Genomic DNA, 72,089 nt, shown 5'->3' on the forward strand with positions numbered 1-72,089 from the left:
CATTGGACCACATTATGTTACAATGTGCATTGGAAAGGCCAATTTTTAGGAGGTTGTCTAAGGCCACAACACATTGAAAAGAGAGACTTTTCAATGAACATTGCAAATGTGGCCCCATGGTAACCAAAATTTGCGAGAGTGTATATCTAGACCCCACCCTTAGTCTTGAAAAGTTTGGTTTACCATTGGACCGTTGTAATGTGCATTGGAAAGGCCCAATTTTCAGAGAGCTCTCTAAGACCATAGCAAATTACCATTGGTGGACCGTTGTATTGTGCATTGGAAAGGCCCAATTTTCAGAGAGCTCTCTAAGACCATAGCAAATTACCATTGGACCGTTGTATTGTGCATTGGAAAGGCCCAATTTTCAGAGATCTCTCTAAGACCACAACAAATTAAAAATTGGGCCTTTCCAATGCACATTGCAACTAAATGCGGTCCTATGAGACCCTCGCCCCCTCCGCGATGCCCCCTCCGAGGGTGATAGTGGCGAAAGCAGCGTCAGCCTCTCGCACGGGGCAGGGATCCACACTTAGGGCCTCGCCCCACGGATATCCGAACAAGAGACTAGCCTGATAGTTCCTCCGAAACCGAGCCCAGAAAAACTTCTCTTGCCCGAAAGGCACGACGATTCCACCAAAAGGAAATCATCTAACGAGAGATATGATCTAACGAGTCAAAGTCTTAACTATCCAAACTGATCCGACCAAACTCGAAAGTCACATGTTCAGATCAAAGAAGAGCCTTGCACTTGGTCCATAGAATCAGCGCCTTTTTCCTCTTTTAGCGAGGCACAACCGTTAATTCCCTCCCATAGAACAACGGTCTTCTAGGACTTAATCTAACTAACGTAACTTAATCGTAACTATTTGTATTGCAGGAATCCCCTTATCCAACCGCCAACCGCCCAACCACTGTATTGGTGGGATTCCTTTATAAAAATTTGGTTCTGTTTTGCCCGGCCTATCGAGGAAAAGAGTTCCCAGGCCCCCTAGTCAGCGTTTCAAGGTAGTCATGCCACTTACACACCCAATATAAAATTGCTATTTTAACAGATTCGACTGTCTTTAAAACAATCTTTCAATGAAATCATAGTATTACTGATCATAATCCTCCAAAATATTGAGTCCATTGTTTTACAAAATATATCATCCGGACTCTCCGTTGTGAAGACCAGCTCGTCATCCAACGAGATCCAATATCAAAATTCCATTCACAAAAGTCATTCTTTCGGTTCATCCGTATCTTCCTCGACATACGCATGGGTGTCCTAGCCCATGCATCACCTGGTCAAAACCCTCTAGGATCCTACTTAGGTGTCCTAGCACTTCACTCAGGGACGGCTTCGTCGGTCCTTGCTGCCCATCGTACCAGAAGCGCACCATTTTAACCATACCGAGGCTGGTCAAGACCTTAGCAGGTTTTGCCGCGAGCTATGTCCCTCGACGACTCCCCGCCGCCAGCAGTTGGCAACGAGTCTCTCCTTAGTTAAACACAAACCAAATGCTTCCTCCAGCATTTTGGCATAAAACAGTCCTTTAAAAGAAAACACAGGTTCTATGCAAGTAGAATTCCCGGTTCGAGATTGGTTCCACAAAATCCTTTTCCCTTAATCTAGATTTTCTTTATGAGAATCATTGATCTCTCATGAGAGTAATCTACTCATCATTTGACTCAATTTCCAACTAGATTCTTGGTGATTTCGGTTAAGGAAAAACTATGCTTATTCAACAGTAGTCTATTCTTTATGTCAAGAATTGGAATTGGTCACAAGGTTTTTGCTTGATTTTTAGATTCGAGAGATGGGCAAGTAGTTTACTAGCCGCCCCTCTCACAGTCGTGGTTTAACCAAAATTATTCGGTTTACTTCTAACTTTGATTCCTAAGGATTTTCTTCAAATAAAAATCTACTGAACTTCTAACCGTAAGGAAAATTCCAACTTTATGAATTTCATTCCTTCCTAACCATAATAGATTAAGAAATGGTTCTATATGAGAATATTAGATTTTTATAAAAATACTCTTCTTCCATTAATCTAATTTTGGTTAAATATCAATTTGGTGATTTATCCACATAAAATATCTAAGAATATTCTTTCTACCAATTTAATTATCAACCCTAATTTTCTAGGTGAAATTATGGTGAAAATTCATCTTTTGTCACCAAAATTTAATTTAAACCTTTCTCTACTTAAATTACCATAAAAAATCTTCTTTTAATTAAATACAATTATCCATTTTTTTAAATATGCTTAAAATTCCTATTTTTTCATTAAAATGATTGAATTTTAAATTTCATGGGAATTGCTCTTTTATCATAAAATAAATTTATCTAAAATTTCTCTTTTTTAAATTAAATAAAAATATCCATTATTTCAAATATGCCAAAAATTTCTCTTGGTATTTAAATGATTGAATTCCAAATGTCATAGGAATTCCTCTTATATCATTTAAAAATTTCTTATGCATAAAATAAATTTATCTAAAATTTCGCTTTTCTTTAATTAAATATTTATGCATAAATACTAAAAATTTATTTCACATAAATATGATAAAAATCATTCTTTTTGCATAGGATGTCCAATCCTAGAATATGGTAGGAAGTCCTCTTTTAGCATTATGCATTAAAAAAAAGATATGTATTATTTTCTGAAAATTTTACCATAGCTTCGCTACTATCACTGATAATTTTTAATTTTTTTCTTAAAAAAACATTGTAATACAAATATGATAGAAGATCTATTCTTAAACTTAAATCTAAACTATGAATTTAAATCGTAACTTAAACCAGTCATAAACTTAATTATGATTATTCTACTAGATTAAGCTATTTCCATTATTCCTCTTTTCCCAAATTGATAGGATTATCTCTTTCCCATTTAGAATCAATTAAAGTAGTTTTTAACTACTTATAAATATTCTAAAATAATTTACCATTATTTTGTTAGCATAAAAGCATAAAAATATCATTTTCTTATTTTCTAGCTTAACAAGCTTAGAGTTTGGTTTTGAAATAAGAATTTATCAATGAGAAGCATTCTTTTGCTAAAGAATTAGCCACAAGAATGACTATTCTTTTTGAGAGAGAGATATACATAACAAAGCATTATAATTAAGCATAAAGATTAACTTTTTCTTGATTTAATATTAAAATTCTTAGGAAAAGCTTGATTTGAAATTAAAGCAACCAATTAGAAAACTTCTCAAGCTTGAGAGGGGTTGAGAAGACAATTCATTTGAGAAAATTTAACAAAAAACCATAAAATTCATTCTTACCTCAAGGATTAGCTTCCTTCTTTTCTAAAAGTGAAGCCCCCAACCAATCAATTGGTTTAACAAGTGGAGAAGAGAGCTCCACTTGCTAGAAGTGAAGCCCCCAACCAATCAATTGGTTTAGCAAGTGGAGAAGAGAGCTCCAAGCAATCAATTGGTTTAGCAAGTGGAGAAGAGAGCTCCAAGCTCCCCAAAAGTAGAGGATTTTTAAGGGATAATAGAAAATATGATTATTTAATGTAATACTGGCATGGTATAGCTCATAGATGAGAATACAAAAGAATGATGGTCTATTTATAGGTGAGGGAGGCCACTAACTGAGTCCAATTGGGTTCTAGAGTTTTCCAGCTTCAGTTTGACTAAATTTGGACAAGATTTGGACCAGTTTGGCTCCCCTTTTGATCCAATTTGATCCAAGAGAGAGGAGAGGTAAAATTATCACAATGTTTTTGAATTAAAAAACCCTCCCACACATGTGAAGGAGGCGCCTACCTCAAAGGTCTCCCTGTCCTTACCAAGGTGTCAAAAATTCATCATTTCTCTAAAATATCTCATTTTTTTAGTAATATCTCTTAATTTTTAACTAATAAACCTTGTACTCAGTCAACTCTTCATCTTATGTGAGCATTTACTCATTTTTGGGTATTTTCTTTTATTGATTGGATTTATCTCATCCGAACACTTGGATTAACCCTACTGGCCCATATAGGAACCTTAATTGGACCATAAACCAAAATTTTTTGAAAATCTAGACCCTTAGGCTAAGGTCCCTTATATTATTAATTGATTCCTAATGCACATTGGAGAATTTATTTTAAACTTCTGTTTCAGGGAAATATATTTTAGACATTAGGAGAATTTTTATATCTAAAAATATCTCAATATTGAATTACCTCTCTCTAGAATTTTTTTTCTCTAGGCAAAAACACGAAAAAACAATATTTTCTTGCATTCAAAAATAGGGAATGATTACAAGGGATTTCAGGCTGAGGAGGAACCTTACAAGTCCGATGGTGACCAAACTTTGCAAGAACATATATGTGGATCCCACCCTTGCGATGTGCATTGGAAAGGCCCAATTTTCAAGAGGCTCTCTAAGACAAGGCCGCTTTCCACTAAACATTGCAACCAAATGTGGTCCAATGGTGACTAAGTTTTTTTAGAGTGTATATATGGACCCCTCTCTCACTCTTACAAAGTTTGGTCACCATCCGAACTTATTTAGTTCGGATGTGTGTTAGAAAGGCCCAATTTTGGAGGGGGCTCTCTAGCTAAGGCCGCAACACATTGAAAATTGGGCCCTTCCAATGTACATTGTAACCAAATGTAGTCCAATGGTGACCAAAATTTGTAAGAGTGTATTTGTGGACCCCACCATTGGTCTTGTAAAGTTTGGTCACCATCAGATCTTATTTTGTTGCAATGTGCATTGGAAAGGTTCAATTTTCAAGGGGCTCTCTAAGGCCACAACACATTGAAAATTCATCCTTTCCAATACACATTGTAACCAAATGTAGTCCAATGGTGACCAAACATTGCAAGAGTGTATATGTGGATCCCACCCTCACTCTTGGTAAATTTTGGTAATAATAATTCTAAAAAATAAATAAATCTTTTTTAGGAAGAAGACACCAAATATTTTTTTTAACTATAAAATAATATTTTTTAATTTATTTATGTTATTAAATTTTTAAAAATAAAAATAATTATTTAAAATTTTAAAAAACATTTTAAAAACATACCTTAAAATTATATATATATTTAATAAATTAATAAATTTCTAATTTATAAAAACTCATATAGGTGTAATAATATATTTTCTAATTGATCTATATATGTATTTTAAAATAATAACTATCATAAGAGTATTTTACATACATATGCATGGATTATATATAAATTGAATATATATATATATATATATATATATATATATATATATATATATATTACATGTATGTGAAACTATGAATAGATTCACCCATGCATGGGAGGTGATGATGACATGGAAACATGAGTTGATGACATAGCATAGCAAAATGTTGACCTCGTATACACATTTGTGACAAGTGGCACCAACTCAAGATGATGTGATATATCCATGGTGGATGTTTGAATGACATAGACTAATGATGTGGTAATTTGAGTGAGGTGGCAACTCTCCCTCCTTGATGATGTGTTAATGCATGTGACATAGCATCTAATCAGGTGGCATGCCATGTCATTAATAATGAGGTGTCATAGTGAGGTGGCATAGTGGGGGGATATGCCATGTCATCAATGATAAGGTGGCATAGTGAGGTGTGGTGGCACATTGAGATGGCACGTTGAGGTGGAATGCATGCCATGTGTACATGACATGTCAGACACGTGGCCACATGCATGGCCACCTAAGGGGTCTCCACCTTAGTTTGGTATACTACCTAACCTACTTTACCAAGCCTAGTTAGACTGGGGTTTAGGCTTGGAAGGAAAGAAACTACTCAAGTAGAGCTATTTTCACATAAAATGGATGAAAATATACCTTTTCTTACTCAAATTAAACCAATTTGTTTTCTAAAGATTCACCATGATTTAGCACTACTTGATCATAGAAATTTATTGCATAACCACATAAAAATGAATTTCTATAATTAATTTACTAATTATGTTTAGCTGCTCTAAGACTTTGAAGTAAATTTCCAATGGAGATCTCGAAAAATCTAGCCGCCTGGTTAAGAATGAAATTTGATCATATGGTCACATTTTTCTCATAATTGTCTATCCTTGGATTATTCCATCAAGTAAAAATACATAATTATTTATATAAAGATGTGCTATACAAAAAAAAACTACTCTTTTTGTATACTTTCAAAAAATATAATAATTCATTTAAAATAGAAATTACATGTAAAAATTACTCAATAAATCAAGTTAAGATCTATATTACACATGCCTTCTTTGTGTGCAAAGTGGGGATGGAATTGGAGTTAAAATAAGGAAGTTATTAATATTTTGTGATCGTATTATCTACCTGTCTAAGTTTGGGACATGCCATATGTACTATATTTGTGACGTGGGAAATTTGGTGTTTTAAATTTTTGATTTTCAATCGGATCATATGTTTAAGTGCATGACTAACATTGTGATGTTTCATTAGAAGAGCTCAATGTCAAATTCCTTTACCAAGTGGGTGAGATTAGCCGATTTTAGTGAAAAGATGACTGTTTTTTGCTACAAAAAAACTTGGAAGGTGATCCAAAGTGAGGGCCCTTATTGTACAACCACCCACATAATGATAACACACTTAAACCTATTATCATATTTGAGACTAGGTTTGTGCTCTTGTGGTAAAGATTGCTCGGTTGTTTGATTTCTCTTACTTGCTTTCTTGTGGTTTGAGTGTATTGAGTAAAGATAAAGGTGAGGTTTACGTATCTCTTAAGATGTGATTTGATGAGCTTTGTGGTTCAGATCTTCTTTAATACTTCAGCTTTTGTATATTGAATATGGCATCACATTCTTGGGATGTTTTTTCACTTCTATCCTTTTTTTAATTTTGAAATTTTGGATAAGATATGATTTGAGGCTTCATTGAATTTGGATCATTTTGAATTCTTTTTTTTGTTAAATTCGACAATTTTATTTCATTCATTTGTGTAATCTACAATATCTAAGACTTAGTGTGTCAAAGCTTCTCTCTCTCTCTCTCTCTCTCTCTCTCTCTCTCTCTCTCTCTCTCTCTCTCTCTCTCTCTCTCTCTCTCTCTCTCTCATTCATTTGCTTGTGCTTGTGCTTGTCTTAAACAATGGCTTTTGCATGTTGACTTTGTTATGTTTTTGCTATTGTAGTCTTATCGTGGTGCTAGTTTTGCACAAAAGGTTGAGAGTTGTGGAAATGGAGGGTTTTAACATGTAATATTTTAGTCAAAACATGTGCTTGATTATAAAAAATAGTATGCACATTTTGTAAAATGGATATTGTACCTTTTGCTAGGTGTACATTTTTTGCACATTTTCAAAGGGATCTTTACCAACCTTGGAGATTTTCAAAAGGATCTTTACCAACCTTGTGTTTTTGAGTGGTAGGTTGAACAGGTTAGGGAACATTAGAGAATACTTTGGTGAAGAAAGCTCGACAACTTTAGGGAGACATAAGAGAATACTTTGGTGAAGAAAGCTTTACAACTGTAGGGATATATTTTGAAGATTGTAGTGTAAAGGTAGGATTTGTGATTTAAGGGTTTGAAGTATCTAGCAACTACAATGGTTTGAAGAGGGGAGAGAGAGGGTTTGAAGTATCATGGTTGGAAGAGGAGAGAGAGAGAGAGAGAGAGAGAGAGAGAGAGAGGAGGTCAACATAATTTGGCAAAATGAATGAGATTTTATGAGTAGACAAGTAAATGGAGGGGTGGAGCATCAAAGTTAGGTTAGGGACTTTTAGAAGTGTGGTTGTTTTTTTTAGTTTTAACTTTACATTTTATGCAGGTTGGTAGCTTCTTGCTTTTCCCATTAAAACCCCTCCCTTGAGAGCTCTAAGGCACCTTACTCCTTCAAGTCTAAAAAGAGTCCTACACCTAGCTACATCTCGCGCACAGATTACTTTTGAGCTGCCAACCATGGCTTTTTTCATCCGTCGACTCCTTGTTGCTCCTCTCCTCTTGATTAACTTTGTTCTCTACATTGCTGTTGCCGCCATAGCTGGTTGGGCTCTCAACCTAGCGATCGATGAGGGTTGGGAAGGTAAAATCGGTCACCATAATTATGATCTTAATTACAATTTGTTTCCATCAATCAACTTTACCTTGTACATTCCTGTTGTGACCTAGCAATCGATCAGGCTTGGAAAGGTAAATTACATTACCATAGTTATGATCTTAATCACCATTCATTTAGATTAATCAGCTTTGCCTTGTACGTTGCTGTTATGGCCATAGCTGGTTGGGCACCCAACCTAGCAATCGATGATGGTTGGGAAGGTGAATATTTGTCATCATAATTATGGTCTTAATCACAATTTGTTTAGCTTAATCAAGCTTTGGCTTGCACATTGGTGTTGTGACCATTATAGTCTTGTATTGGCGTAAAGCAACATTTTATCCAAGTATTAATCATATTTTAGTTAGGTTAGTTATGTACTAATTAAGCAGCGTTATAATGACTGTCCATCAGTTCATAGATGAAATTGGAGGCTTGAACTCGCTGTAAGTCAGCAAGTTAGTAGGTGATTATGCTCTTATTACGCAAAGTTAAGCGATCATGATCATCGATTCAACAGCCCGATCGACACTGCAAGTACATCACATGGACTGATGTGCTGATAAGCTTGATTTTTCTCGAATTAGTGCTAAGCAGCTAGATGATGTTTTAATTGAACATAGTTAGGGCGGTGGTAAGGTGATTAACGATCAAGGTAGAGGATAAATTGAAATGATCTAATATGAGGACGATTAGCTGATACAGCTTATGATGGCGGTAGGGTGATTAGTTGAAATCTAATACTGATTTAATTTGGTTTGGGCAGCTGTGTCGTATAATTCCGCAACGTTCTACGTTGTGATGTTTGCTTTGGTGGCTGGGGTGGTGGGCATTGCGTCCACGCTGAGCGGCGCCCACCACCTCAAAACGTGGCAAACCTACAGCTTAGCCGGCAGCACGGCTGCAGCCTTCATTGCATGGCTCCTCACGCTCCTAGCTCTGGGGTACACCATTAAGCTCTGAATTTAATTATCCTTATTAATCTGTGATTTGGGACTTGCGCTCTCATTAATCCAACCTCCATTCATCATCATCAATGCAGAACAAACAATTATCAGCCTCGTTTATCTTCCTAACCTTCATCTTGCATGTATACAGATTAGCTTCAAAAGAAATCAGCCTCGGTGGCGAAATGTATTTGCAAATGGTGCGTAAATTTCCCCACTTTAATTAGTTGATTGCAATGATAATCGCATGATTAAGAGACAATGGATGATTTAAAACACACCTAAAACTTAGAAGGGTCCTAAGTAGTGGTGTGTGTATGCATGTATATGTGTGTGTAAGTTTGTGTAAGTCTAACTTAGATGGGTATGCATGTACATGTGTCTCTGTCTATTGTAAGTATGACTTAGATGGGTTTGCATGTATATGTGTGTAAGTCTAAGTTTGCATGTTCAAGTGGTGAAGGTGTTTGCTCATGACCAAGAGGTCTTGGGTTCAAAACCTTCCTTGGTGTTTTCTCGACACTATCATCTATGGAAAGATAATTAAATATTTACGGGAAGTAAAAAATCGATTTCCCGTAAATAATCGATAAGAAGATTTTAGGCCAAGGCCAGTCGAAAAAGTCTAAGTTTGCATGTATATATATGGATGTATAAGTTTGCATGCACATATATATGGATGTATAAGTTTGCATGCACATATATATATGTCCAATAGATCATAGCATATGGTTTGTGGTGTGTGTGTGTGTGTACATGACATTGTGTGTGTAAGTCTAATTACTTAGATGGGTTTGATCTCATTGAAGAAGTTTCACTCTCTTTTTTTCCATTTTTAAAAATAATCTTGACCACACTAAAAAGGACCTACAATAATTAGACACCTACAAGTGAATGTAAAATCTCTCTCTCTCTATATATATATACCAAAAGACCTTACCTAGGAAGTTTTATATAGACCTCCCCATGGAAAGCTTATAAAATAATGGCTATTTAAATAGTATCACTAATTTCTTGAGCTTTTTTTCCCTTTTTTTTCTTGGCAAATAATTTCTGCAAGTAATTCCTAGTGGAGTTGCAATCAATTTCTCTCAACTCTAAAGGATTGAAGAGCTTTAAATGAAATCTAACCCTTCTGAGTAAACAAATTGTTGGAGAGGAAAGGCCCTTTTTTCTTTTTATGTTTTAGACTAATCAAAGCTACTCCGAAAAGTATAGAAAGGACTAAGCCTGGTGATTAGTAAGTATTAAAAGGACTAATCACAGCTACTCTGAAAAGTATAGAAAGGAATAAACCTTGTGATTAGTAAGTATTAAAAGGACTAAACCTGGGGATTAACAGAAGAGTGGAACACCAATCAGAACTTTAATGTCTAGAAAAGCCAAAGCTGAGTTTTACTAATCACAAGTGTTTGATCTCCTGATTTGCAGAAAGTTTTGGAGGCATTGATTATAATTGTGGCAGCAACCCAACTACTCTATTTGCTTGCAGTTGGGGCTGGTGCATTTCGAGGAGAGTATATTGTGAGGACTCGTGATGCCTTCGAGACTACTGCCCCACCTGCAGTTGCCTTAAAGGAGTAGGTGGCCATGATTTGATTAATCACCATAATTACATCTAATCTTGTCCATCTAATCATGCTCCAAATCTTCTCATAGGAGCAGATTAACGCTTTTGGTTTGAGAAACCTTCACTATGGTCAGTAGTTTTTCTGTGTTTGGGATCCCTGGTTGGAAATGCTGTGTAACCTCTAATTGCTTGCTTTGTGAATAAAAAAATCTGTGCTTTTCTTCTCCATAGCTCATCTCATTAATTGTTGGCACAAGAAAAAACTGAACAATCCACCAATTTGATTTGTGAGAACCCTTTTTTTCCCCCCCCCCAAATTACGAGTACTAGGAATCATCTAGTTGCAACACATTAATCGTGTTTATATATGTGCATCTAACAATTAATTCTCCATGAGACTGACTGCACAACCTTGATGATTGAAGGCGCGTGTCTATACTCAAGGTATCCGAAGTTTAATAAGACAAGTAATTACAGATGCAAGGTCCGCCCGTTCTGCACTTCCAAGCAACAGACAGCTACCAATAGTCACAGGATGATTGTCTAAGAGCTTACAATTAATAGCTTAGGACTAAAACCTTATAAATAGAAAACAAGAAAGCTTATAAATAAAGCAAAAAAAGATTTATAAATAAATAGTAAGAGCCAATAAGAGAGAGGTTATTGGAGGGTAAGTGACCTTGGGGCACTTATGAGCTATTGACGCATCCACTCGGTAGATAGAATGGCTACCAAGAGTGTGCAAGACCTCATGGCCATGGAGCGACAAGGTGGGTGGTTTGGCCTAGTGGTATGGAGCACCAGGTTGGGGCCATTGGTAACAAGCAACCTCCTAAGACCTCGTGCTCGGGGGAAGTTCGAGGAACTAAACCTACAGTTGGGTGGTGGGTCACCATCTATCATGGTCATGCAATATGTACAACCTCAGGTCTATGAGACCTCATTAGGGTTTCGGTTTTAGGTCAGATATAATCATTGGGCGTGGTCTATAAAGACCTTACATTGGTATAAGAGCGTGGATATAACAATACAAGGGATAAGGGCTATGGTTGTAAGCACAGTCGCACCCATTACAAAGAAAAAGGGAAATAAAAACTTTGCTATGCATGACCAGTAATGCGGCCAAATACGCAGACTAGGGCGGTTGGCCACCATGAGTGTGGCCATACACAAGGCCAATTGGTCGTGCAAATGGTGGTGTATTGCCACATGCATAGTAACAACTGGGGCCAAATGTTTAGTTGCGTGTATAGTCACGATTGTGGGCATATGCTTGCTCGCGTCGTGTATAGCTTCGAAAATGGTCATGCTTTTGGCCATGTGTATAGCTAAAAAAACAATAAGATCTCCTTGAGGGTACACCATGTAGCCTACAAGGAGAAATCTCTAGTTTTTTATTTGTGCATGTCTTGGGTGCATGTCTTGGCACAAAATTGCCATGATGAAGTGCCCAACACTATCATATCCGTCTTAGCAGTCTTCATCATTCAACACTTGGATCTTCGCCTTCAGCGCATGGCTTTTGGTAGCACTTCGCTCTACGCATTCAGCTTTTGGCTCTCTACCTTCAAAAGTCCATTTTCTATCTTCAGCTTCCTACTTTCAACAATCAGTGCTTTGCTTTCCAGATTTAGTAGTTGGCAGGATTTCATTAGGAACTCAATGGAGTCTTCTTGGGCCCTTTTATTTGGCAGTTTAAGGGAGTCAAACCTTTTCTCTTAAGAAGAAACGTTTTCTAATTTGAAGCCTCAAAACGGCTACTTTATTCGAATTTGAATTTTGGGGGGAAAATGGAATTTAAAATCTAGCGGATAAAACCATATCATGTAACATATCTATGGAAAGCTCTTGATGCGTAGATCACGGATCTGTAATCTCCGCTCAAATCGGAGCTTGTATGTAGAAGTTATGGAGGTCCGAAAATTGTAAAATTGCCCCCTCCCCTTTTTGGGGGAAAAAGTGCACCCTTTGACCACTCTTACACCTCTCTTACAAACCATTGGTTTTTGCTTACATGGCGGGCTCCTATTTGTCAAAAAGTTAAACGTTTCCATAACCTCATGGCAAATTAAAGGGCCCAAAAAGACTCCATTGAGTTCCTAATGTACTTCCTTCCTTGGTTGAGATTACTTTCTTGGCTAGGTTTACTTTCACTGGGAGTCGGCATTCAGCGCTTGGCTTTCTGCTTTCAGTAGAGTCAGCATTTAGTGCTCCGCTTTTTGCTTTCAACATTCAACTCCACATTCAACATTCTGCCTATGGCCTTCAGGGCGATTTGGCATTTGATTACAGATTCCACATCAGCTGATTCTGCTTTACAGATTTTGATTTGCAGATTGTGCATTAGCTACTTCTATAGATTCTAATCTACAGAATCTGCATCAGTTTCTTTCACTTGCCGTCTCTTTGACATACCGACTCCAGCTTGCATATTTTGCCTTACAGATACTGTGTCAGCCCCCTCAGCCCTCTGACTTGCTGGATCAGCTTCCGTTTCGTTGATTCCAGATCAACTTTCAACTTGCTGATTCCACGTCAGCTTCCGATTTGCTGATTCCACGTCAGCTTCCGACCAACTAATTCTCTTCCTCGTCAGCAAATTCTGCCAACCTATAGATTGGTGATCTAGTAAGTTTGCACAACCCTCTTCATATATTTCAAGTACTTTGATTCCCTTGCAATTACTCCCTGTATTAGATATACTTCAGTTTGTATATTCCTTTGCTATGCAAAATGTCCTGAAACACCAATGAGTTGTTTGGCATGTTGTCTAGTTGAGGACAAGTTAGATTGAACCAACTATCCCATGTGATGCGGCATGTTCTGGTGGCAAAGAACCTGTGGGTATAGATATCTGGTGCTGGTGACCTCCGGTTTGCTGAGCCCACATCTGCTGTCAACGCATCTAGTGGATCCGTTGTTGGAACCAATGATTCTAGTTCTAGTGGCATTGTACAAGCTACACCTATTTCTCCTACACCATAACAACTCAAATGGGATGCCAAAGATGGAGAGGTGAATACACTTATTGCTTTTTCCTACAAACGGTAATTTATTCCTCACATCCATTCATGTACATCCGCTATATAAGATTCCTCCTCAGCCCCTAAAAGATGTATAAGTTCTCCTCTCAATCCCCTGTAATCATCCCCTATTTCAGAATGCAAGAAAACATTGTTTTCCTTTGTTTTTGGTCTAGAGAGAGAATATAGTTTTGAGATATTTTTGGATATAAAGTTATCCATTTTATTTAAGATGAATTTCCCTGAAAAAGAAGTTCAAAAAGAGTTTTCTAATATGCATTAGAAATTAAATGAATGTGTGCATTAGACACCTTAGCCTAAGGGTCCACATTTTCATAAAATTATGGATTAAGGTCCAAAGAGTGTTCTAAAGAGCCAATGCGGTTAATCCAAGTGTTGGAATGAGAAAAATATAAGAATAAAAGAAAAAAATCCAAAAAGGAGTAAATTCTCACATAAGATGAAGAGTTGACTAGTACAAGTACTTAATAGTTAAAAAATGAGGGTTTATTAGTAAAAAAATTAAACTTTTGACACCTCGGGAGCCCATGAAAGAGGCTCCTAGAATCTCATCATTGCTCCAATTTTTAATTCAAAAAAATGAGATATTTTATCTCTCCTCTCTCCTCTTTCAAACTAGATCAAAAAAGTGAGCCAAATTGGTCCAAAACTTGTCCAAAATAAATCAAACTGAAGCTAGAAGCCTCTAGATCCCAGTTGGACTTGGTTGGTGGCCTTCCTCTCCTATAAATAGAACCCCATTCCTTTGTATTTTCATCTTAGTAAATTTACATGCCAGTATAATCTTCAATTTAGTGTAATTTTATCATCCCTCTACTTGCCTCTCCATTGTGAAGCTTTGGAGCTTCACTAATCCTCTTCCTCTCTTAGAGATTACCCTCTTCTTCTTGGTGGCCAAGCTTTTTCTTGTGGGCTTCACTTCAAGTCAAAAACCAAGGGTAAGCCTAAAACAAGGGTGTTTTTGTCTCTTTTTCAATGGTAAGCATTTCAATCCATGGTTTCTTCTTAAAACCATGCTTTTATTGATTTATATTGTTTAAATGGATTAATGTTAATCTCTTATGCTTAAAAGTAATGTTTTTGATTTGTAAATCTCTCTTTATGTAAGAATACTCATCTTTATGGATTAATCCTTCTTGGAAGGATAGATCTTAGTCCTAATCTTATTTTCTTATCCAAAACTCTAGGCCTAACAAGCTTGAGATGGAGATTAAGAATTTTTATAATTTTTAATCTAATTAAAATGAGGATTAATTCATTTATGCTTGTTTTAATGTTAAGAAAAATCATATTTATTCATTCTAAGGTGAAAGAGATCTTGTGCTAACATTTTCCTAATTATTTTCATATGGAAGTCATATTTGGTATTTTTTCTTAATAAACAAGATGCTAAAATATAATTATGCATGAAGAATTTTTATATCAAAAGAGGAAGTCTCACCATATTTTTATGTAACTATGTTTATGCATAAATTCAAAAATGCAAAAAGAGGAATTTTCATCATATCCTATGCACAAATAAATTTTATATTAAAAGTGAAACTTTGAGCATTCACATTTTATAGAAAATGTGGAAAAGTTATGGCAAAATTTTATCATTACAAAATGGAGGTTTATGCATATTTTTAAGAATGCAATAGAAAAATTTTCATCATATTCTATGTATAAACAATTTAAATGCTAAAAAAGAGGATTTATGTTACATTTTTTAATATGCATTTATAGTATATATGCATAAATGTTTAAAAATTAAAAAGAGAAATTTTTTTCATATTTTAAAATAGGTATATTCATGGTATGTATATACATGGGTATTTTTTTATTTATCAAAAGAGAAATTTTCATTATATCTGTAATTAGAAAAATGCATAAATTACTTTTGGTATCAAAAGAGAAAGTTTCACCATATTTCAATAATAGATAATTTATGGCATGTTGATGCCTAGGTCCAATTGGAGAAAAGAATATTTTAGTATAATTTTATGTGAATATTTTAAATAAATGATGTATGCATATTCATTAAAAAGATCATTGGAAAAAGAAATATCCTTGTTAAATTCCATTATTCACACGAATAGAATTATTTACAATTCTATTATGTCCAAGAAAGAACGAATTTTCATAATTTTGATATTTACCTTTACGATTAGAAATCACAGTTATTTTATCAGATAAATGGAGAATTTTCTTTAGGAAATATCTTTAGGAATAAAATTGAGTAATTCGATGCTAGACCATGACCACGCAAGAAGGTGGGTTAGTAAGATGCCTGCCCATCTCTTGAATCATAAATTAAGCCAAATCTTGTCACCATTCCCATTTCTTCAGTACGAAGAATGGATAGCCGAAGTTTTCCCTGAGACCCGAAATCGTCAGAAATAAGTTAGAACTTCGTTGTAATTAATGGATGGATCACTGAGATACGAGATTCGTGATTCTCATTGGGAAAGTCTGGGTTTCGAGGGAAATCAAACTCAATGAGAAATTCTTACTTGCATAGAAACTCTGTTTTTGTAAAGGACTGTCTTACACCAGAATGCTGGAGGAAGCATTTGGCTTATTGTTAAACTAAGGAGAGTTCATGTTGCAACAACTAGCGGGGAGTCATCGAAGGACGTCTCTCGGCAAAGCCTGCCAAGGTCTTGACCAGCCTCAGTATGATTGAAAATGGTACGCTTCCGGTACGATGGGCGAGGGCCGACGAAGCGACCCCTAAGTGAAGTGCTAGGACAACTAAGGAGGATCCTAGAGGGTTCTCACCAGGCGATGCACGGGCTCGCGGGCTGCTAGGACACCCATACGTATGTCGAGGAAGATATTCATGGATTGGCCGAGGAATTATTTAAGTGAACTGGAAAACTATGAAATTGGATCTCATTGGTTGACTAGCTGGTTTTCAACGGAGAGTCCGGATGAGACTTGTTTGTAAAACAATGGAACTGGAATATTGAGGATTATGATGGAAACACTATGGTTTTATTCTAATTTTGTCTTGAAGATAGTTGAATCTGAGAAAAAGGCAATTTCATATTGGGTGTGTAAGTAGTGTGTCTGTTTAATATAATTGCATGAGTGCGGCTAGGGGGCTAGGGAACTCTTTTCCCTAGTACCCGTGACAAACACAACCTAATTTTTATAAAGAGGGATCCCACCAATACAGTGGTTGGGCGGTTGGCTAACCCATGGGCTAGTTGGGGTTAGGTTGTATCAGTGGATTCCTGTAATAAAATTCAGTTAGGTTTAAGTCACAATAGTTAAAGTAAGTCACAGGGAGATTCTTGCTCTATGGGAAAGAATCAACGACTCTGCCTCGCTTCTGGGGAAAAAGCGATGATCTCTATGAACCAAGTGCAAGTCCCTTGATTCGACCATGTGACCTATGGGTTCGGTCGGAATAGATAGGATACTTAAGGCTTTTGATCTCGTTAGAAGATTTTCCTGGAAGAATCGCCCATGCCTTCTAGGCGAGGAAAGTTTTTCCAGTCTTGGTTTCGGAAGAACCGCCGCACTAGTCCCTTGCCCGGACATCCGCCGTGGGCGAGGCCCCGAGTGGGACGCCCTGCCCCCTGCCTCGCACGAGAGGTTGCTACTTCCGCTCCTAGAGCTCCTGAGTTCGGTGCGCAGAGGGAGCAGCGGTCTCACACGCTAAGAGTGCATGGGATGTCCTTGCCTCTCTATATCAGATCCGCAATGAGGCCCGAGTTTCTTATCTTTGAAAAAATCTTGACTTGGAGCATTTGACAAAGGATGACTATATGGATGCATTTCTAACCCGTGTCAGGATCTAAAGGAATAGTTGATCAATATTGATGAGGTTATTCCGGACATTTCTCTTGTCTCTGTTGTTCTCAATGGCCTTTCTGAATCATATAAGGGATTTGCCACCACACTCTGCCTCCTAATAAAGAGGAATACATATTTGTATATTTTTAATGAATTGGTGTCTCTCCTATTACAAGAAGATCAGTTGCTTCCAATAGGAACCATATGCTTGCTTCTGATGAGGCCTTTGCTGCCTCCCATCATGGCAAATGTAAATCTAGCACTCCATCCCGTAAGGGAAAAGCACAAGCCATACCCCTAAGCCCAAAATGGAGCCAACTGAGAAGATCAAGAGATGCAATTACTATCAGAAACCTGGTCATAATCTAGAGGACTACTCGAAGTGGAAGGAGAGTGAGAAGAAGAAGAAGCAGCACAAGGACTTACTGCCACTACAAAGTGACACAACAGAGGAAGCAAATTTTACACATGATGGCTATGCACTAATAGTAACATGCAGTGATGTACCTGCCTCTTGTCTGTCCTTGTTGGATGATGATTGGTACTTTGATTTCGGTGCCACTAAGCACATTACTTCATGCAAAAAGCTATTTACTACCTTGAGAGATGCTTCGTTAGGTGGAACAATTGTGTGTGCTAACAATGCATCTTATGCCATTGGCAATGTGGAATTGACTTCATGTTCTGGGGATACATATATTTTTGCTAACACCTTGTATGCACCTGAATCCACAAGAATCTCATTTCTGTCTCAGCACTTGCCAAAGCTAGCTTGAAGATCTAGTTTTCTAAGCATTGCTATTCCGTTCACACCAAAACTGATTTTGATGCGCTTCTCTTGTCCGATACATTGCGCAATGGCCTATCAAGCTTGACATGTATGACAAGAGTCCTAATAGTCATGCAGATACTTTGATTGTTTCCTCGCTACACACAGACTTGGCTCAGACTAAGCCTATTGTTTGCTGTTGTCGCCCATCTATTGATTCAACAGTTCAACAATATGAAAAGATGCAGGGGGGAAGAGAGCTTGAGCTCTTGCAAGCACACACACACACTCACAAAACCCTAATAGAGAACACACAAGGTGAGAGGCTGAAAATCTTCTTCTTCTCTACTCAACACTCAACACACCATATACAAGATAAGAGTACACACTAATATGGAAGGTACTCAACCAATACATACACGGGTTCTCTATAGTGTGAACCCGACTAAATGAGCTGGCGCTATAACTATGCCAGTCTCTAGAGTGGCTGTCACACAGCCTGTCATCCCACTGGCTGCATATCACCCAAGATCTCACCAACCATGCCAGTGTGGTGTAAGTGCGGGGCCTATCCCCCAGGCGGGTCATCAGTGTCCACCGCCTCACTAGAGCTCGATATCTCAACACTCCTCCTCGAGCTCAACTCCATCTCATGTACACCAAGCGAAGCCCTGAATCTACGGAGCTTCTCTGTACCCAATGCTTTGGTGAAGATGTCAGCTACCTGATCCTCTGTGCTGACATAAACAAGGTCAAGGTCTCCTGCCAAGACCTTCTCTCTGACGAAGTGGTAGTGGACCTCTATGTGCTTTGTACGAGCATGAAAGACTGGGTTCCTGGCCAACTGTATACTGCTAATGTTGTCACAGAAAATGACAACTTGTCTATCCACTGATAGACCCAAATCTGCAAGTAGCTTTCTCAACCAAGCTACCTCACATGCTGCCATAGCAGCCCCTCTGTACTCGGCCTCCGTACTCGATAGAGCAACCGTAGGCTGCTTCTTACTGCTCCAAGTTACAGCAGCACTCCCCAAAGAAAACATGAATCCACTGGTAGATCTTCTATCTGAGATACTACCAGCCCAATCAGCATCTGTGTACCCATGTACACATATCTCTGTCCCAGTCTCATAGAATAGTCCACAATGCAAAGTAGACTTCACATACCTCAGTATGCGTCTCACTGTATCCAAATGCGGTTTCCGTGGAACCTACATAAACTGACTCACCAACCCAACAGCATAGCTCAAATCTGGTCTGGTGATCGTCATGTAGATCAAACTGCCTACTATGCTCCTGTACATAGTAGGATCCTCCAAGATCTCTCCTGAATCTGCACTCAACTTGCCATTCTGATCCAATGGCACAGAAATAAGCTTACAGCCTTTCATACCATACTTGGACAACATGTCCAAGCCATACTGTCGCTGCAGTAATCCAATACCATGTGGTGACCTAATCACCTCAATGCCCAAGAAATATCTGAGCTCCCCCAGATCCTTCATCTCAAACTTCTGTCTAAGCAAGATCTTTACATCAAAGATCTCTGCATCATGGTCCCCCGTAATGATCAAGTCATCTACATAGATGACAACAAGCACAACTCCTCTATCACCATGTCTCACATACAATGAGAAATCTGCATTGGCTACATGAAAGCCAATAGTGACAAGATATTCAGAAATCTTGTCAGACCATGCTCTTGGTGCTTGCTTTAAGCCATACAAGGCTTTCTTCAACCTGCAAACATGCTCGAGGTGACCCACATCCTCATAACCAGGTGGCTGCAACATATACACCTCTTCTTGCAAATCCCCATGCAAGAATGCATTCTTTACATCCATCTGATGTAAAGACCATTGCTTTGACGCAGCCACTGCTATCACAACTCTCACCGTTGCCATCTTGGCAACTGGGCTGAAAGTTTCCTCATAATCAATCCCATATGTCTGCGCATATCCTTTGGCTACCAATCTAGCCTTGTACCTGTTTATGCTTACATCACTGTTATGTTTAACTTTGTACACCCACTTGCATCCAATGGCTTTCTTGCCTTCAGGCAATTGCACTAAATCCCAAGTTTCATTTCCATATAGTGCATCCATCTCCTCATCCATAGCTTTCTCCCAACACACATTTCCAATAGCTTCATCAATGCATGTGGGCTCAATAACCTGCACAACTTTTGCCATATATGCATAGTGATGTGCCACATAACCATCATATGTAAATCTCTGCACAGGGTTCTTCACTCTCCCTGATCTTCGCAGCTTTTCATTCATGGCCTCCATAGCCTTCTTTACACCAGGTGTTCTCATAGCTGGGATCCCAAGCTCCTCATCAAGGCTCATATCTGAGCCACTAGACTCTCCATCAACATGAGAATGCCCTGCAGAAATGTCAGGCATACCAAGGGGCTCAACCACTTTCTCTTTTCCTTTACGTGATGTAGTAATCACATTTGCAGGGCTGGTATTATGACGCAGCCTGCCACTCCATGGTCTATCAACTGACCCACTAGATGAGGACTCTCCTGGTCCACTCAAAGACTGTGATTGCTGACCTGCATTCTGAGCAACCACACTTCCACTCAAATTAGCCCCAACAGCTTCTTTTTCAGCAGCATACCAGCTGCCCATCTCATCAAATACAACATCCCTGCTTACCCTCAACTCACGTGTAGCAGGGTTATAACACCTGTATCCCTTTTGCTCAAGGGAATATCCAATAAACACACATTTTTCAGCTTTCGGATCCAGCTTAGTTCTCAGCTCATCTGGCACATGCACATATGCAATGCATCCAAAGACTTTCAGATGAGACAAATCTGGTTTCCTGCCAGTAAACCTCTCCTCTGGAGTTACATCATGTATGGCTGCAGTTGGAGTCCTGTTCATGATGTATACTGCTGTAGAAACAGCCTCAACCCAATAGCAATGCGGCATATTCTTCTCTTCCATCAATGCTCGCGCAATCTCAGCAATGTGCCTGTTTTTCCGCTCAGCAACTCCATTTTGCTGCGGAGTGTATCTGCATGTATACTGTCTCCGAATACCATTCTTCTTCAAATATTCAGAGAACTCATTGGAGAAGTACTCTCCCCCTCCATCTGACCTTAGGCACTTTACATATTTCCCTGTTTGCTTTTCAACCAAAACTCTGAAATTCTGAAAGTGAGTGAACACCTCACTCTTCTCTTTCATGAAATATACCCACACTTTCCTTGTGTGGTCATCGATGAAAGTCACATAGTACCTGCAGCCTCCCATAGATATGGTCTTCGTAGGACCCCATACATCTGAATGCACAACATCTAGTGCATTTCTGCTCACATATCTGTTACGTGGAAACACATGCTTTGTTTGCTTCCCAAATTGGCATGCTTCACATATTTTCTGCATACCTTCCACTTTAAATTTTGGCAGCCCTGTCACAATTCCTTTTGTCTGCATAGACTTCAATCTCTGCACATTCACATGTCCAATTCTTTTATGCCATATGTCTGTGTCTGCAACAATTCCTGAACCATTTGCAAACATCACAGCACTCATTTCAGGCATGTCTACATCCAACGTAAACATTCTGCCCACTCTGTTACCTTTTGCAACCAACCTGCACTTGTCTTTAAAGTCTTCGACATAACACCCATCAGGGTTAAACCTAACCTGCAAACCCTGCTCAATCATCTGGCCAACTGAAACCAGATTCTTTGTTATGTTCGGTACATGAAGTACATCTGCAAGGTACTTCACTTTGCCATCCTGCATAGACAATGGCACATCTCCAACGTGGGCAATTGGATGAGCAGTGTCATCCCCTGTTTCCACAAAACCTGGTCTTTCCGGGTTTTTCATCTCCTTGAACCACTCCCCATGACTCGTCATGTGGTTCAAAGCGCCTGAATCCACATACCATACATTATCTTTTTGTGCTGCATCAACATTTTCAGACATGGCATTCACAACATGCTGCATAACAAACAACCTTTCATTATCCTCATTATTTCTGCTTGAGGATGCATAGTTGTTTTGCTGCACTTTCCCATTTTGCATGTCAGCCTGCTTCTTATAACATTCTGACTGCACATGTCCAGGCTTACCACAATAATAGCATTCACGTGCATCATTATATTGTCTTTGCCAATTTCCACGGCCTCTTTGACTCCCCCAGCCTCTGAATTTACCTCTTCCACCTGCGTGTTGTTGTTGTTGTTGATTCTGGGACTGTTGTTGTTGCTGCTGTTGGCCATAATTCTGATTACCTGTTCGGCCACCTCCTTGACCTCGTCCACGGCCTCCTCTACCTCGTCCTCTTCCTGAACTCGTGTAGAAGGCCTGTTGCTCTGAACTGTTTTTGCTTTGTGAAGACTGTTGGTCTTCACCCAAGTTCTTCTCTTCGATAATCAGCATAGACACCAAATCTGTAAAGTTGGGAATGTTTTCCCGAGTCTGAATGGACGTCACGTAAACAGACTTCCACCTTGTCATCATCATCTACTGACACACCAATAGATGTAAGGGATTCGACAATGCCCTTTATCTTCAACGCATAGTCATTCACAGACATGCTCTTTTTCTCCACAGTATGAAGTTCATTCTTCAACTGTATCTTACGTGCCTTGGTGTTGGTTTCATAAAGCTTTACCAAGGTGTCCCACGCCTCCTTGGGGGACTTGGCATCCTGAATGTGCCCAATCATGGTGTCCTGTATACTAATGGAAAGCCAATACATAACCTTCCTGGCTCCTTGGTTCCAGTCTTTAAACTCTTTCACATCTGCAGCAGTAGGATTTATATCCGGTATTTCCGGTGCCTCTTCATGCTCACCTTCTATGTAGTCCCAATAGCCTTTTCCCATCAGGAAATTCGTCAACCTGAACCTCCAAGCATGGAAGTTATTCTTATCCAGCTTCTCAGCCACAATCTATGTTATGCCATCATTAGACATCTTGCCAAACACACAATTTTACCAGAAACTGCACTCTGGTTTTTTTCTGCACAAATGCTGTATTTTCTGCACAGCGGTACTGCAGTACTCTCAAATGTCACAACCAGTGACTTCAATGCACATACATACACCCAATGGCAACTGTAGACCTCTTTGCAGCACCCACAGTGTCTGCACAGTCAATCTGTCTTCCTGCAGTACTTAAAACAAAGTTCTGCAGAGAATCGATGACTTACCCGCAGTGCTCGAAATCGCCTGCTTTCTGAAAAACGGAGGTCCAGACGCGCCCGAAACGTGTTTTCGGCCTGGAAATTATAGTCCGTAGGACTGTATAGTTGCCCTATAGCTTCACTCCCGCGAAGAAAGCTCCTCAATCGGAGATCGTTTGCCGGTGCCTCCCGTAGAGCTCCCGACAAGGGTGTAGTCACCAACACAATAGGGAAGAGTAGTTGAAGCTCTTACCCTCGTACCGCTTCCTGTGGTTCTCTTGCTTGCAGCTCAGCCCTTAGCACGAACCAAGCTCTGATACCATGAAAAGATGCAGGGGGGAAGAGAGCTTGAGCTCTTGCAAGCACACACACACACTCACAAAACCCTAATAGAGAACACACAAGGTGAGAGGCTGAAAATCTTCTTCTTCTCTACTCAACACTCAACACACCATATACAAGATAAGAGTACACACTAATATGGAAGGTACTCAACCAATACATACACGGGTTCTCTATAGTATGAACCCGACTAAATGATAGCCACATCCAATTGTGAAGCTGAATACATGGCAATCTTCACAGCTACTGTGGAGTGTGTCTGGATCCGCCGTCTTTTGGTTGATCTTGGTATCAGACAGTAGTCTGCTACCACCCTTTACACTAATAGTCAGAGCGCATTAGCAATTGCACGAAATCCAATTTTTCATGCGTAGACGAAGCACATTGAGGTGCATTATCACTATGTCAAGGAGCGGCTCCATGTTAAAGAGATAGCCTTGACCTACGTGCTGACTCAGGCCAATATGGCAAATGGAGTTACCAAGCCCCTTTCCAAGGAAAATTTTGAAGCTTTCCTACAAGCTATGAACTTACTACCTCCACCAAGGTAATCTGCTACACCCTTTATCCGTTCACACCATTCACTTCAAGGGGTTTGTTAGCCTTCTGCCTTTAGAAAGTTCAAGTGTGAACAGTGCTGATCATGGGCACTTTTTTCCCTGTGCTTGGCAAGAAATTTTTCCCCGGTGAGAACACACCCTTAGTGTATCAACCACATCAACCCTAGTGCTAGGGCTCCTAGTAAGTTGTGCTTCACTTGCTCATTATCCAATTGAGTACTTCCAACTCACATCGTCTCTGTCGCTCTTTGGGCTCATGTGCGTGTTCTATATGTGAGTCTATGCAACTCATCTCCTTGTCATGGTAAGTTGGAGACTCGATTCTAACGTGGGGGCTACGTGTGGCCCCGCCGGGCACTATGGCCACATATTTTTTTGGCTGCGCGTGCCCACATTTTTTCTTGGATTCTCTCTACTCCCTTGCACAACCAAGCTGTGCGGCCATTGCCTCATTCTCTTGTAGTGTGACAAAAGTGCCAGAACCTGAGGCATAAAGGCCCTCGTGTAGGTTGAATACGGAAGATATCCATGGGACCTTGCATGGATGTGAAAAAGTCCCAGATAGGGAGAAAAGCACCCTGTATGCAAACTATATATCACAACTGCCTACAACTTGAGTTGAATTTGCCCATGGAACGGCAGACATGCAGATAAGCAAGAATGACAGGCATGTGTGAGGGCTAAGATACACATAAGATGGGGGGAGGCAGTCAAGCATGGATGTATAAACTGGTCTGCACACAGCTTCTGTGTGCAAGCTTGTGCGTGGAGGGCAGCCAGACCTGTAAGGTGGCTAGTCTGGCACAGCCAAGGAGTCAAGGCTTTGAAGAGGTGCGGCTAGCTAGGGGGCGTGACTAGAACGGCCACCTCATGGCCAGATTTGAGTGCACAGAGGGCAGACCTGGCTAGCACAACCATCGGGCATGGCCTAGAAGGCATAGTCAAGGGTAGCCGACCAAGACGGCACACAAGGCTGCGCGGCCAGAAAGGCAAAAAAAAAATAGCCAGATCAAAAAGGGGGCACATTTTTTAAGAAAGCGGGCTTTTATTTTTAATATACTAGGCTTTATTAAAAAGGGGGCCCAACTTTTAAGCTTGGATAGCTTTTTGGAGACATTTTTATATATATATAAAGCACGGGCTAAGCTTTTAAAAATATGGGGTGGCTTTTTAATTCCACGTGTCTACCTCATTATTTTATACAATCTATTTAAGAATCTCTTCAAGGTTTCTAGATGGCCAGTAGAGTTGACTACAAAAGCCAAGGAGAAAGATTCAGTGAACATGGTGGTATTTCTTTCATCTTTGACTTTGCATGGATTAGATCGACCCTCTACTTGCTCTAAGGTTGGTTTGACCTTGGTGTTCCGAGGAATCCAATTGCTTCAAGGCTGGGTGGTAGGATTCATAATGGGGGTTTTATGTGTAGTGGGGACCAGAGTGTATTCCCATGTAGGGTAATTATGAGAAGCAATGCTCGTCTATGAGTGACAAGACAAAGGGACTTTGTTGGTTGTCTAAGCATTGGCATGTCACGAGTAGGGTGACAAGCTTTATGATTCATCCCTCTCATGATAGCGAAATGATATTGATGCATGAGACAACCCCGAAAACGTGCATCACATAAGAAGTTTGAAACTTCTTGATCTTAGATTGAGAGTCTAGACCACTTTGACAACTAGACCGTTTGATATACTGACTTTGTATTTGTGGTTTGTATTTGTGGTAGGATTCCACAATGGTCTAAGATACTCCAAGGTGGACATTGGTTCCAAGTCTTTGGAGTCATGAACTTTCCACATGTTCCATGGGGTGTAACCCATGGACATGTTAAGGGTAGAATAGGTTACCACAAGATTAACTAAGAGCTTATAATTAATAACCTCAAACTAATAATGACTAAAAGCATATAAATAAAGCAAAGACCAATAATAGCCTAATTATTGCTATATAAGTGACCTTGGTAACACTTTTGAGATATTGAGGTATCCACGCGATAGACAAGAGCTACCAAGGACGTACATGACCATGGCCATAGAGCTGCAAGGTGGGAGGTTCCGCCTAGTGGTGTGGGATGCTAGGTTGAAGCCATTGGTACCAAATAGGGACACAACACTATTTCCCTATCCTTCATGCCGGTTAGGTCCTGTTATGTCATGCTGATGGCTGGGGATAACCCTTCATGCAGATTACATCAACTACGAATGTGTACATGACAATGATAAAGCTGTAAAACAGGAGCTAGGACTTGAGTAATGAGATGGCAATAGACAAACAATCCCTTATGTAAACCGATAGCTGCAAAGGATCGCCCACCAAGACAGGTCGCAGAGAAGACGACTCCATGTGCAACGCAACCCCCACTAATCTTGAAGAACATGTGCAAATATGCAAGGACTTCGTACAATAGTTCAAATTTCCTAAAAACCTGAAAGTTCAATTCAAATTCATTTCAATAAACCCTTATGCTCATAGAAAGAGGGTTTGAAAAGCATCATCTTTTGCAAACCCCAGCTGTTCAGAATATGCAGCACAGAACCTATGTCAGCTACACAAACTACGTAAGCTGAGATTGCCAAATTTTCTAAGTGTCATGTGCACCAATAATACCCAATATCATTTGCACAACACTTTAAACAAAACATAAGAGACAACTAATATCTGCATCCAACCCCACTTCTATGATAATTCAAATTGGCCATACAGAAGTTCCTTGCAAAGCTGACCAGAAGCATGGTTATCTTTGTTGGCTGATGACAAGCTAGAGCAGTTATATCTAATAAATAAATTCACAAGTAGGTATAGGTCAACATTCTTGAGGCTTTAGACATGAAATCCCTCCAGCAAAACACCCGTTAATTCTCTACCCTTACAAACGATACAATCCATTGACTAAGAATTGACCTCTTCATCCTCCTCAATCTTGGGTGCAAGATAGAACCTAACATAACCCATCTCTGCAATCTTATACTCCACCACAACCGGCAGCTCACTTGACATGCTGACTGTTACAGTGTTGGAAAGAGGTGTGGCCTTAGTGAAGGAGTTCATGTAACGAAGTGCAAATGTCAGGGAGACAGGCTGCTGGATCTGAATGACAGTAGCATCCTCAGGCTGCACCAAAAAAAAGGCTACCATACATATCAGAGTAAAAAATGTGGTTTATCCCATGTTTGATACATTCTACATGCTTCAAGGCCTTTGATGTCTATCTTTCAAAAGTCATCATAAGAAGGCAGAAACATAAAGTTCTTTCTTACTTTGTCAACAGAGGTATTTTGACGACAAACAACATTGGCACTTCCTATATCACCCTTTGTGGAGAACTTGACTCCCTCTTTGGTTGCTGAGATCACAACTGCAATAGAACAGCATATCATGAGCTTCATAAAGAGGGAACACATGGAACTTAGAAACTTTACTAGGGATGCTCCAACCTGTGTCTCCAATTGAGCTAAGATCACGGCAAATCCTAGCAAACTCCTGAGAAGGCATCCTGATGATAGCCTCATACTCAGTCTCTGGAATACCCAAGTGTTCACTGTCTATGTCCATCAGCTTCATTTCAAAGTCTGAAATTTTGTCTTGATCTGCCAAACATCAGAGGATGTGTGAGGTGCAACAAACTCAGCAGCCACCTTTTCAGCCTGGTGCTAATTACGTCATCCAATATAAACGTGTACAATAGGCAGCTCCAGGCCTGAGACAAGCCAGGCCCTGAACTGGGATCATGCCCATACTAATTGGATACACATAGGGAATATATATGGACATGCATAAATAATGGGTGGTTGCATGGATGTGCATAAAGGACTGCATTTGAATGAATATTGACTTGCAGATCACATGCAAAAATATACATGGGTGTGTCTTTAAACGTGCATGCAGATGCCTAGAAAAAAAGAGAGACATATAATAATCCATGCATCCACGCACGACTGTCAAGTAAGAAAGCTTTCGGTGCACATCAAAAATCTCTGCATGACATGTACAATATGAGAGATAATTTCATGGGTACGAAACATATGCACGTGTCAGGTACTCATTACAATTACGTAGAGAACACATATGGACAAGCATAAGCACTATGGATGATTAAGTGGAAGTACGTGTAGTGCATTTGCGTATATGAACTAAATGCTGTGTGTGACTTTCAACATGTATGCAGATGCATAGCAAAATGTGGGCTACATGTAAAGTATTTTCTTGCATCAACACAATTAAACAGCATGTATGTCTCATTGTCACATGTATGAATGCATGCAGAGCCATGAAAGATCCCTTCATGTCACTTTCAAACACAATATTTGAGCTATCATCATTGGTATTACCAAAATACGTACACACATGCGTGCATTCTCTAGAGACAACTGTTGGAACACAGGCATGCACTGCACATATATACAGGCGTTATGGCAGATGTGCGTTATGGCACATGACGTGCAAAATCAAAGTAAATCCTTGCCAAAACTCATGCTAAAATCACATTTAATGCAAGAAATGCAGTACTAAACCCATGAATGGCGTAATTCAGAAAATTAAGCAACAAGCGGAAAATCAATTATAACATGGAATGGCATCTTACTTGGACTTTCGAACATGAAGGTGACAGTGTCACCACCATCATCGGCCTTGATGGTGATGATGTCATCGTTGCCAGCACATTTGAGCATCTTGGCCATGTTGTTGAGGTTCATGCCCATGGAGAGGTTGCGGTCACAGCGGTAGTGCTCGAAACCCTCGGATCGCAGCAGCAGGGCCACCAGGGCCACATGGCTGGAGTCCATGGCTTGCAGAGAGAAGCCCGTAGCAGAGCAGTCGAAGTTAGCATCGGTAACCAGGTCCTTGATGGCCTCCAGGACCTTCTTCAGCAGGCTACCTTGCAGCAATCTGAGTTCCAGCATGGTGAGGAGGAGGGGTGGGCTTAGGGTTAGGGGTTAAGACTAGGTATGGACTTGGAGATGATGGAGCTGGGGTCAGGGCTTGGAGATAGCGGCCGCTAGAGTTTGGAGATGGTGATGCAGGGCCTGGCTCAGAAGCACAAGACAGGCATCCAAAAGAACCCTAGCACGCCCTCGGCAACAAACCCTACTATGCTCCTTGCCGAACAGCCTTCTCCGAGAAGAAAAACCCTAACATGCGCTCTGAAAAACAGTGCTCGAGCTCAGATGCATGTCACAGAGGCGGGAGGCGGAGCTGCAGAAGGCGGGAAAGATGCGCATTTCGGCGCTTTCGTGTGGGGGGTAGCCGTTTACACACTTGGCAAAATGGACCATTGATCTCGCCCGCCCATTCCCGGTGGGCAGGCTTGTGTAAACCTCCTTACAAACCATCTCTAATGCCTACCTTAACAGAGGTTCTCACGTTCTGATAGTGGGAATGAGAACCCATCGCTTGCACACATGAGTGCCCAATATATTCTCATAATGCCCTCACTTTGGGCCTTCCCACTTTGGCTAGTCAAGTGTAGCAAGCAAAGAGCAGTGTAATTTACATTCGTCACAAGTCTACGCACCTTTCCTAGGAATTGAAAAAGGTGAAGGATGACGCACCAAGGTTGATATTCCCCTTGAAATAGGATTAGGCACATTCTCTAAGCTATAAAGCCCCTTGGCCTTTTTGCAACCTTTGTACACACATTCTATTCTCAATTCTCCAATGGAAATTTCATTTATGCAAGTAGACATCCCGCTAGTAGTAAATCTAATAGAATTGGCTCATTGTTTCGCCATTTCATGTTTCCAAGCTCTAATTACATTTATTCAATGCCAAATTCTAATGTGGAATAATTGAATTAGGGCGTAGAATTAGGTCCCCTTAATAAACATTAAGGGCCAAAATCTGTATTAATTAGGGCCTATAATTAATTTAGGGCCAAAATCTGTATTAATTATGTTCCCTTTAACAAATAATTGAATACAACTTTGATTGTGCCTAATCTTAGTATTGATTCGCACATGTTGCCAATCTTCACTTGGTAATAAAATACAACTTGCGTTTGCAACACAAATAGCAAAATCTTCACAAGACAAAGAACTTGATGCAAGAGAGATGGAGAACACTAATGAATTATTATGTAGGTCACCCTCCCATTGATCCAAGGGTTGAGGGCAATACTGAATTACTATGTAGGAGACCACACTCCCATTGATCCATTACTGTGTAGAGATGGAGAACAATAGTGAATTACCGTATAGTAGACTACCCTCTCATTTATCCGAGGGTTGAGGGCAGTAAAGTATTGACCTCACAAACATGACCGACGAAGTTGAGGCCGACAATGCTCAAGATGTAGTCCAAACAATGCTTTTCATCATATGATTTTTTTCTCACCATTTGATTGTTTGGTTGTTTGTTTTTGTAGGCTATGTTGGACATGGACATGTTTGCAAAGGAGGCACAGGGGTCTCTTTATTCACCATGGATGTATTTGCATGGAGGCACATGGGTCTAGGAAATTTCTTAAGATACTCATCCATGGTCCGCTTATTAGCAAGACTCCATTAGGCATCCTCGTCATTTTTCATACTGACTTTATTTCGGACGAACACACACATGAGAAACATTGTAAAAGAAAAGGCCCCCCAAGCACTAACAATAGCATTATCACTTAAAAAAATTCCCGATGGTGCCTTCTTCTCACGAGCTCCGGCAAGAAGCTTATGATGGCAAATTATGTGACTTTGGATAGAAGAAAGGGTACACAATGCAGTGAAGTAAGATCTCCGATAATCATGATATGATATAGAGGTTGCCATATACAGTACCCAAGGGTGGTCATCGTCGGCCCTATTCAACCACCCTACAACTAGTCCAAATGAACCAAATTCACCAAATTACCCAAATGGGATAATAATAGTAAGATCTCTTATTACTAGTCCATATATATATATATATATATAGTACAGGGGTGGTTATATTATAGGTTTTCCCCGATCCACCACCCTACAACTAGTCTAGATGAATTGAATTGACCACATCACCCAAGTGGGATACCAATAGTAAGATCTATGATAATCAACCTATGACAGAGAGCCTACCAAACCCATTTATATATAGTACCCAAGGGTGGTTATATCATAGGTTGGCCCTTGTTAGCCACCCTACAACTACTCCTGATCTATCAAACTGTCTACACCACCTAATTGGGATAAAAATAGGCTAAATATAGGACCGTAGTCCAACTTCAAGGCCCATCTGAGGTCCTTTAAGTGCCCGTTCCGGCCCTACAACATGAGGGCTAGGTGTCCTAGGAAGATCTTCTCCTACCCAAGGGGGCAGTCAATAGATCACATCCTACATGGCAAGGTGTCAAGTCTACATAAGTTGTCTTTTAACCATCCAACCAACTATGGCTGACATCCAGTGTTTTAAGTGTGAATTATCGGGGGCCTAGGTGCCAACACAATGGCTACTCCTCATATAGGGGACATTACAAAACATAGCAATCAGGGTCAACCACACAATAGCAATGACAAGGGTGGAGCATTCATTTTCAAACCCCCCCTCCAAAAAAAAAAAAGTCCACCCATAGGTGAACTACTAATTGGGTCCAACACCAAGTCAATGAAAATGCCACTCCAACCAATCTATCATAAGAGCCTTTGTGAAGACACTCACAAAATTCTCTATTTGTCAAGGGTAGTAGTCCTACTTCACCTTTTTCAAGAGAGTGGTATAGGCTAGAGCCTTTGTGAAGACACTCACAAAATTCTCTATTTGTCAAGGGTAGTAGTCCTACTTCACCTTTTTCAAGAGAGTGGTATAGGCTAGATAACACTACAGAGAGTACTTTCAGGCTAGCTAGATGATACTGACATGTTGCATTAGCTAACTAGCAATGCATAAGTACTTAAGGTCACTAAGTGGAAATACTACTATAAAGCATTGTTAACTTGCTTGAAAAGTACAATGGACTGTTTGAAAGTATTCTAGGTGTTGAAATATGCAAGTGAATGGGTGTGTGCGGGAACAAGCCCTTAGCAAGAGACTGTAAAAGGGAGTCTATAATTAAGTGGGTAGCAATGAAAAGGTGAGAGGAATCTACTAATGAGAGAATCAAGGGTAGCATGAGTGAATATAGGGGTGTGGAAAGATTCTAGGAAAAGGTGCCCCCAGATGTAGGGGAGGTGGCACAAATCAAGGAGAAATTATTGGGATTAGATGCTTGACATCTTGTGGATGTACAACCTATAAATTGAGGCATTGGCCTAATGAGAAATTGCTGGTTTTTGAGTACTGATGCCTACATTATCATATTAGATTAATTATTCACTAATCTCATCTTAATCTCACCTTAATCACATGCTAACTATGTTGATTCTTGCATTTGATCCACCATAGCTCATCACATTGCTGAAAATTTAACATGGTATCAAAGCCAAGATTAGGATTCAGCTAGTATTCAAGCCTAATCACTCTACTAATTATAGATTAGGAGTTAATCACATTTTTAAGTCTTTTTTCAACATCTTTCTCCACCCCCAGCTGGTGGAGGGGTTTGATCTCCCTCTAGCCTTAATATTAGGCAACAAGCTATTAGCCACGCATAGTTAACCTTCCCACCCATCAGCCCATCAACTTAGCTCTTCAAACCGTCGTCGAGAGCAGCAGAAATTCGCAAAATCGCCAACGCCTTTTTCTTTGAGTAAATATGCAAAATTGTGTTCACACTACTTGGAATTGGGAGCAAAGGAGCTAGCCCAAGGGGTTTTTGGATGCTCTGAACATGCTGGTGATCTCAAATTTGTGAAATTCCTCAAGGAGAAGTGGCATCAAGCATCAAATTTACAAGCAAGTGACTTTGGTAAAACAAAAATTAAGCATTCAATGTTTGGTCAAATCGTTTGTTTCATGGCCTGATCCTCTACTAGACTAACTTTTATTGATGCTATTGAAAGGATCTGAGCTCATTCTAATGCACTAGATCTGGCCTCCCTGCACACTCCATTTTTTACGCATAAAATAGGGGATTATCTCACTAATCAATTGATTAATTAGCACTAATCATTATTTTTTGGTACAATTGATGGTTCAAATTTACCATTAGGTATCTGATACATATCCCTATCACTTCATATTGCAATTCAGAGATGGTTTGATATTCCAACCATTCATTACAAATCAGTTACCCTTGGTCTTATGTAATTTTTGGTGAATTCATGCTGATAAACTTGTTGTAATCATCATTAAACATCAGATTTGAGTTGTAAAAGGGTAGACACTGCCCTTGAATCTTGAATTGGATCAAGAGGTAAGACCCCCTTCACATCATCATGAGCAATGCACAAGAAATAGCTAAATTTAATGGGGAGCAATTCCATAGATGGCAAACAAAGACCATGTATTTGCTCATGAGGAAAAATCTGTGGTGGCTAGTTGAGGGAAGAGATGAATGTCCAGAGGAGCATGGGGAGAATGAGTGGAAGAAGAGGAATGAGAAAGTATTAGGACTCATTGCACTCAGCTTAAATGATGAAATCATTCATCACATTGCAGAGATACCAACGGGCTAAAGATGCATGGGATGAACTCAATAAATTATTTGGCACTCAAGCAAAAAATTCAAAGATAAATCTGCTAATGCAATTCTACAAACTTGACATGAAGGAAACTGAACCTCTAACCACACACTTGAAAAAATACAAAAGCATTAAGCAACAACTGGCAGCCCCATTGGGAAGAAGGTAGAGGATGATGAGGCACTAGTAGTGCTTCTGAAGAGTGTGGACAAAGGAGAATATGAGAACATTGTGGCAACCTTAAAGAATGTACTAGAATTGAAGCAGTTGGCAACATAAGTGATAAAGGGGAAGTAGAAAACAAGTGGTAAGAGTTAAACCTTAATCTAAGGTCCTATCATGTGCTAAATGCTATAAAAATGCCTAACTTGAACACCCCCCTCCCCCCCCAACTACAACACTGTACTTGCTTAACACCAAGCTTCTTTTTTAGCGTACTGAGTTTGTCATGGGGACGAGGGGTTTTGTAAAGATGCCTGCAACTTGTTGGTGAGTGAAGCAATAGATTAGGTCCATGTCTCCATCCATGACCTTATAACCCTTATGAAATGATAGTTAATCTTCATATGTTTTATCCTAGCATGCAAAACTTGATTTTTGGCAAGATAAATGCTAGACGAAATATCACAAAAGACTTTATTGGGACTTGTAATTTCAGTGCCAATATCTTCGAGCATCCTTCTCAACCATACGATTTCACATGTCACATTGGTTTCCCCTTTGTATTTAGCCTTAGTTGTAACAGTTGATGAAAATGTAACTGTGGGTTGTTTCTTGCTTGTTATGAGACTAGTTGATAGCACTTCCAAGTGAGCAACAATATCCTGATATAGACCTTCTATCTTCTATGTTTCTATCCCAATTAGCATCTATGTATGTAAGCAACTTCATGGGAGAGCTAGCTTCATAAATCCATCCATATTCAAACGTACCCTTGATATACCTAAGAATTCTCTTGACTGCCAGCCAGTGAGATTTCCTAGGTTCTTGAATGAATCAACTCACAACACACTCTCTTGACTACCAACCACAATGAGATTGCCTAGGTTCTTGCATAAATTGACTCTCACAACAACATGCTCACAGAGAATGAGAGATATGGTCTTGTGATTGTGAGGTAAATCAAACTTCCAACTAGCTATCTGTACATGTGTGTATCAACCATCTTTGAGTCATCATCTTTCTCAAGCTTTAGGTTTGCTTCCATAGGAGTAGTGGCGGCAGGTTTGCATGAATCCATTTTGCTTATGAGAGGATATGTTGAGAAAACGTGGTGCTCATGCTAGATCAAGTGTGTGGAGGAGAGGGACTCACAAAATACAAGAAAACTATCTTGCTTATTAAGTTGTTTATGAATACAACTAGGCCTTTTTGCTCAATACTAAATGCCTCCTAGCTCCACCTTTAAATAGATGAGCTAGTGGACCTTAAGTCCCTTCACACTCACACCCTTATCTTCCCCTTCTACATAACCTTAGTCTCTTAATACCCCCCCTCAATACCAACTATGAAAGAATGGAATAAAACAATTTCTCAGCGGAGTTAGAGGCTGAAACAAAGTTTGCCTCTGACTCTTTGTTAGGACATTTAGAAGAATATGTCCCGTTTGTTTACATTTGTTACATTTCATTTTGTTGGGATATTTGATCCAACAATTATTTGCCAAGTGACCCACCTTTTTGCAATGGGCACATTTTACTTTGACCACTTGATGTGACAAAGCTTGTTCGATATGCGATGATGTGGCTGCATTTGACGATTCAAGTTCTCCCTTGGCCTCTTTTCTTCATCAAGACAAGATTGAATGACTCCTTTGAGGGTGGGATTAGGTATGTTCTTCAAGGTGGTGACTAAGGTGGGGTACACCTTCTTGACTGCTTTTAGCAAAATAGCCACTGCATCATCTTCATCCATTCTCGCATTCACTGATGCAAGTTGAGCCATAAGGCCCTTCAAGTGAGAGATGAAGGCTCCAATGCCATCTCCCTCTTTGAGTTCCAAGCTAAAAAAATCAATTTTAAGTGAGATCTTGGAATTTTTACCACGAGCTCCATAGAGCTTATCAAGCTCATCCCATTTCTCCTTTGCAGTTGGAAGCTAGTCCACATGGTGAATGAGAGCCTCATCTCATCAAGATGAAGCATGATGATGGCTTGTGCCCTCTCATCATCTTCAATATCTTTAGCCTTTGTTCGATCAATAACCTTAGTGCCGGAGATGAATGGCCAAAAGCCTTTGGACATCATCTTGTACTTGACAAGGACTTGCCAAGTGTGGAAGCCCTCTCCCGAGAACTTCTTGATTTGGGTGTTTTCCTTTGACATTGGGGTATTGAAGGAGGTTATTAGAAAGTAATGGGCTGATTTATGAAGAAGAAAAAACCAAAAATTTATGATATTTAGGCTTAATGAGAGAGGCTTATGAGAGTGCAACAACCCTAATCAAGTCAAGGATGTTGCATAAATAGGAGATTAAGATGGTAAATATATGGTTTAGCATTTAGGGTTTGTGCCCAACCATGAATACTGATTTAGAGAGCTTAATTAGCGTTAAGGAATGCTTTCTTTGGTGATTAAAATCACCATTAGTATTTAGCAACACTATTAGTGCTTAAAAGCACATGATTAGTATCTAATGATACTTGTGTTGGTGATTAGATTCACCATTAGTATTCACAAACACACTTAGTGTTTAAAAACACTAAGTGTGTCACAAACACACTTAGTGCTTAAAAGCACATGATTAGTATCTAATGATACTTGTGTTGGTGATTAGATTCACCATTAGTATTCACAAACACACTTAGTGCTTAAAAGCACATGATTAGTATCTAATGATACTTGTGTTGGTGATTAGATTCACCATTAGTATTCACAAACACACTTAGTGTTTAAAAACACTCTTAAGAGGCTCTCCTTTGCTGGATTAATAGCATGATTAGTGTTAATCAACACTTGTTGGTGTTTATAAACACTTTTGACAAAAGCTTGAGCAAGCTTCCATGGAAAAAAACTATAGCCGCCTGGTTTTTTTCTTCCCACGGTCGATTCACGCCTCCATTGCAGCTGAAAATCGAGCTATAGATAGGGGAGAGGGTGGGCTTCAAAAGCCCTAAGGCAATGTTGCCTCTAATGGCTTGTAGGCAGTAAAAACATGTACGGCCAGCTGCGCTGCAGAAAAAACGACGCCGGGCTGAACCAGATAGAATGCCACGGCGGAGAGAAGAGGAATCCACAAATTGATGGTACGAAATCGAACGCCCGAATGTCCTCCACAACTCCCTAGTCGAAAGCACCTCAAGTTATGGCCTCTACAAATGGCTAGAGGTCCTCCACTAGTAGGGGGTTGAGCTCCACACAAGAGAAGATGAGGATTTTGACCTATTCTACCCCACAAATGTGACCTACTCAACCAAAGCTCTAGATACCATGTTGAGAAAACGTGGTGCTCATGCTAGATCAAGTGTGTGGAGTAGAGGGACTCACAAAATACAAGAAAACTATCTTGCTTATTAAGTTGTTTATGAATACAACTAGGCCTTGCTCAATACTAAATGCCTCCTAGCTCCACCTTTAAATAGATGAGCTAGTGGACCTTAAGTCCCTTCACACTCACACCCTTCTCTTCCCCTTCTACATAACCTTAGTCTCTTCATAGGATAATCTTGTCTACATCCCTAAAGACTTCAGTTCTAAGGAAGTAGTTGAGTTATTCATCCTTCATCTACTCTTTTTGTCAAAAGTGTCTCGACTACTTTCAAACTTTCCATGTCGCTACCTACGAGGATAATCTTGTCTGCACCCCTGAAGACTTAAATTCCAAGGAAGTAGTCGAGTTCTCCAAAGATCCTTCATCCCATACTCTTTTGCGAAAAGTGTCTTGACTACTTTCAAACTTTCCATGTTGCTACTTGTGAGAATAAGATCATCAACATATAGGATGATGAGAGTGATATCATTACCTTCAAGTTTGTAGAGAGTAGGATCTATAACATTGTTCTTCATACTCTCTTGCCAAAGGTCTCTTGACTACTTTCAAACTTTCCATGTTGCTACATGTGACAATAAGATCATCAACATATAGGATGATGAGAGTGATATCATTACTTTATGTTTGATGTAAAGAGTAGGATCTTCAACACTATACTGTTTTACCAAAAGTGTCTTAACTACTTTTAAACTTTCCATGTTGCTACCTGTGAGAATGAGATCATCAACATATAGGATGATGAGAGTGATATTTTTACCCTCATGTTTGATGTAGAGAGTAGGATTTGCAACACTATTCTTAAACCTTTGAGCTTTGAGAAACTCATTGATCTTTTTGTACCATGCCCTTGGGGCTTGCTTTAGCCCATACAATGACTTTTTCAGCCTACATACTTTGTGTGGATAAGTGGCATCAACATAACCAGGGGTTGTTGCCTGTAGACCTCTTCCTGCAAATCTCCATTATGAGGAATGCATTATTGAAATTCATTTGATGAAGTGGCCATCCATAGTGGGTTACTAATGCCATGATAAATCTAATAGTTGTCATCTTTGCAACAAGGGAAAATCTTTCATCATAGTCTTCTATATACCTTTGAGAAAATCCTTTAGCACATAACCTGGCCTTATACCTATCAATAGAACCATCAGAATTCAGCTTTACCTTATGGACCTACTTGCATCCTATTACTTTCATGCCTTTTGGTATATATTCTTTATCCATTGTTGAAATCCATTCTTACTTTGTACATGCGTCTTCATATGTCTAAGGTTCAATCATAGGCTTTAACTTAACCATGAAGCTTGTGTGTATGGTTGCAAATGTGCAAGTCAACCTTTGAGGTGCGAACTTTGCCCTTGTAGATCCTCTTAGTACTGTGGTTGAGGTTTCTTCATCTTCATGTATAGAGGTTGATTGTTTTGGTGTAGAGGAGGTGGAACTTTGAGAAGTAATTGATAACTTCATGGAAAATTTTGAACCATTACTTTGATCTTACTTTGATCTTCACCAACGTCTTCATAGTATGAGCTTGGGGCTACTTTAAACAACATGTCATGCTCATCAAACACAACATCTCTTGACACACATTGCTGATTGGAATCAGGATTATACAGCCTCTAGCCTTTGGAATGTGAATCATATCTTATGAATTTACATCTTTCAAAATTCACATCTAATTTCCTTCTCTTTTTATTTGGGATGTGAATGTAAGCAATGTAACCAAATACTTTCAAATGAGATATGTTTGGTTTTTTACCTAAGTATGCTTCTTTTGGAGTGAGATTGGTAAGTTCTTCTATAGGACTTCTATTCTCGTGAGCCAAATTGATATGTTGAATGCTTTAGTTATGAGACTGATAGGAAACACTAAGGTAAGACTAGGAAAGATTATTTATATGTAAAAGGTTGCATATAAATAAGGTTCAAGGGACTTCAAATAGGAAATACCTAAGCATTGGTTAATAGGAATTAAAGTTAAAGTAAAAAGGGAAGTAGATGGTGCACAATGGAAGCCCAAGGGACACAGAAGTAGGCGCCCCCTTCTAGGGGTAGTTGAAGAGGCATTGGACAAGGAAAAGGCTTTGTCTAGCCAATGAAAGGTCAAGGGGCTAAAGTTGGAAGGTCATGCACCACTTAGGCCTATATAACCATGAGTTTAGGGGCTATTTGGGATATGGTTGGGTGGAGAATCAAATTACTATTCTTACAAGTCCTCAAGCTTATAATGCAAGGAGCATTACATTGGTATCAAACCCAAGTTCTTTCTCTTCCATGTTTCCATTGAGCTACTCATTGCTAACTTTAATCTCTACTCCTTAATCTCTTTTCTATTCATTTCCATAAGCTAATCTCTATATTTCTCAAATCTTCTTCATACGAATTACCTCTTGCCTAATAAATTGGGCATACTTTGGAGTTCTACATGGAGCAAGTGGAGTACAAGACAACCTTGAAGCATCTTTGAAGCACATATCAACAAGGAGGAATCAATGGAATTGTTCTTCACATCATTGGGGACAATTCATAACTACCCAACTAAGTAAGGTCATTGTGTTGCACTTTTTTTTTTTGCTTTGTTAGAAATTTTCCATTTTTCTTGGTGCTAGATTAAATGGCTTCTCAAGGTGGGAAGGATGAAATTGGTGAGAAGAGGAAAACCCCAATGACCTCTTTCCACATGGAAGAGGATATTACAAAACCAAATGAAATAGATATGCAAGATTTAGACCTTAATGATTATGAGGATATAGAAATGAAGGAAATGAAAGAAAAAATCTCTATATAGAAAATAAACTTGAGAAAATGGTGGTTCTTCTTAGCTCCTTGTTGATAGGAGGGGAAGGATTGGGAGTAAAAGAAATATCTAAAAATATTGGTGAGGGAAGGAAAAAAACTCTAGAAAAATGGTTGAATAAAACCATAATTGAAGAAGGTCCCAAAACTAGAGACCAGGGTATGGTATTCAAAGAATTAAAAGGCACCCACTTTTAGTGGAGAAGATAAGGAGAGAAATAAAGATGCAGTCCGTATTTTTTTACAAAAAAGGCAAGATTTGCATCTTTTAAGAAGTGTGCCTGATCATAACCGCCCTATTGAAGCTAGCCTATCCTTACAACGTAAAGCTTATAAGTGGTGAATGAGTTTAGCGAAAGCTAGACAAGTACCCGATTCTTGGGATTCATTCAAGGAATTATTCTTAAAGGAATATCTTCCTAAAAATGAAGAAGACCAAAATTGGGAGGAGTGGGATAACTGTTTTACGGAACAAAAGAATTTAAATCTCACTCAATATATAGCTTGCTATAGAGAAATTGTCTTAAAATTTAAGGGAATAGACAATTTTCAAAAAGTAAGAGGCTTCATTAGAGGCCTAAAAAGGGAGTACAAGAAGGAAGTTCGCTCCAAAGAGCCAAAAACTTAGATGAGGCTATATAAGATTTGTAAATTTTTTTGACAATACCATGGGTAATGATAATTGTAGAGAAAAAGATAAAAACATTTCATATAAGCCTCATGGAGAAAATTTTGGCTCTCAAAAAAGAAAGGGTTTTTTCTTTAAAAAGGAAGAACCTTCAAAAAAGCAAAAATCCAATCCTAGCAAGTTTTTAAAAAAGCAAGATTTTGAGAGAGTGGCTAAAGAAAAACTTTTGTTTCTCTTGTCTTGAGTCGGGACATGATAAAAAGCATTGTTCTAAGTCCCAATGACAAGAACTTACTAGGAATGGTAACGATAAACCTCAAGGAAAATCAGTGCACACTTTTCAAGTGTAAACACTTAAGGATTCTCCTAAATATAAATCGATTGAGATTTGTCATTCTAATGAAAAGCATTATTGTATGGTGTGGCAAAATCTATGTGGGAACCATCATTTAGACCATATGACTTGGTTCGAGTGCATGGAAATATTAAGATAAAAAAGTTAGAATCCTCATAGATGATACAACCACACAAATTTTTAAATTACAACTAGGTTAAGAAACTTAAGTTGCCTCAAGTCCCAAGTTCTCGTAAGTATATAGTATCATTAGCCAATGGATATAATAAAGATGAGAGGGATACTGTGGTAAACCAAGTTGGGGTAAAAATTTAAGAGTATAAAGCACTTTTGGATTTTTAAGTGATGCGTCTGTCGACCACAGATGTAATTCTTAGGAGAGAATGGTTATTTACATTTGGGGAAACACTTTCGAGAAGCTATTTGCATAATACACTAACATTTGGGCATAAAGAAAAATTTATTACATTGTAAGGAGAGCACAATGTATCATCTTCTCCTTTGATATGTAATATTGAGCTCGAAAAGCTTCATCTCAAGATAATGAAATAGAACGAATGTTTTTTTGTTATGCAATGCCTCAATTTAAAAACCATTGTGAAAAGCTTGATTTAAGTATTTATGAAGTAGTTGATTCTTCTTTGAACAATTTATTAGAAGAATTTAAAGATATTTTTCTAGAAACATTATCAAAAGATTTACCTCCGGATAGAGGGATAAATCATCCCATATAAGTTTTAAAGGATTTAAATCCAATTAGTAAGCCACCTTATAGATTAAGTTTGATTGAAAGACAAGAAATTACAAAACATTTAGCTGAATATTTAGAACAAGGCTTTATTAGGCCAAGTAAGTCTCCCTGGGCTTCACCAATATTATTGGTGAAGAAAAAAGATGGATCTATGTGTTTGTGCATAATCACAATAAAAAATAAATTTCCTACTCCCAGGATAGATGAGTTGTTTGATCAACTCAAAGGTGCTAAATATTTTAGTAAGATAGATTTAAGGTTTGGATATCATCAAGTAAGAAGTAGAATTGAAGATGTTCCAAAAAAGAGTATTTAGGACATCTTTTGGAAACTATGAGTTTTTAGTAAGATAGATTTAAGGTCTGGATATCATCAAGCAAGAATTAGAATTGACGATGTTTCAAAAACAAGTTTTTAGGACATCTTTTGGGCACTATGAGTTTTTAGTTATGCCGTTTGGTCTAACTAACCATGATGAACACTATACTTCATCCTTATTTAGGGAAATTTTTGGTAGTTTTTATTGATAATATACTAGTCTTTAGTCAAAATGAACAAGAACATATTGAGCACTTAGAAAAGTATTTAAATTATTGAGGATTTTTTTTTTTGCTAAAAAGTTTGAATGTGATTTCTTCAAAAAAGAAGTGTACTATCTTGGACACATAATGTCCGAGGAAGGGATTTGTATGGATCCTGATAAAGTTGAAGCTATATTGAGATGGAAGGCCTCATCTAATATATATGAGTTATAAACCTTTTTAGGACTTGCAGGGTTCTATCAAAAGTTTATAAGAAATTATGCTAAGATAGCTGTTCTAATGATGAATGAGCTTAAAGGAAAAGGAAAACAATTTAGTTGGACTCATGATCAGCAAGCTAGTTTTGAAAAATTGAAAGTAGCAATAACTAGTGATCCTATTTTACAAATAGTGGATCCAAATGAACTATTTGTATTGGAAACGGATGCTAGCAATTTTGCTGTAGGAGTAGTATTATTGCAAAAGGGCAGACCGGTTGCATTTGAAAGTAAAAAGTTGGACAAAGCTCAAAGTAACTATTCGATTTATGAAAAAGAACTATTTGTAATTGTGCATGCTCTTAAAAGGTGGTGTCATTATTTATATGGTGACAATTTTGAAGTATTGTCTGACCATGAAAGTCTTAAATGGTTAAGTACTCAATACGAGTTAAAAGGTAGTAAGGCTAGATGGGCTGAAATCCTACAAAAGTTTGATTTTCAAATAAAATATAGAAGGGAGAAATTTAATGTCATGGTAAATGTTCTATGTCGAGCACCCATGAGAAATTAATTGAGTTTTACTCAACTAGAAAGTGAGTTGCTGGCTCACTTAAAAGGAAAATATGCTAATGACCCTAGCTATCAAGTAGTTTGGAATTACTTGATTAAAAAAGATAACTCTCAAATAGACAGTAAAAAAATGCAACTACTAGTGATAAAAAGGTATCACTTAAAAAAGGTAGTGCTTTAAATGAATCACTTAAAGAAGGTTCAATAAGTGAAAAGGATAGTTGAAAAAAAAATCCATCGATAATGGGTACTTGTTATATAAAGGTCGTATTTGTGTATCCAAAGAAGAAAATATTCGAATATTTTACTAGAATTTCATGACAATCCAAGTGCGAGGCACTCAGGAATTTCTAAGACGTATGCAGTAAGTGTGGAACGACTGTAGCAAGTTTGAATTTGAATTTGAATTTCAAATTGGAGACAAGAAAGTGTGTGAGACAACTAAGACCACCTCTTTAATGCTAGGTGAGTGGGATAGGGCTAAAGTTAGAGGCTACCTCTAAATTAATGTTTTTTGACTAACTAAGAGGTCCTCTAATTTAACTAAACATTAATTTCATTGTTAATCACTCCTTAACCCTCTTCTTTGCTCTCAAATTACTCCTAATTGGTGAGGAGTTTAAGCATGGAGATTTGATAGGTAGATTAGCAATGTTATGCCAATTTAAATATGTGATTATCCCAAAATAATTTCACTTACTAGGTCACTAATTAATCCACTCAAAAAAGGAAAAATTAGAAAAAAGAGACCAAATTAGTGCTAATTCTTGCTAATTAGGGTGTGATTGGAGTGAACTAAGCATAGATTGGAGTGATTAGACCTAACTCATAAAGTTGCAACAGTTGACGGAGAGTTAATGGTGGACGATGTCTCACGTAGCAAGGTCTCGGCCGTACTTTTTTCTCTTACAAAACTGCCTCGATTTGATTTAAATAGTGAGATTCTGGTACGGTCGATGAGGGACCAAGGAAGTGGCCTATGAGGGAAGCGCTAGGTGACCTACGAAGGATCCTAGAGGGTGCTGACCATACGCTGCTCGGGCTCTGGGTCACCGACCCACACATGCATCAGGGAAGATATTGGAACAAGGAGTAAGAGTTGTTTTCTGAATTCGGGCATGGATCTGGTTGATTGACCTTGTTTGCTGGTCCTCAATGGACGAGTCCATGGCTCTTTTATATGGATCTGTTGGTTGATCTTGCTAATCTTCAATGGCGATTCCATTTTGATTTTTATAAGTGAAAATATTATCGGGTACTATGAGCTAGGAACTATCAAAAAGCCCCTGAGTGGACAGGTGGTGAGCGTTCTGGTTGCCAATGATGCCATAGTAGGTACACCGATGAAGAAAAAATTAAAAATTAGGATTCAACCAGATTTTGGAGGTTTATGATCAGTGATACTATAGTTTCATTAAAAGATTATTTTAAAGATAGCTGAATCTATGAAAAAGGCAATTTCATATTGGGTGTGTAAGTGGTGTGACTAGTTCTAGGTTTGCATGAATATCTGGCTAGGGGGCTTGGGAACTCTTTTCCCTGGTACCCGAGACAAAACCTAACCAAATTCTTAAATGGATCCCATCACTACAGTGGTTGGGCGGTTGGCTAACCGAAGGGACTGGTGGATGGGGTTAGGTTGGATTGATGGATCCCTAAAATGAGACTCAATTCCATTATGGTACGATAGATGAAGCCAGGAGAGACGAGAGATAAAAATATCACAATTTTTTTGAATTAGAAACCCTTCCACACATGTGAACTAGACACCTACCTCAAGAGTCCCCCTCTCCTTACCAAGGTGTCAAAAATGCATCATTATTCCAAAATATCTCATTTTTTTAGTAATATCTCATAATTTTTAACTAATAAACCTTATACTTAGTCAACTCTCTTATGTGAGCATTTACTCATTTTTGGATATTTTCTTTTTTTTCTTTTGGATTTATCTCATCCCAACACTTGGATTAATCTAATTGGCCCATTTGAACCTTAATTGGACCATAATCCAAATTTTTTTGAAAATGTAGACCCTTAGGCTAAGGTCCCTTATACACATTTTCAATTAATTCCTAATGCACCTTGGAAAGTTCATTTTGAACTTTTGTTTTAGGGGAATCCATTTTAGACACTAGGAGGATTTTTATATCCAAAGATATCTAAATTTTGTATTATCTCTCTCTAGATATTTTCTCTCTCTAGGCCAAAACAGGGTAAAATAAGATCTTTTTTCTATTTCAGAGAGGGGAATAATTTCAAGAATAGAAGGGGAGGTTCTTACACCTTTACACCTCAAAAGCTGGAGGGAGGAATCTTACACGTGCCACTTCTGCAATGTGCCTGTTTTTCCTTTCTACAACACCATTCTGTTGTTGCGGAGTGTACCTGCACGTAAACTGCCTCTTGATTCCCTGCCTTCTCAGAAAATCGCTAAACTCATTGGAGAAATATTCTCCCCCACCATCTGATCTTAGGCATTTTATTTACATGCCTTTTTCCTTCTCGACCAAGGCTTTAAATCTCTAAAAATCAGTAAACACCTCACTTTTCTCCTTCATGAAATAAACCCACACTTTCCTAGTGTGGTCACTCATCAATGAATGTAACATAGCCCCTGCAACCTACAATTGTTGCAGTCTTGGTTGGTCCCCATACATATGAATGTATGGCCTTGCACTGACATGCTTTCCATGTGGGAAAGCATGTTTGGCCTGCTTACCAAGTTGGCATGCTTCACATACCTTATGCATACCGTCAACCTTAAACTTTGGCAAATTTGCAACAATATTTTGGGCCTACATAGACTTCAGTGCTGTATATTCACATGACCAATGCACTTGTGCCATATGTCAATATCCGCAATGACACCTGTTCCATGCGCAAACATGGATGCCTTTATCTCAGGCATGTTCACATCGAAAGTAAACATCCTGCCATTTCTGTCACCCTTTGCAACCAAGCGACACTTATTTTTGAAGTCTTCCACAAAACATCCTTGAGGATTAAACCTCACTTGTAGACCCTGCTCTAACCATCTGCCCAACAGAATTAACGAGGTTCTTTGTAATATTCGAAACATGAAGTACATTAGCCAAGTACTTCATTTTGTCATCCTGCATATACAATGGCACTTTACCAAAATGTGTAATGGGTTGCATAGTATCATCATGTGTTTCTACATAACCTGGTTTTTCCATTTTCTACATATCTCTAAACCACTTAGCATGACTGGTCATGTGGCCCTAGAGGTGCCATAATCCACATACCATATATCTTGAGATCCTGACACATCCCCTGTTAACTAAGCATGTGTTGCATCACAAAAATAGCTGCTCACTTCTATCATCACCTCCATGTTTGCTAGATGATGCATAGTTGCCTTGCTGCAACTTCCCACTTTTAATGTCATTCTGCTTTTTGTAGCAGTCCTTTGCCGTGTGTCATGGTTTGCCATAGTAATAGCACTCTATCCTATTTGCATTTTGATTTCTTTGCCAACCACCTCGGCCTCTTTGGCTCCCCCTATCTCTAGACTTGCATCTTCCACCTGTTGTCCATAATTTTGACTTCCTTGTCGGCCACCACCTTGGCCTCGACCATGACCTCTACCTCTGCCTCTACCTGAATTAGAGTAGAAGGCTTGTTCCGATGTGTTCTTACTTTGTGAAGAAGAATCCTCACCTAAAGCCTTTTCTTCTATGATCAGCATAGATATCAAGTCCCGAAAGTTGGGAATATTCTCCCTAACTGCAATGGAGGTCTTGAATGGATTGTACTCTTTGCCAAGCCCATTCAGATAGACACTCACCAAATCATCATCCTCCACTGATACATTGATAGACCTAAGGGATTCAACAATGCCCTTGATCTTTTTTAAGGCATATTCATTGATAAACATGCTTTTCTTTTCCACAATATGCAACTCTTTCTTTAACTGCAACTTCCTTGCCTTTGTGTTAGTTCTGGACCATCTCACCAGATTCTGCCATGCAATTGCTAGAGTGTTTGCATATTGTATGTGTCAGGTATCATAGTGTTTGTGACACTAATTGAAAGCCAGTACATGACTTTTCTTGCACTCTGATTCCAATCCTTGAATGCCTTTATATCTATAGGAGTGGCATTCTCCTCAGATAACTTTGGAGGCTCCTCATTGTCTCCTACATAATCCCAAAATCCTTTACCCATAATAACTTCCAATAATGGCAGTTATTCTTATCCAGCTTCTCACTAACAATCTGATTAATTCCGTCAGATATGTTTTCCTGCAGCAATCAAATAACTTGCAAATAGACAACTTCTATATGTAACCTGTGATACAGCAGTATCTCCTGTATGCTGTAATAGCAGTACTTCAGCATAGCCTATGTGTCACCAAATGTGACTAGAGTACATGTACTACCCAGTATCAACAACACGTGCAAACCCTATCTACACTTCCAAAACGCAATGTTGCGCTGCAATAACCAAATTTTGACTAAAAACAATTCTCTACCAGAACTTCCAAAAAACTACAAAAAATACCCTCCTGCAGTGACAAAACAGGGCCCGTAACACGCCCGAAACGCAAATTTGGCATAAAAAACCTTTGTCTTATAGGACATTATACCTGTCCTATAGCTCCGCTCCTGTGAAGACAACTCCTTAATCAGAGATGGGTAGCTCCAGAGCTATTGAGGGAGTGTTGTACCTAAACCAAGAAAGGGAAAGAGATGATGGGGCTACCCATGTAGTACCGCTCCAGAGCTATTGAGGGAGTGTTGTACCTAAACCAAGAAAGGGAAAGAGATGATGGGGCTACCCATGTAGTACCGCTTCCTTCCTTGCTTGTTCTTGCCTCTTGCTTGCCTCCTTAGGTCTCACACGAACCAAGCTCTGATACCATAAAGAGAATATGGGGTAGAGGGAGAGCTTCAGACCCTAGCAAGCAAACACACACACACGAGAGAGCAAGACACATGAGAGAGATGGATAGCTGAATTTTCTTCTATCTTCTTCTTCTCTACTCAACCAACATAACATAAAGATAAGAGTAAACACTATATGGGTTAGTACTCAACTACTACAACATACAAGGGTTTGGTCCATAATGTGAACCCGACTAAATGAGCTAACGCTATAACTATGCCAGTCTCTAGTAATCCAAAATGGCTGTCACACAACCTGTCATCCCACTAGTTGCATGTCACTTATAATCTCACCAACCATGCCAATGGTGTAGATGCGGAAGCTATCACCCAGGCGGGTCATCAATGTCCATTGTAGCACTAGTTGAGCTTGATATCTCAACAGCTTTACCTAAAGGATCTAGAGTATGTCCTGTGTTTCATGTTAGTAGACTAAAATGCAAGATGGGAAACAATGCTAAAATCATTGAAAAAGGAGAAACAGTTGATTTTATAAAACCACCTATTCTTCCACATGAGTCTAAAAAGATTCTTGAATATCAAGAAAAGATAACTAAACATTATATGTTTAAAGAATGTTTAGTAAAGTGAAAATATAGACCAGAAGAAGGATCCACTTGGGAAAGAGTGGCTACCCTAAAGAAAAGTTTCCTAAGTTTGTTTTTGAGGATGAAAAATTTTGTTTTTTTTAAGAAAGAGTAAATGTTATAAGACTGATAGGAAACACTAAGGTAAGACTAGCAAAGATTATTTATATGTAAAAGGTTGCATATAAATAAAGTTCAGGGGATTTCAAATAGGAAATACCTAAGTAATGTTAATAGGAATTAAAGTTAAAGTAAGAAGGGAAGTATATGTACAATGGAAGCCCAAGGGACACAGAAGTAGGCGCCCCCTTCTAGGGGTAGTTGAAGAGGCATTGGACAAGGAAATGGCAATGCCTAGCCAATGAAAGATCAAGTGGCTAAATTTGGAAGATCATGCACCACCTAGGCCTATATAACCATGAGTTTAGGGACTATTTGGGATATGGTTGGGTGGAGAATCAAAGTACTAGTCTTATAAGTCCTCAATCTTATAATGCAAGGAGCATTACAGGAAGATTTGGCTCATTTAACATGGCTTTGGCATGCTTAGCAATCACCCTATTCTTCCTCTTTGCTACTCCATTTTGTTGAGGGTTGTAGGAGCATGTATACTACCTCTTATGCCTTGCTACCTACAAAAGTCTTCAATTTATTTGGACATGTATTCCCCCCCTTTTATTTGAACTTATGCTTTTGATGCAGATTCCACATTCTCTCTCTACTATAGCTTTGAACTGCTAAAAATAGAGAAAAACATTAGACTTTTGCTTTAGGAAACATACCCATACCTTCCTCGACATATCATCCACAAATGTCATGAGGTAATTTACTCCTCTAAAAAATGTTGTTCGGCTTGAACCCCCCACATATGTATAATATCTTTGCCTTGCTCTGTAAGTGCTTCTGTTGACCTTGGTTCTTTTTTGCTTTTCAAACATGCAAGATGGACACATTCTTTCCTGCTCATTGAATTGTAGCATGGGAAGCCCTTCCACAAGGCCTTCTTGCTCATTGAACTATATCATGGGAAGCCACAAGGCCTTCTCTTTCAAATTCATGATGCTTTTATGGTTTACACAACCTAATCTCTTATGCCAAAGAGTAAGTGAGCTTGATGGGGTTTGAGTGAGAAGTAAGCATAATGAGAATCATCTAATTTCAGCTTGAGAAGTCTTCCAACTCTTTCTCTATATGCAATTACTTTGCTATTTTCGTCAATAAAGCATCCTTTTAAATTGAATCTTAAATCATAATATTTCTCAACTATTTGACCAACTAAAATAAAGTTTTTGGTTATACCTTGAATAAAGACATATGTTAAATCTTTTGCTTGATTGATGATGTTTTTCTTGGAATGGTGCCTTGTCCTTGTATTTTATAATGGGAGTCATCTCCTATAATCACTAATGCATCCTTTGAGATGGGCTCAATTGATTTGAACCATTCAACATGATGAGTTATATGGTTAGAAGATCTTGAGTCAACATACCAATAATCTTCTAACACTTGTTATTATAGATGTGCCATGCAAGTAGAGAGAAACACCTACTATTGGTCTGATTTGAACTTGAGGCTACATAATTTAAACTTTAATTGTTGGTGGTAGGTCCATTTGTGATTTCGAGTCTTCCATTTGCTACTAGATTCTTCTTGCATTCTCTTTCCTAGTGGCCTAGAATGCCACAGTAGTTGCATACTCCTGGTCTTCTTTGTTCATAGCTTCTTCCTTTTAATCCTCTGTAGTTGCCTCTTCCTCTTTGATATTGTGGGCTGCCATGAGTTTATAGCTTTAGTTTTGGTGAGTTTGAATCTTCATATGGACCCCCTAGGTTGTAGTTGTGGTATTGTCCTTCTCCTCTTCCACTTTTACCTCTAAAGTTGGATATCTCCCTTCTCTATAGACTATATGTGTTGATTCTTGCTTGCTTGAGTTGGGTGTGTCTTCCAATGACCTTTCTTCTTCTTGAAGTAAAAGGTCTTCAAGTGAAGGAAACTTTTCCCTCATAGCAATAGAGGTAACAAATTACTTATACTCCTTCTTGACTCTCTTGAGAATTGTTTGTGTCATCTCTTCATCTTTGACTGTTTCACCCATTACTACAACCTCATCTTGGATGTTCTTGATCTTTAGTAGATAATCACGTACACTTTAATTTGAGTTATTTGGAGTGTTAGTAAGATTAGACCTTAAATGCATAGCTCTAAATAGTAATCTTCCCTTTAAACATATTTCAAAAGAATGTCACATGCATCCTTTGCACTTGTAGCATTTCTGACCATGTTGTCATTGACATTGATAAGCCTTGAGAGCTTAAGTTGCTCTTCTATCCCAATAATTTCTTTACTCTCCACCATGGACTCGTCCTGGTTCTTCACCTATCATAACCTTCCACATGTTCTTAATCGTTAGTAGAGTCTACATTTTTAACTTCCATGCACTGTAGTTGTTTTTGTGAAGTTTACTTGCATCACAAAGGAGAGATATAACTTGGAGCTATTAGATGAGAGAAGTAATGCAAGGAGTTGAAATAGTTCCTATGCCTTCTGGATTCATATAGGTACATAAGGTTTACCAGAGGTTTTGCTCTAATACCATATTCAAGAAAGTGGTATAGACTAGATAACACTAGAAACTACTTTCTATAACAGGTTTTAGGTAGCTTCGTTTAGACTACTTTTAGAGTGCTAGATGATACTGACATGATGCATTAGCTAACTAGAATTGTATAGGTACTAAAAAGCATTAACTGAAATATTTCTATAAAGTACTGTTTAAAAGCCCTATGAACTATTTTTGAAAGCACTATGGATTGATTGAAAGCACTCATGAAAATAGAAATTGTTTGCATTTTAGAGGCATTTTACTTACATGTGGCAAAGCTTGTTGCACTAGAAGCATTTCACGACCTTCTTCTTCTTCTTTCCAAATTAAGAGGAATTACAAGAGTTCTTCCACATACTTTCTTTATGCTTGCTAAGAAAGTGGAATCACCATCACCTCTAGTCTTTTGATGTATCTCCTCCTCTAGGAGAATAGCACTAAACTCCTCAAAAATCAAAGGAGGATTCCTCACTAGAATGTCCAAAGAGCTGACCAAGCCATCATACTTTTGGGGTAAGATCCTGATGCACCTTCGTGTCTTGATCCATGTTTAGGGAAGGTGTAGCTTCACAACATGCATTCTCTTCACTAAAAATATGAACCTATCTAAAGCGTGAAAGCACATTGATAGCTTTCAGGAATAGAAGCCTCGAGGGGTGTCAAACCCTCAAACCCTCAAGCTCTACCAATCTAATTTCTTGGACTCTTTGCTATCCAATCTCACAAGAGAGAAAAGCTAGAAATCTTTTTCTTCACCTAAAGTGTGAAAGCACATTGATTGCAGGAATGGAAGCCAAGAGATGTCAAAACCGCGAAACCCTCAAGATTTACCAATCTAATTGCTTGGACTCTTTACAATCTAATCTCATAAGAGAGAGAAGATGGAAAGATTTCTCTTCACCTACACTATCTCTCTCTGTTATTCTCTCACTCTCCACAATTGTTGAGATGTCAAACTCAACATGAGCTGACACTCATGATGTGCATAGGTGATCACTCCCCCTTTACACCACTGGAGTATTTGGTAGCTGACATGACGGATCTTTGCCAGTGATTCTATAGTTGGACTACGCCTACCTAGTCCAACTGAGTTATCGCATACTTATCTTGCTAGATTACCTACTTAGCATATTCATATTATGGGGTGCTACTCTAGTACTTATGTTAGTTTTCACTTATCTTTTGTAGACCGCTTTTGAGAGCAAGAAGAAGATTTTAGCCTTCTATCTTGGTGTGTCTTTTTTGTTGTGTTGTGAGTGGGTGAGTGTGTGTGTGCATGCAAGAGCTCAAGCTTTCTCTCCTCCCCCCAATGGTATCAGTACTGATTCAAGCTAAGGAGATGAGTGGCAGCAAAGGAAGCTACGAAGGCAAAGGAAGCATTACATGGATAGGAGCATCATCATCTCTTCCCCTTCTTGTTTTGGTATGACACCCTCTAAGTAGCTTTGCTACATGCCTCTGATTGAGGAGTTGCCTATGTAGGTGTTGAGTTACCTGTATGGTGCATGGTATTTTGTGGCCAGATTTGTATTTTAGGTGCGTTTCAGCCTCCATTTGGCCACTATAAGGTGTTTTCGCACACTTTTGGAAAGTTCTGATTTGGAACTGTCTTCGCCCAAAATCTGGTTATTACAGTATAGTAGTGCATTTTGGGTGGGTAGATAATGATTGCACATATGTGTTGATGATGACATGTATGTTGATTATGGGTGTATGTACATGTACTCTGGTCACATGTTGTAACATACATATTGTGCAAAAGTACCACTATATGAGTTACAACAAATACTATGTGCAGGTTGTATACAATAATTGTATGTTATATTTTTGGTTGTTGCAAGAAAAGATGTCTGTATTAACCAAATTGTCTCAATCAGAGGCTTAAATTTACCCAATATTTTGGATTAAAAAAACCCCACCTGATGATCGCACGTGGTAGACTTACATTTTTTGAGGTGCACCCCCCGAGAGAGAGATTTACTTAAAGAAAGCATTATAAATAAGCATAAAGATTAACTTAATGCTAATTAAACACTAAGAAACTTAGGAAAAGCTTGATTTGAATTAAAACAATCATTTTGAAAGCTTCTCAAGCTTGAGAGGGGTTGAGAAGAAGAAAGTTATTGAGAAAATTGAAAAAAAAACCTTAAAATTTGATTTTACCTCCAAGTTTAGCTTGATTCTATAATTGCAGTGAAGCCCCTTACCAATCAATTCGTCCACCAAGACGAGAAGAGCAACTCCAAGAGTTTTTGTAGAGAGAGACAGCTCCAAGCTCCCAAGAGAGAGGAAAATTTAAAGGATAATAGAAAATACGATTATTTTAATATAATACTAGCATAGTATAGCTCCAATATCCAATTACAAAAGACTTAGGGTCTATTTATAGGTGAGGGAGGCCACTAACCAAGTCCAACTGGGTTCTAGAATTTTCTAGGTTCAGTTTGAGTCAATTTGGATAAGATGTGGACTAGTTTGGCTCCCTTTTTTATTTGGTTTGATCCAGGAGAGAGGAGAGATAAAAATATCAAATTTTTTTTTGAATTAAAAACCCTTCCACAAATGTGAAAGAGGCGCCTACCTCAAGAGTCCCCCTTTCCTTACCAAGGTGCAAAAATGCATCATTATTCCAAAATATCTCATTTTGTTTAGTAATATCTCATATTTTTTAACTAATAAACCTTGTACTCAATTAGCTCTTCATCTTATGTGAGCATTTACTCATTTTTAGGTATTTTCTATTATTCTTTTGGATTTATCTCATCCCAACACTTCAATTAATTCAATTGGCCCATTGGAACCTTAATTGGACCATAATCCAAAAATTTCTGAAAATGAAGACCCTTAGGCTAAGATCCCTTATAGTATTTTCAATTAATTCCTAATGCACATTGGAAAGTTCATTTTGAACTTCTATTTCAGAGGGAAATCCATTTTAGACACTAGGAGGATTTTTATATCCAAAGATATCTCAATTTTTATCTCTCTCTAGATATTTTCTCTCTCTAGGCCAAAACAAGGTAAAACAAAATCTTTCTTCTATTTCAGAGAGGAAAATAATTACAAGAACAGAAGGGGAGGTTCTTACACCTTTACACCTCAAAAGCTCAAGGGAGGAATCTTACATTCCTGGAGCATTATCTGTCCCAAATAGATTGTTACTCCTAAAAAATTTATCTTCTAAAGGAACATGTGAAGCTTTGTTTCAAAAATCACAAATCCAGATTTCTAAAGTTCATTGAAGACGTGATCAAGGTGCTCTTTGAGACATTTTGAGAAAATTAAAATGTCGTCGATGTAAGGAGCTGCAAACTTCCTAAATTGCCTAAAGACCGAGTCAATGCATCTTTAGAATTCGGGTGCATTCTTTAATCCGAATGGCATCACTTTCTATTGACATTGTCCCTGTGGGACTACAAAGGCCGTTTTGTGTTTGTCTTTCTCGGAAAGCCTGATTTGATGAAAATTGGACTTCATGTCCACCAGCTAAGAGAACCATTTTGTAGCGCAGAGATTGACATGATCAGATCGTCCTTGTTGGGGATAGGATACCTTTTGTCTGTGAGATGCTAGTTCAACTTCCTCTAGTTTATCACCATTCTCTTTTTCCCTCTTTTGATTTCATTATGATTATTGATGAAGAAAGAAGGAGAGGACTAATTTGAATCTACTTCTTTGATTAATACTTTGGCTAACATTTCTTGGACTCGGGGGGGTCACTATATGTAAATCCTCTATATCATGTGCGTTCAAGGCCTATTTAAAAAGTCCCTTATCTGTGAATTTTTTAGTGAATATAATGTATCCTTTCCTATTCAAATCTGTAATTTTTTTTAAAATACAATAAATAAATCCCCTCTGTAAATATATTTCTGTAAGTTTTAAATATTTAAAATATCCTTCTGTTGAACCCACGTGATACTTACATATTTATACGAGTGACCCCCCCGAGTTCTTGGATAAGGCTCTTGCATTCTTCAAGGTCATCAGGATTCATCCCAGGGTAAGAGGATTTGGTGGTTGGAGTGGCTCCTTCTTTAAGTGGTAGCTCAACTTCAAATTTTGATCTTTTCCATTTGGCAAGGGGGTCCTCGGAGCAAAGGGTTAGATACTTTTTATGCATATAGCATCGATTTCTACAGCATACCTTTGCCTTTCAATGTTGAAGAACGCCTCTGTAGAATCCTCTTTGTTCGGTAGCTCAACTACCTTCTTGATAGGGCTGCTTTGTAAGGGGGCGACTGCTCCTTTTATCTTCAGATCTTCATAATGTCCCTTTTTAATCTTGATTCTGAAGATGTTCCTTTCAGGATACATTGCATACATTTTGAAGGTGTGCAAAAAGTCGATGCCGATTAGGATATCGTAGTCATGCTTTTCATGGACATATAATCTGATGGGAACTGCTAGATTATTGATCAGGATGTTGGTGACAAATTAACTTATTTTTTTTTAAATGTTTTAAACTATTACGTGCATGTCATAACAACTAATTAGTACCATTGGATATCAGTTACATTAGAGTTTGTTAATTATTTTAAATTATTCCATGCATGTCATAAATAACTAATTAGTACCATTGGATATTGTAAATCTTCAATTACACCAGAGTTTGTTGATTATTTTAAACTAATCCATGCATGTCATAACAACTAATTAGTACCATTGGATATTGCAAATCTTCAGTTACACTAGAGTTAGTTGGTAGCTTTTACTCATTCTCCCTCACATTCTCCAACACTTTGTGCTCTTCTGCTTCAACGCATATTCCTCACATAGCTTGGCTATTGTCATAGCCCTCGACAATCACCACATCGCCCATCAGGTAGTAAGCTCTATTTGTTTCTTTGCATTCAAAACCCTAGCACTTGGGAAACACCGGATGGAACCCCATATACATGGGTGGTGTTGCTCTTTGGGATGCCAAAATAGGATCCTCTGTGCGCCTGTGAGCCACCAATGACCATGGTCAACTTGGATCTTGTGTGTGTGTGTGTGTGTGTGTGTGTGTGTGTGTGAGAGAGAGAGAGAGAGAGAGAGAGAGAGAGAGAGAGAGAGAGAGAGAGAGAGAGAGAGATGATTGTGTATATAAATATAGGGTGGGGATCTCAGAGAGATCAACTTCATAGCCCTCAACTATGAAGTTGATCTCAGAGAGATCAACTTCATAGCCCTCAACTATTGGCCCTTAAATAAGCTCTATTCCATGGTTTTTTTGTTGTTAAAACCCTAACAGCTACTATTGAACGCTTACTGGAAGCCCCATTTTCCTTGGCAATACTATTCTTGGTAATGTTACAAGGTTCCTGCATGCATGCAGGATCATTTGTGGTCTCGTGAGCCACCCATGATTGTTTCTGATCTCCTTGGTGGTGCTACTCTCAGTGATGCCGCAAAAGTTCCTCCTCTGATCTCGTAAGCCGCCCATGACCTAGAAGCCCCATTCTCCTTGGCGACGGTGCTCTTAGTGATGCCACAGCAGAGGTTCCTATGCATGCATAGGATCCTTTGTGAGCTCGGGAGTCCTCCTCTACCCCCTCTGAGCTCAGGACTCCTCCTCTACCCTCCCTCCTTGATATATTTGTTCCCTCTATTTCCTCCTTGAAGCCCCTCCTTTGACTGCTCCTTTGACCCCTCTGCACCCTCCTCTGACCCTCCTTGGTGGTGCTGCTCTTGGTGATGTCACAAATGTTCCTGCATGTACGCAGGATACTTTGTGAGATCCTCCCCTGCCCCCTCCTCTCTGACTCCTCCCCTCCTGCAACCCCTGTGCCCCATCCTTTGAGCCCTCCCCTAATCTAACTCCTCCTTTGGGCCCTCTTCTAACCCCTTCTTTGAGAAGGGGTCAGAGGAAGAGGCAGAGGAGGGGAGTCAGAGGAGGAGTCAAAGGAGGGGAGAAGCAAAGGAGGATTCAGAGGGGTCAAAGGGGAGTCAGAGGAGGGTAGGAGTCAAAGGGGGAGTTAGAGGAGGGGAGGAGTGGTCAAAGGAATAGGCAGAGAGGAGACAAAGGAGGAGTCAAAGGAGGGGAGGAGTCAGAGAAGGGGTCAGAGGAGGGGACTCAAGGCAGGAGCCAAAGGAGGCTTGGGAAAATCAAGGAGGTTTAGGATGTGATCCATAGGAAGCAGAGAGGTACTGGCTTCAAAATAAAGGGTCATCCCAGTCAACCCAACATCAACCACCCCCACTCATACATCAAACCTTACGTTGAACCTCTAAGGCAGTTACTTGTGTAGAGCCTCCGAGCATGATAGGTGTTGAGAATCTGAGAGGAGCTTACTAGTGGGACCTGAGGAACTAGCCAGAGAACACAAGCCGATAGTAAAAGGCCAGTACACTGACAATCGTGCAGCATGCAGCAATGCACATGCATGCCCATGATAATCATATGTACTTTATTGTAATAGTTGATAACAGAATGAGTCTTGTAATATTAGGGACAACATGATGGCGGCTAGATGGGACAAGAAGAAGGTCCTTCCAAGATAGTAAAGAAGAAAGCGGTTAGCAGTTAAGAGATAGATATATATAGGGATAGAGAGACTAGTAAACATAGAGTTAGTCTGGAGAATAGCATTGTATAAGCTTAATAGTAATTTACAGAGTGCTTGAGCTTTATTCATTGTGTACTATCTAAGTGAGTGAGAGAGTGAGATTTCTCTAATTGAGCATTGTACAAGCTTAATAGTAATTTACATGACGCTTGAGCTTTATTCATTGTGCACTGTCTGAGTGAGTGAGAGAGTGAGATTCTATGGTTCTATGTGCATTCTCTAATTGGGCTCATGGTTGCGAGTTTTGAGCCCATTGGGCTTAGGCATTGATAGATTTTCTCCTAACCAGTAGTAATTGTCTTGCCCATCCAACTGACCACCGACAGACCTACTATTGGATGCTCTCACTTTATTATTCATAGTCAATGGGGCAGCACTTAGGGTGCCAGCCATAATGGGGAGTTATAATGCAATGATTGATATTTTGAGACTCCCACAATTTAGTCCATTATGTTGTAGTTTAGTAATGCGATGATTTCTTCCCTTTGCACAATGTTCATAGAGCTAACAGTGGTGGCTATGAAGAGTACATCATAATCTATCCCATACTCTTAGATGGTACATTTAAGATGGTACATAAATGTACCATCTTGCACTTGGGAGGGGGGACTACTATATGACGGGATTTTTTCCCCTCCTATGAAGCACTAAGAACAAGGATTTGGATTTTCAAAAAAACACCTAGTATATGGGAGAGAAGGCCTAAAAAAATAGTATCCTTGTTTGGCCACCACCACGATGCACCCATGCAGAGTTGACAAAGGCCATGCATACGTAAAGAAAGGTGGATCTTCTTTCTTGGGTTGTTTTTTTTCAGTGGAGGAGAATTAAAGTGTATACTTTCCATAAAAAATCTAGGGAACATATAGAAAGACAACAAAAAGGGGAAAAGATGAGATCAGGGAAGGAAAGATGGGAATAAAGGAGAGGGTGGCATGATACACAATTAGAATAGAGAAGAGAGAAAGCATAAGGTGCACTTGTGTGTCTGAGGCAACATGTTCCACCATTGTACCTAAATATTCACAAAAATATGAGGTTTTTTTTTGGTTTTCTGGTTAGGTGTAATATTGAGTAAAAATCAAGGGCATGCACATAGTGGTGTGTGTGTGTTTTCGCTCAAGTATATGAGGAGCAACCCACTGTAACAATGATAACATGAAGCTCTTGTTTTTTTTAAATTTTGACAAAATATTTGGTGTATTGGTGGTGCGTATCTCATATGAGCTAGGTGATTGTTTGTTTGATGATCTCAGTAGTCGTTTAGAGGTTGGACTCTTGAGGTGGCATCAGTAGCTTATCAGGAATGTGTACAAATGCAATTCATCCAAACACTTTCAAGTTTAAAAAATTTTACTTTTCTACCAGTGTACTCCTTTGCAGTCACACTATCTCTTAATTTTAACTAATTATCACTAACCTATTGGTAAGTGTGATTACTGGACTTAAAAAGAGAAAAAAACTAAAAACTTGAGTCTAATTGCTTGCAATTAAATTTAATTGGAGTGGCATTAGTCTTATAAACACTTGCCTTACTCAAATCTATGTGAGGGTTCTACTCTTGTTTGAAGCAAGAGTGGCCACCAATTCATTATGGAGAGGATTAGGCAAAAAACAATTGAATTATTAAAAAATTTAATGTAGATGGCTCAAGACGACAGGAGTAGAGTAACAGTGCATAAACACCATTAAGCTTTTACAATGGGGGAGGCTTCTATTTATAGGAAAAAGTGAACCTCTAACCAAGCAAAGTGATTCTAGAATTTTCCAGATCAGTTTGGTCAATTTTTTACCATTTTTAGGTCAGTTCAGCTTACTTTTTGGATCCAGTTTTGAAATAGGAGAGAGGAGAGATAAAAATATCTCATTTTATTGATTAAAAATTGGGGGTAATGATGAGAAAAAGGTGCCTACTTCATGAGGGGAGATCCCCACACTGAGGTGTCAAAATTCAGTTTTTTAAATTGTTTTCTTTGGTCCTTAGTCTACTCTTCATCTTATGTGAGCATTTACTCATTTTTGGGGTTTTTCTTTTATTCTTCAATTTATCTCCTCCCTACACTTGTATTGATCCTATTGGCCTATAGGAACCTTAATTGGACCATAATCTAATTTTTTTTTAAAATCTCTGAACTAATCTGACCAAACCCGTAAGTCCCATAGTCAGATCAAGGAAAAGACTTGCACTTAGATCATAGAAACCAACACGTTTTTCCTCATTGAGAGGCACAACCGTTGATTCTTTTTCATAGAACAATTTTTATCCGAGATTTACTTCATCTATTGTACCATAACGGGATTGAGTCTCATTTTAAGGATCCATCAATCCAACCTAATCCCATCCAATCCCATGGGTTAGCCAACCGCCCAACCACTGTAGTGATGGGATCCATTTAAAAATTTGGTTCGGTTTTGTCTTGGGTACCAGGGAAAAGAGTTCCCAAGCCCCCTAGCCGGATATTCATGCAAACCTAGAACTAGTCACACCACTTACACACCCACCAATATGAAATTGCATTTTTCACAGATTCAGCTATCTTTAAAATAATCTTTTAATGAAACTATAGTATCAATGATCATACACCTCCAAAATCTGGTTGAATCCCAATTTTCAATTTTTCCTTCATCGATGTATCTATGGCATCATTGGCAAACCAGAACGCTCACCACACCTGTCTACTCATGAGCCTTTTTTATAGTTCCTAGCTCACAGTACTAGACAATATTTTTACTTATAAAAATCAAAATGGAATCTCCGTTGAAGATCAGCAAGATCGACCAATAGATCCATATAAAAGAGCCATGGACTCGTCCATTGAGGACCATCAAGGTCAATCAACCAGATCCATGCCCGAGTTCAAAAAACAACTCTTACTCCTTGTTCCAATATCTTCCCTGATGCACGTTTGGGTATCTTCGGCAAACCTGAGCCCAAGCACCGTATGGTCTGCACCCTCTAGGATCCTTCGCAGGTCACCTAGCGCTTCACTCATAGGCCGCTTCCTTGGTCCCTCATCCACCATACCGGAATCTCACCATTTAAATCGAATCAAGGCTGGTCAAGACCTTGGCCGACCTTGCTATGCGAGACATCCTCCATTGACTCTCCGTCAACTGTTACAACTTTATCAGTTAGGTCTAATCACTCCAATCTATGCTTAGTTCACTCCAATCAGACCCTAATTAGCAAGAATTAGCACTAATTTGGTCTCTTTTGTCTAATTTTACCTCTTTTGAGTGGATGAATTAGTGACTTAATAAGTGAAATTATTTTGGGATAATCACATATTTGGATTAGCTTAAACATTGCTAATCTACCTATCAAATCTCGATGCTTAAACTCCTCACCAATTAGGAGTAATTTGAGAGCAAAGAAGAGGGTTAAGGAATGATTAACAATGGAATTCATGTTTAGTTAAGCTAGAGGACCTCTAAATTAGTAAAAAAACCATTAATTTAGAGGTAGCCTCTAACTTTAGCCCTATCCCACTCACCTAGCATTAAAGAGGTGGTCTTAGTTGTCTCACACTAACTTGCCTCCGATTTAAAATTCAAATTCAAATCCAAAATTTCAAATTCAAATTCAAACTTGCTACGATCGTTCCCCGTTCCAACCTAAAGCCACAGACATGCGTTCGTAAGCGTACGGCTGTATAAAAAAAAAAACTTGCCCCACGGCTGTTCCACACTTGCCATGGCCATTCCAACCTAAAGCCATAGACATATGTTCGTAAGCATATGGCTGTACCAAAAAAAGCTGTTAAAAAAATAAAAAATAAAAAATTACCACAGCCATTCCAACCTAAAGCCATGGATGTACGTTCATAAGCATACGGCCAAACCTAAAAAGACTTTTTTTCCAAAAAAAAAGAACTTGCCACACGACCATTCCAACCTAAAGCCACGAACATACGTTCATAAGGATATGACCGTACCAAAAAAACTTAATTAAAAAAAAACTTGCCAAGGTCGTTCCACACTTGCCATGACCGTTCCAAATTAAAGCCACAGGCGTTCGTTCACTTGTGAGTGTACAGCCGTACCAACCCAAAAAATAATTTTTAATTTTTTAAAAACAAATTCAAAATTTCCAAATCTTTAGAGTTGCTTTTGGTCTACCTCCGTGACTCACTAGGGTCGTTTTTACATGCATATAATGCCTCAAAAGACCACTTTGAACCTTAAGGGTGTGTTCATGCACAAGGCATTTAAAATTTTTGACAATGCAACCAAATTCCATCTACTTGGACTCAGCCTTGAAGGCAAGGTTATGCAATGGTGCCAATCCTTGGACCCTCGGCACAAAAGCACTTTCAAAGCGGTGAGAAATGCCTTCATTCTTGGATTTGCACCCTCCGGGCCCAAATGGAGCCTCGTCATCCGCCGACTATTCCAACTGGAACAAAAACCAAAGGAAACATTACACGACTACATCGCACACAGCAAGTACCTTGATTTGCATTGCAAAGAGAGGGAAAAATTGAGTGATAAGTAATTAATGGACCGTTTCCTCTTGGGCTTACATAATCCAAGGCTTCATGACCACACATGTTGGTCAAGGACCCCTCCACCTTTGATCAGGCCTGCAAATGGGCGATCTTTCTCGATGACAACGTGCGAGAAAGCTATTCCATGTAATTGGCCACCATGCTAATGCCACCCCATTGCTTATAACATTACCTACCTCTCCTCTTGGCCCCAAACCTTACTAGTGGCACCACCCCAAGCTTACTACTCATACAAAGTGCCACCACGACCTTCTCCTATGCCCATCTTTCCACTCCAACTGTTGCCTCTTTAGGCAAACCCCATTGCTTATGGAAAGATCCCAACCAGGTCCATTGCTAAACCTGTGGAGACCATGTGCTCCTCCATCCTCGAGGCACACCTACCACCTTATCTCCCTCTGGCAATGCCTCACATGGACCCTAAACCACTTGTGCACACTATAGTTTCACCCGCATGAAAGATCCCTGTCCCCACCGCGCAATGAATTTTGGGGTGCTAGCAGCATAAGTAGCACTTCTTACACGGGGCAGGGTCCCTCACTCGGGCCCTCGCAGGACTCGTCCATTGAGGACGAGCAAGGTCAATCGACCAGATCCATGCCCGAATTCAGAAAACAACTCTTACTCCTTGTTCCAATATCTCCCCTGACGCACGTGTGGGTATCTTCGGCGACCCAGAGGCCGAGCACCGTATGGTCAGCACCCTCTAGGATCCTTCGCAGGTTACCTAACGCTTCACTCATAGGCTGTTTCCTTGGTCCCTCATCCACCGTACCGGAAGCTTACCATTTAAATCGAATCGAGGCTGGTCAAGACCTCGGCTGACCTTGCTACGCGAGACGTGCTTCATTGACTCTCTGTCAGCTGTTGCAACTTTATCAGTTAGGTCTCCACACGACCTCATTCACAAGACCATCAAAATGCTTCCCCAGCATTCTTGACATAAAAATCCTTTTATGCATCTTTTTATGCATAGAATCAAATTTAATAGGAATAACACTTTTAAAATAAAAAGAATTTCTTTATGCATCTATTTATGCATAAAAATAACTTTTTATAAGAATAACTCTTTTATAATAAAACAAATTCCTTTATGCATCTTTCTGTGCATAAAAATCAAATTTAATAGGAATAACACTTTTATAATTTTAAAAAAGTTCCTTTATGCATCTTTATATGCATAAAAATCAAATTTAATAAGAATTACACTTTTATAATAAAAATTCCGTTATGCATCTTTCTATGCATAAAAATCAAATTTAACAAGAATAACACTTTTATAATAAAAATTAATTTATGTATAAAAATTAAATTTAATAAGAATAACACTTTTATAATAAAAGAAAATTCCTTTATGCATCTTTCTATGCATAAAAATCAAATTTATTAGAATAACACTTTTATAATAAAAAATTCCTTTATGCATCTTTTTATGCATAAAAATCAATTTTTATAAAAATAACACTTTTATAATTAAAAAACAGTTCTTTATGCATCTTTCTATGCATAAAAATCAAATTTAATAAGAATAACACTTTTATAGTAAAGACATTTCCTTTATGCATCTTTCTATGCATAGAAATCAATTTTAATAATTAATATCAATGATATCCATGCATATTCATAGGTGAATATGTACATGGAGTAATTAGAATATTTTTTTTAGATGCAAAAATGGTGGAAATTACTCTTTTGGAATAACATAAAAATAAACTTTCTTTTTCACAAAATTCTGAAAAATTATGCCATAATCGCCTTTGTATGGCTGACCATTTCTCATTTTTATCTTTCTTTATTTAACTAAATTAACCTAATTTAGAATTATAGCACTCTAATCTACACAATTTTCTAAATTCAAGAGAGTAAACAATAAGAAGAGTTTAATTAATCTTATAGTTAATCTTTCTAGGATTGAGAAATGCTGGAATGTAAAGAAGAGAAGGGGGTGGCCTTTTTATCAAAGGCATAGCATTTGAATTTAATTCAACATTTGCAAAACATAAAAAATAAGAAAACCATAGATTTTTCATTAAAAATTCGTAAACAAAGTAAGAAAATGAGCTTACATAGAGCTTGGAAGCTCTCCTTTGGCTTGAGGGATTGAGGGTTCTACTCTTGTTTGAAGCAAGAGTGGCCACCAATTCACTATGGAGAGGATTAGGCAAAAAACAATTGAATTATTAAAAAATTCAATGTAGATGGCTCAAGACAGGAGTAGAGTAACAGTGCATAAACATCATTAAGCTTTTACAAAGGGGGAGGCTTCTATTTATATGAAAAAGTGAGCCTCTAACCAAGCAAACTGATTCTAGAATTTTCCAGATCAGTTTGGTCAATTTTTGACCATTTTTGGGTCAGTTCAGCTTACTTTTTGGATCTAGTTTTGAAATAGGAGAGAGGAGAGATAAAAATATCTCATTTTATTGATTAAAAATTGGGGGTAATGATGAGAAAAAGGTGCCTACTTCATGAGGGGAGATCCCCACACTGAGGTGTCCAAATTCAGTTTTTTAAATTGTTTTCTTTGGTCCTTAGTCCAATCTTCATCTTATGTGAGCATTTACTTATTTTTGGGGGGGTTTTCTTTTATTCTTCAATTTATCTCCTCCCTATACTTGGATTGATCCTAATGGCCCATAGGAACCTTAATTGGATCATAATCCAAAAATTTCTGAAAATCTCTGAAGAACTGATCTGACCGAACCCGTAAGTCCCATAGTCAGATCAAGGAAAAGACTTGCACTTGGATCATAGAGACCAACGCGTTTTTCCTCATTGAGAGGCACAGCCGTTGATTCTTTTCCATAGAACAATTATTAATCACCCCTACTGCACCGGAATAATTGTGCTTCAAATCTTATTAATCCTACCCAAAACTTCTTCTTTGGCTCAACACGTATGGATCCTCGATATCGACTACCACTCCTATCAACACAGGATCCCAAAGCTCCAATGACTGAAGAGAAGACAAAGCACCAAAAGAAAAAGAGAGAACACTGCAACTTGATTACTCAACATCCACGGGAGCCAAGATACCCATCACGGTGTCTTGACAAAGATGCTAGCCACCACGCAACAAATTTAGGGGTGCTTGTAGCGAAAGTAGCACTTCTTGCACAGGGCAGGGTCCCATACTTGGGGCCTCGCCCACGGATATCCGGACAAGAGACTAATCCATCGGTTTTTCCAAAAACCGAACCCGAAAAAACTTCCTTTGCCCAGAAAGCACGAGCGATTACACCAGGATAACTTTTCCCTAACGTAGTCAAAAGCCTTAACTAACTCAGCTCATCTGACCAAACCTGTAAAGTCCCATAGTCAAATCAGGGAAAAAGACTGTACTTGGATCATAGAGATCAACGCTTTTTTCCTCATTGAGAGGCACAACCGTTGATTCTTTTCCATAGAACAATTTTTGTCCGGAATTTACTTCATCTATCGAACTAAACAGAAATTGAGTCTCGATTTATGTGGATCCATCAGTCTAGCCTAACCCCATCCCAGTCCCATGGGTTAGCCAACCGCCCAACCACTGTAGTGATGGGATCCAATTAGGAATTTGGTTAGGTTTTGTCCCGGGTACCAGGGAAAAGAGTTCCCAGGCCCCCTAGCCGGATGTTCATACAAACATAAAACTAGTCACACCACTTACACACCCAATATGAAATTGCCTTTTTCTCAGCATCAACTATCTTTAAAACAATCCTTTAATGAAACCATTGTGTCACTAATCACAATCCTCAAAATCTCTGGTTGAATCTTGGCATCCTTGGCAACCAGATTGCTCACCACCTGTTCACTCAGGGGACTTTTCGATAGTTCCTAGCTCATAGTAACCGGCAATATATTCACATAACAAAATGGAATCTCCATGGAAGATCAGCAAGATCAACCAACAGATCCATTTAAATCAAACCGAGGCTGGTCAAGACCTCGGCCGACCATGCTATGCAAGACGTCCTCTGTTGACCCTCCGTCAGTTGTTGCAACTTTATTAGTTAGGTCTCCACGACCTTAATCACAAGACGGTCAAAATGCTTCCCCAGCATTCTTGACATAAAACAATCATTTACAAACAGGTCACAAATATAGTTTCTTTAATGAACTCTTGTCTTTCTACATTATCCCTCTCATCAGTCCACATTACTTATTCCAAATTCCATTCATATGTGTACTCATTCTCATCCAATCACATCATTTTCCATCTCATCACATCAGATTCATTCACATCACATATCATTTATTCACATCCCAATTCACATGTCATCACATCTCATCCATTCACTCATATATCGATGTCACATCATTTCACATACACATTCGCATTCTTTATTCCACATACACACCACATTCGTACATCCACGTCCATACATCCACTTCCACATCCGCATTCATACATACATATCCATATCCACATCCATACATCCACATCCACATTCATACATCCATATCCACATCCACATCCATACATCCATTTTCACATCCACATTCATACATCCATATCCACATCCACATTCATACATCCACATTCATACATCCACATCCCCATTCACATCCACACATCCACACATCCACATCCACATTCATACATCCACTTCCACATCCGCATTCATACATACATATCCATATTCACATCCATACATCCACATCCACATTCATACATCCATATCCACATCCACATCCATACATCCATATCCCCATTCACATTCATACATCCACATCCACATTCACATTCATCCATCTACATCCATACATCCACATCCACATCATCCATTCATCCATCTACATCAACCCACATCATTCACACATCGAACCACATCATCCATCAATCTACATTAATCTACATCATTCTCACATCAAACCACATCATCCATTCATCCATCTACATCAATCCTTATCATTCTCACGTCAAACCACATCATCCATTCATCCATCTACATCAATCCACATCATTCTCACGTCAAACCACATCATCCATTCATCCATCTACATCAATCCACATCATTCTCACGTCAAACCACATCATCCATTCACATCCTAATTCACAGGACATCACTTCCATCCATCCATTTACATCTATCTGATTCTTATCACATCTCATCACATCTATTTATAGAATGTAAGAGAATTCTAATTTTTTGATATATGCATCTAATTAGGCATAAAGACAACTTTAGTAGGAATAACACTTTTATAAAAATCCTTTTATGCATCTATTTATGCATAAATTTAATTTTAAGAAAAATAACACTTTCGATTTAAAAATAAACCTTTTATGCATTTTACTATACATAAATTCCATTTTGATGAGAATAACACTTTCAAAATAAAAATAAATCTTTTATGTGTCTATCTATGCATAAATTAAATTTCAATGAAAATAATACTTTCGAAATAAAAATAAATCTTTTATGCATCTATTTATGCATAAATTCGAAATTGATAAGAATAACTCTTTCGGAATAAAAATAAAATTCTTCATGCATCTATTTATGCATAAAATCAAAATTGATGAAAATAACTCTTTTGAATTAAAATAAAATTATTTATGCATCTTTCTATGCATGAAATTGAAATTGATAAGAATAACTCTTTTGTAATAAAAATAAAATTCTTTATGCATCTATTTATGCATAAAATAAAAAATGATGAAAATAACTCTTTTGAAATAAAAAGAGATTTCTTTATGCATCTTTCTATGCATAAAATCAAAATTGATGAGAATAACACTTTTGCAATAAAAATAAAATTCTTTATGCATCTATTTATGCATAAAATCAAAATTGATGAAAATAACTCTTTTGAAATAAAAATAGATATCTTTATGCATCTTTCTATGCATAAAATCAAAATTGATGAGAATAACACTTTTGGATTAAAATAAATTCTTTATGCATCTTCCCATGCATGAATCCAATTTAGTAGGAATTACACTTTTAGAATAAAATAATTTCTCTTATGCATCTTCCCATGCATAAAAACTAAATCCAATGAAAAACAATTCTTTTAAAATAAAAACTTTCTTTTATGCATCTATTTATGCATAAATTTAATTTTGATGAAAGTCACACTTTTATAATAAAATAATTTCTTTTATGCATCTAATTTATGCATAAAATCCATTTATGATGAGAATCACACTAAGAGAAAATATATTTTATGCATACAAATCATTTATGATGAAAATCACTCTTTTAATATAAAAGAATTTCTTTTATGCATCCATTTATGCATAAAAATCATTTAGGATGAAAATCACTCTTTTAATATAAAAATTATCTTTTATGCATATGTTTACGCATACAAATCATTTATGATGAAAATCACTCTTTTAATATAAAAGAATTTCTTTTATGCATCCATTTATGCATAAAAATCATTTATGATGAAAATCACTCTTTTAATATTAAAAAAAACTTTTATGCATATGTTTATGCATACAAATCATTTATGAGATGAAAATCACTCTTTTAATATAAAAGAATTTCTTTTATGCATCCATTTATGCATAAAAATCATTTATGATAGAAATAACACTTTTATAATCAAAATAACAATTTCAATATGCTCCCTTCTATGCATAGAATTTAATTCTAAAGAAGTAACACTTTTTTAATAAAATATTTTTAGTATGTATCTATCTATACCTAGGATGAAAAATAACACTTTAAGAATACATATACGATGGGAATTACTCTTTTTGAATTAAAAAAAGTAAAACTTATTTTTCACAATTTTAGAAAATTTTGCCATAACCTCCTTTGTATGGCTAACCATTTTTTAATTTTTAATTCTCTTAAATTAATTCGAATTTCACCAAGAGTATTTCAATCATTCTAATCTAAACATTTTCTACTTATTTAAGAGAAACATTATAAAAACTTGATTTTATCCAATAATCATTCATCTAGGATAAAGAATGGTTGGATTTACTAAAGAAGAGAGGGGAATGCCTTTTTTCAATGAGGCATAACATCATAATCATTTTAGAGAAGACAAAAATCATAAAAAACCATAAAATAAAATAGAAAAGAGAAGAATCTCCAACTTACAAAGGAATTTGAGAGATTTCCTTTGGCTTGATCGTTTGAGTGATCTACTCTTGTTTGAAACTAGAGTGGCCACCAATCTTTAGAAGAGGGAAGGTCAAAAAAACTAATGAATTATGAGTAAATTCACAGTTTTTGGCTCTTGGGAGAAGCAAGGTAATAGTGCAAAAACACTATTAAGCTTCAACAAAGGGGAAGGCTTCTATTTATAGGAAAAAGTGAGCCTCTAACCAAGCAAACCGATTCTAGAATTTTTCAGATCAGTTTGGTCAATTTTTGACCATTTTTAGGTCAGTTTTACTCACTTTTTGGATCTAGTTGAAACACGAGAGAGGAGAGATAAAAATATCTCATTATTTGGGATTTTAAAACTCTCCCACAAATGTGAAATAGGTGCCTCCTTTATGAGGAGAATTCCCCCATACTGAGGTGTCAAAAATGCATCATTTCTTCCAAATATCTTTCTTTTTTAACTATTAACCTTGTTCTTAGTCAACTCTTCATCTTATGTGAGTATTTACTCATTTTTGGGGGATTTTCCTTTTATTCTTCCATTTATCTCCTCTCTACATTTGGATGAATCTTATTGGTCCATAGGAACCTTAATTTAAAATTTCAAAAAAAACTGGACCCCTAGGATAAGGCCTCTTGAACAGATTATACTTGATTTCTAATGCACCTTCTGAAAATCTTTTTGAACTTTTGTTTCGGGGGAACTTATTTAAGTAGGAAAACATGGCATTATAACAACAGAAACCAGGGATTCATCGGCGGCCCGACATACCCACATCTGCATATGGAATAATCGACGTCCCGAGTTACCCATATCAACATAGAGAGTCATTAGTGTCTCGACGATGAGTCACATATTTCCATCCGTAAACAATCAAGTTGACTATATAAATCACCTAAAGTACGGAACTAGAGAAAGAAATGCCAACAAAGGAAGAATCCAAATTTCCTTATCCGAATACAACAAGATAAACTTCTTTGAAATCTAAAGAAAAAGATTTCAACAAGTGAAAATGCCCGATGAGATTACCCTCATCAAAACATGCAGGCCATAGATAAAAAAGGTTTATCTAGAGAATGCCCACACAATAACTTCTAGTGAATTTAGAAAATGAGATTGTCTTTGAATGTTGAGGTCAACATGCTAAGTGATGTAAGCAAAGCAACAATCTTGAGCCCAAATTATCCCATAAGATAATATATGTGAGGGATCACTAGCGTCCCATACCACCATGATACCACCCATACATACCTTAACAATTTGAAACTCCCTAGTATGCCGTCTAGGAAATATGAATAAAATCCTGTATAAAAGGAATAAGATGGCCTTATCCAGACTTTCACATACTAAACCTGTCTCTATATACTTGAGACTACATCAAGGAATAACTCCTTCTGAGTACATCATTAGAAAAGAAATTGAATTATTGGCGCCTTTCTAATGATAACTACCCAAAACACAATAAAGTTAGGGTAGAAAAATAACTCACCTAGATATATAATCAACTAGGTATCCGAGTTGGAATATGTACAAGAGTACAAGAAATATACTCCAAAATTACATGCAAAAAATGAAGGCAAATGCTACCTTTAAAGCACATGTAATTATTTAAAAGATCAAAAGATCCTTATAAAACCATGGATAAAAGCATAGAAGCTCCTCTAATCCATAGAGACCATAGTTGATCATAAAAATCAGTGCATAATGGACATTAATCATGCCAAAAGAAGCATTAAAATTGGTGGTGGCTAACTCATCAATCCGGAGTATATGAACATTGTGTCATTCAAGCAAAACTCCAAAGTAAGCAGGTGAAACACATGTGTGTAGCACTCAATAAAAAAGCCCTAGACACAAGTGATCTAGGCAAAACCTGATGAGTCCATATAAAACTTGGAAAACATCCAATAAATCCACCAAAACAAACCGATCAACTGACCCATGATAGAATTTGTCTTAGGCTTAAGAAATTAAGCACAAACCACACTTAAACAAGTGCAAAATAAGTTATCATGGAAACGTGTCAAAGGTGAAACACACTTTGAACGCAAATTATAGCCATAAAAAGAAATTAAGGAACATATCCAAAAAGAATGGCTCAACAATGGTAAAAAATCATGAATACATCGTTTAGAATTAATCCAAACATAAATATCCATTAATACAAGATATAATCGTATTAATAATATGTAAATAACCCGCATCTATCTAATGTCAGCACGAGAAAACGTACTTCAACATTAAATAACCCTCGAAAATATTAAATTCTCGAGAAAAAGAATTATCATGATTTTTTCCTAATTTTCCATAATTTTCTAGGGCCTCAAAATATGATAATTTTGAATTCCACCAAACCTATCTTATGGCATTCCAAACCTATATTTTTCCAGAAAATTTTTAGCAATTAATTTTGCCAAAATACCATTGATATTTTAAAAATACCAATTTTTAGGATTTTTAAAAATAATTTCTAGAAGTTTCCTAATTTTTCTTGAGAATCCCATCGTTCACGAAATTTTCAATTCCGCCCAAATCCAATAAAAATTTATAATTTTAATGGATTTTTCTAATTTTCTGGGTCAAAAAATATATTTTTGAAGGAATTTGAATGGTCACGGGCGCCCGAATGGACACACCACATGCCAAACATCAACCCCACATTTTCCTGAAATTTAAAATAACCTTTGTCTAGTTTTCCACTAATTTCATGAATTTTTAAAAAATTTTAAATTACCCCGAATGCATTTTAGAATACGAATGGTCAAAAAAAATTTCAGAATTCCAAGGATTTTCTCGGAATACGGAAAGCCAAAAGTTTTGGGAAAATGAAAAGACAAA

At 38.2% G+C, this 72,089-nt stretch overlaps 2 protein-coding genes across 2 annotated transcripts; one reads left to right on the forward strand and one right to left on the reverse strand.

The window, feature by feature from the left end:
- The first annotated feature begins 7,760 nt into the window (after positions 1-7,760).
- On the forward strand, positions 7,761-10,754 carry LOC147618143 (membrane protein PM19L-like). The gene is made up of 4 exons (XM_086775094.1): positions 7,761-7,994; positions 8,776-8,953; positions 9,108-9,156; positions 10,388-10,754. Exons 1-4 carry the CDS (start codon positions 7,871-7,873, stop codon positions 10,538-10,540), a joined length of 504 nt encoding a protein of 167 aa, XP_086631220.1. The 5' UTR covers positions 7,761-7,870; the 3' UTR covers positions 10,541-10,754.
- Positions 10,755-26,844: 16,090 nt separating this feature from the next.
- LOC147618144 (DNA sliding clamp PCNA-like) lies at positions 26,845-29,476 on the reverse strand. Its single transcript, XM_086774570.1, has 4 exons — positions 28,768-29,476; positions 27,620-27,772; positions 27,443-27,540; positions 26,845-27,296 (listed from the first exon to the last, which is right to left on the reverse strand). The coding sequence occupies exons 1-4, from the start codon at positions 29,084-29,086 to the stop codon at positions 27,075-27,077; spliced, it is 792 nt and encodes a 263-aa protein (XP_086630696.1). The 5' UTR covers positions 29,087-29,476; the 3' UTR covers positions 26,845-27,074.
- Positions 29,477-72,089: the final 42,613 nt, after the last annotated feature.

This window comes from Cibotium barometz, chromosome 35 (assembly GCF_041138505.1).
Source record: "Cibotium barometz isolate CiBa-2024 chromosome 35, ASM4113850v1, whole genome shotgun sequence".
Taxonomy (NCBI): domain Eukaryota; kingdom Viridiplantae; phylum Streptophyta; class Polypodiopsida; order Cyatheales; family Cibotiaceae; genus Cibotium; species Cibotium barometz.

What these genes read in the sequence shown, in the direction of transcription:
- LOC147618144 (XM_086774570.1), bottom strand. Translation starts at nt 29,086, where the DNA reads ATGCTGGAACTCAGATTGCTGCAAGGTAGCCTGCTGAAGAAGGTCCTG. An exon ending in CTTCATGTTCGAAAGTCCAA is followed by an intron (nt 27,773 to 28,767) that starts GTAAGATGCCAT and finishes GATGTTTGGCAG; the next exon opens with ATCAAGACAAAATTTCAGAC. An exon ending in AAAATACCTCTGTTGACAAA is followed by an intron (nt 27,297 to 27,442) that starts GTAAGAAAGAAC and finishes TTTTTGGTGCAG; the next exon opens with CCTGAGGATGCTACTGTCAT.
- LOC147618143 (XM_086775094.1), top strand. Translation starts at nt 7,871, where the DNA reads ATGGCTTTTTTCATCCGTCGACTCCTTGTTGCTCCTCTCCTCTTGATT. An exon ending in CTCACGCTCCTAGCTCTGGG is followed by an intron (nt 8,954 to 9,107) that starts GTACACCATTAA and finishes GCATGTATACAG; the next exon opens with ATTAGCTTCAAAAGAAATCA. An exon ending in GCGAAATGTATTTGCAAATG is followed by an intron (nt 9,157 to 10,387) that starts GTGCGTAAATTT and finishes CCTGATTTGCAG; the next exon opens with AAAGTTTTGGAGGCATTGAT.